This window comes from Aegilops tauschii, chromosome 7 (genome assembly GCF_002575655.3).
Source record: "Aegilops tauschii subsp. strangulata cultivar AL8/78 chromosome 7, Aet v6.0, whole genome shotgun sequence".
Taxonomy (NCBI): Eukaryota; Viridiplantae; Streptophyta; class Magnoliopsida; order Poales; family Poaceae; genus Aegilops; species Aegilops tauschii.
The window spans coordinates 256,372,414-256,444,502 of NC_053041.3; the positions used below are offsets into that span (position 1 = coordinate 256,372,414).

At 44.4% G+C, this 72,089-nt stretch overlaps 1 long non-coding RNA gene across 2 annotated transcripts; it reads left to right on the forward strand.

The window, feature by feature from the left end:
* The first annotated feature begins 31,747 nt into the window (after positions 1-31,747).
* LOC109735672 (uncharacterized) lies at positions 31,748-33,229 on the forward strand. 2 transcript variants are annotated; one of them, XR_012188443.1, is made up of 3 exons: positions 31,748-32,352; positions 32,437-32,556; positions 32,999-33,229. It is a non-coding gene; the product is annotated as an uncharacterized lncRNA (long non-coding RNA). The 2 variants fall into 2 exon arrangements; XR_012188444.1 differs by having other exon boundaries at positions 33,026-33,229.
* The last annotated feature ends 38,860 nt before the right edge of the window (positions 33,230-72,089 follow it).

The following is a 72,089-nucleotide window of genomic DNA, read 5'->3' on the forward strand; positions in this document are numbered from 1 at the left end:
GACCATTGTATTGAGAATCAAACCAGAGAGAGGAAGCCATCAAGCTACTAACTACGGACCCAAAGGTCTACAAAGAACTACTCACGCATCATCGGAGAGGCACCAATGGAAGTGGTGAACCCCTTCATGATGGTGTCTAGATTGGATCTCGTGGTTCTGGACTCTGCGGCGGCTAGAATTGATTTTCGTCGACTCCCCTAGGGTTTCTGGAATATTGGGGTATTTATAGAGCAAACAGGCGGTCTGGGGGGCACCCGAGGTGGGCACAACCACCAGGGCGTGCCTAGGCCTCCTGGCGCACCCTGGTGGGTTGTGCTCCCCTCGGAGCACCCCCAGGCGCTGCCTTGGCCCATTGGGGGTCTTCTGGTCCATAAAAAATCTCCGTGAAGTTTCGTTGCATTTGGACTCCGTTTGGTATTGATTTCCTGCGATGTAAAAAAACCTGCAGAAAATAGCAACTGGCACTTGGCACTATGTCAATAGGTTAGTACCAAAAAATGATATAAAATGACTATAAAATGATTATAAAACATCCAAGATTGATAATATAACAGCATGGAACAATCACAAATTATAGATATGTTGGAGATGTATCAGCATCCCCAAGCATAACTCCTGCTCGTCCTCGAGTAGGTAAGTGATAAAAATAGAATTTTTGATGTGGAATGCTGCCTAACATGTCATCTCATATTCTTTTCTTTATAGCATGGACATTTGTACTTTAATGTGGTTCAAAGCAATAGTCTAATTTTGACATGATAACTTAAATACTCAAACATATCAACAAGCAACCATGTCTTTCAAAATATCAATGCTAAAATAAGTTATCCCTAGCCCATCATGCTCAATCATTGATCCATTCATGAAACACACTCGCATATTAGCTACACACAAAATACTCAAGTACGATCATATTGCCTCCTAGTTGGCGCTTTTATAAGAGAAGATGGAGACTCAAATTAAAAAATAAAAATTGCATAAAGTAAAATGAAGGCCCTTCACGGAGGGAAGTAGGGATTTGTAGAGGTGCCAGAGCTCAAATTGAGAGACTTAGAGATAAAAACATTTTGGGAGGTGTGCCTTTCCCACCAACGAAAATGACTTAGATTTCCCAACACTTTCCATGCTAGATATATCATAGGCGGTTCCCAAACAGAAAATAAAGTTTATTCATTTTTCCACCATACTTTCACTTTCCATGGCTAGCCAAATCCACGGCTGCCTTCCATACCAACACTTTCCAAGGAATTGTCAACATAAAGTAAATTCATTTTTCATTTCGGGACTGGGCATCCCTAATACCTTTCCTTACTCTCATGCAATGACAAGTGAATAAACACTCATCGTGAGAATAACACATCTGGCATGGAAAATATTAGCCACCCATCACCGCTCCGCGAGCGGTATGAACACACAAAAGAGAAGTTTATTATGAAAATTAGAGATGGCACATACAAATTTGCTTAGAACGGCAAAAGAATACCGCATATAGGTAGATATAGTGGACTCATGTGGCAAAACTGGTTTAAAGGTTTTTGGATGCACAAATAGAGATCATACTTAGTGCAAAATGAAGGCTAGCAAAAGATTGAGAAGCGACCAACCAAGAAACAAATAATCTCATAAGTGAGCATTAAGCATAATTAACACTGAATAATGCCCCACAAGTAGGATATAATTTCATTGCATAATTATTGACTTTCGTGCTTGCATAGGGAATCACAAACCTTAACACCAATATTCTTACTAAAGCATAATTACTCATCAACTTGACTCACATACCACATCATCATATCTCAAAACTATTACTAAGAATCAAGTTTATTTTGTCCAATGATCTTCATGAAAGTTTTTATTATATCCTTCTTGGATATCTATCACTTTGGAACTAATTTTCATATGTTGCTTTTGATAAGCTCAAACAAATATAAGCGAAGGTTAAGAGCATAATATTTCTTTCTCTCAAATTAATTTAAGTGAAGCAAGAGAGAATTTCTTGAAAATTTTACTAACTCTCAAATAAATCTAAGTGAAGCAAGAGAGCATTTCTTCAAAAATAACTAAGCACACCGTGCTCAAAAAGATATAAGTGAAGCACTAGAGCAATTCCATAGCTCATAAAAATTTAAGTGAAGCATAGAGAGCAATTCTGACAAGTCATGACATAATTTTGGATCTCTCAAATAGGTGTGTCCAGCAAGGAATCAAGACTTAAAACAGAAAATAAAACAAGCAAAGACTCATATCATACAAGACGCTCCAAGCAAAACACATAGTATGTGACGAATAAAAATATAGCTTCGACTAAATACCGAAGGTCGTTAGAAGAAAGAGGGGATGCCACTCGGGGCATCCCCAAGCTTAGTTGCTTTCTCTCTTTTGGATAATAGCTTGGGATGCTGGGGCATTCCCAAGCTTAGGCTCTTCTTACTCCTTATTCCTTCATCCATTGTAAGATAACCCAAAACTTGAAAACTTCAATCATACAAAACTCAACAAAACCTTCGTGAGATCCGTTAGTATAAGAAAGCAAATCACTACTATAAGTACTGTAGAAAACCAATTCATATTTTGTTCTTGCATTATATCTACTGTATTCCAACTTTTCTATGGCAAAAACTCATCAAAGAAAACCATACAGCCATCAAAACAAGCACACAACGGGAAAAAAAACAGAATCTGTCAAAAACAGAACATTCTGTAGCAATCTGGATATTTCGAATACTTCTGAAACTGCAAAAATTCTAAAAAATTAGGACAATCTGAGCAATTTGTATATTAATCTTCTGCAGAAAGAATTGGCATTTTATCATGCTCTGGTAAAAAATAAGAATTGTTTCCGTGAGCGCAAAAGTTTCTTTTTTTCAGCAAGATCAAACACCTATCACCCAAGAAGATCCTAAAGGCTTTACTTGGCACAAACGCTAATGAAAACACAAAAAACACAATCATAACAGTAGCGTAATTGTGCAAACACTCAAGAACAAAAAGCAAAAAGAAAAAATAAATTTTATTCATTGGGTTGCCTCCCAACAAGCGCTATAGTTTACGGCCTTAGCTAGGCATAAAGCAAGGATCTAAGTTTTGTCATCTTTGTTTCAAGATCGATAAGATTCCCTCATGATTGATTCATAGGGTGGGCTAAATCTTGTTCTAGGGAAGTGTTCCATACCCTTCCTCAAAGGAAATTGGAACTTAATATTGCCTTCTTTCATATCAATCATGGCACCGATAGTGCCTAAAAATGGTCTACCAAGAATAATTGGACAAGACAGATTGCAATCAATATCAAGAACAATATAATCTATGGGCACATAATTCCTATTTGCAAGAATAAGAACATCATTAATTCTTCCCATAGGCTTTTTAATAGTAGAATCCACCAAGTGCAAATTTAAAGAACATTCTTCAATATCGGTAAGACCAAGCACATCACATAAAGATTTCGGAATTGTAGAAACACTAGCACCCAAGTCACACAAAGAAAAACACTAATAATTTTTAATCTTGACTTTGATAGTAGGTTACCATTCATCATGCAATTTTCTAGGAATAGAAACTTCCAATTCCAACTTTTCTTCTAAAGCTTTCATCATAGCATCAACAATATGTTTAGTAAAAGCTTTATTTTGTTCATAAGAATGGGGTGAATTTATCATGGATTGCAACAAAGAAATACAATCAATCAAAGAATAACTATCATAATTAAAGTCTTTGTAATCCAAAAGAGTGGGCACATCACTAGTTAAAGTTTTGACCTCTTCAAACCCACTTTTATCAATTTGCTCAACAAGATTTTCACCTCCGAATTATCGGGACACCTTCTAGCTAAAGTTGACTCTTCTCCAGACCCTTTTTCATCAATCTTAATTTTACTAAACAAGGAATCAATAGAAGAAACACCAATCATTTTAAGATCTTCATCACTTTTATGAAAGCAATCACTAGAAAATGCTTTTTCTAAAAATTCTCTTTTAGCTCTAAGCATAGCGGTTCTTTTCTTACTTTCATCCATAGAAACATAAAGAGCTTTAATTGATTCCACAACCTTAGGCACAAAAAATTTCATCTTGAGATTTTCCACATCATGAGAAATTCTATCAATACTTCTAGACAAATCATCAATCTTATTCAACTTTTCTTCTATGGTAGTGTTGAAAACCATTTGCATGTTGATAAATTCTTTAATATTATTCTCAAGATCAGAGATGTTCCTATTATATTCTAAGATTGATTGCCATAGTAATTACTATAATTATTAGAGGAATTACTAGGAAAAGGCCTAGGATTAAAATTACCTCTATAAGCATTTTTGTTGAAATTATTTCAAGAGATAAAATTCACATCTACGGCATCACTATTTTGCTCAATCAAAGTAGACAAAGGCATATCATTGAAATCAATAGGAGCACTTTTACCAGCAACCAATTTCATAAGAGCATCAACTTTTTCACTCAAAGAAGAAATTTCTTCAACCGAATTAACTTTTTTACTAGTAGGAGCTCTTTCGGTATGCCATTGTGAATAATTTGCCATAATATTATCAAGCAATTTGGTGGCTTCACCCAAAGTAATTTCCATAAAAGTACCACCCGTGGTGAAATCTAAAAGATTACGAGAAACAAAATTCAATCCCGCATAAAAATTTTGTATGATCATCCAAAGATTTGACCCATGAGTTGGGCAATTCCTTAGCATCATTTTCATCCTCTCCCAAGAATGTGCAACATGCTCATGTTCAATTTGCTTGAAATTCATGATCTGGGTTCTAAGGGGAATAATTTTTGCGGGCGGAAAATACTTAGTGATAAAAGCATATTTGCACTTATTCCAAGAATCGATACTATTAGGAGGCAAAGAAGAGAACCAATTTTTTGCAGAATCAGGCAAAGAAAACGGAAATAATTTCATCTTCACCACATCATTGTCCACATCTTTTTTTCTTTTGCATATCGCATAATTCCACAAAGGTATTAAGATGGGACGCATCATCCTCATTAGGAGTACCAGAAAATTGATCTTTCATAACAAGATTCAACAAAGCAGTATTAATATCACAAGACTCCGCACTAGTGGTGGGAGGAGCAATCGGAGTGCCAATAAAATCATTGTTGTTGGTGTATGAGAAATCACACAACTTGGTGTTCTCTTGAGTCATGATGACTACGCAACAAGATTGCACTCAAAAAAGGATCCAACAAGAAAACGATGAACGAAAAAGAGGGGCGAATAAAACGACAAATTTTTGTGAAGTGGGGGAGAGGAAAACGAGAGGAAAATAGCAAATAATGTAAATTGCGAGGAGATGAGATTTGTGATTAGGAACCTGGTATATGTTGAAGATCCTCCCCGGCAATGGCACCAGAAATTCCTTTTTATTGCGGCCTGAAGCTACGTCAGTTTTTTCCCCAAAGAGGAAGGGATGATGCAGCACAGCGGCGGTAGGTATTTCCCTTAGTTATGAGACCAAGGTTATCAAACCAGTAGGAGAACCAAGCAAAACAACGTAAACATCCCCTGCACACAAATAACAAATACTCACAACCCGACGTGTAAAAGGGGTTGTCAATCCCTTTCGGGTAGCGGTGCCTCAAGATAGGCAAACGAATGTGAATAAAATTGTAGTAGATTGATAGATCGAACGCCAAATGAAATAAATAACAATAAAACGTAGCAAGGTATTTTTGGTTTCATAGATCTGAAAATAAAAGCAAAGGAAAAGTAGATCGCAAAGGCAAATAATATGAGAAAGAGACCCGGAGGCCGTAGGTTTCACTAGTGGCTTCTCTCAAAAAAATAGCAAATGGTGGGTAAAAAAATTACTGTTGGGCAATTGATAGAACTGTTGGGGAACATAGCAATAATTCAAAATTTTCCTACGTGTCACCAAGATAAATCTAGGAGATGCTAGCAACGAGAGAGAGGGAGTGCATCTTCATACCCTTGAAGATCGCTAAGCAGAAGCGTTACAAGAACGCGGTTGATGGAGTCGTACTCGCGGCGATTCAAATCGCGGAAGATCCGATCTAGCGCCGAACGGACGGCGCCTCCACGTTCAACACACGTACAGCCCGGGGACATCTCCTCCTTCTTGATCCAGCAAGGGGAGAGGAGAAGTTGAGGGAAAACTCCAGCAGCACGACGGCGTGGTGGCGATGGAGCTCGTGGTTCTCCGGCAGAGCTTCCCTAAGCACTACGGAGGAGGAGGAGGAGTTGGAGGAGGAGAGGGCTGCGCCAGGGTTGTGGTGCGGCTGCCCTCCCTCCCCCCTCTATTTATAGGGGCAAGGGAGAGGGGGCCCGGCCCCCTCCAGATGGATCTAGAGGGGGGCGGCGGCCAAGGGGGGAATGCTTGCCCCCCAAGCCAAGGGGGGCGCCCCCTTTAGGGTTTCCCCCAAACCCTAGGCGCATGGGCCCTAGGGGGTTTGGTGCCCAGCGCACCTAGGGGCTGGTTCCCCTCTATATTCAGCCCATAGGGCCCTCCTGGGCAGGTGGACCCTCCCGGTGGACCCCCGGAACCCTTTCGATGGTCCCGGTACAATACCGATATACCCCCGAACACTTCCGGCGACCGAATAAGGACTTCCCATATATAAATCTTCGTCTCCGGACCATTCCAGAACTCCTCGTGACGTCCGGGATCTCATCCGGGACTCCGAACAACCTTCGGTAACCACATACTATTTCCCATAACAACTCTAGTGTCACCGAACCTTAAGTGTGTAGACCCTACGGGTTCGGGAACCATGCAGACATGACCGGGACGTTCTCCGGCCAATAACCAACAGCGGGATCCGGATACCCATATTGGCTCCCACATGTTCCACGATGATCTCATCAGATGAACCACGATGTCGGAGATTCAATCAATCCCGTATACAATTCCCTTTGTCTCTCGGTATGTTACTTGCCCGAGATTCGATCGTCGGCATCCCAATACCTCGTTCAATCTTGTTACCGGCAAGTCTCTTTACTCGTTCCGTAACGCATGATCCCGTGGCTAACTCCTTAGTCATGTTGAGCTCATTATGATGATGCATTACCGAGTGGGCCCAGAGATACCTCTCCGTCATACGGAGTGACAAATCCCAGTCTCGATTCGTGCCAACCCAACAGACACTTTTGGAGATACCTGTAGTGCACCTTTATAGTCACCCAGTTACGTTGTGACGTTTGATACACCCAAAGCACTCCTATGGTATCCGGGAGTTGCACAATCTCATGGTCTAAGGAAATGATACTTGACATTAGAAAAGCTCTAGCAAACGAACTACACGATCTTGTGCTATGCTTAGGATTGGGTCTTGTCCATCACATCATTCTCCTAATGATGTGATCCCGTTATCAATGACATCCAATGTCCATGGTCAGGAAACCATAACCATCTATTGATCAACAAGCTAGTCAACTAGAGGCTTACTTGGGACATGTTGTGGTCTATGTATTCACACAAGTATTACGGTTTCCAGTTAATACAATTATAGCATGAACAATAGACAATTATCATGAACAAGGAAATATAATAATAACCATTTTATTATTGCCTCTAGGGCATATTTCCAACAGTCTCCCACTTGCACTAGAGTCATCCGATCCCAACAAACACACCGCAAAAAGAGTTACATCATATGGATCTCCAAGAGACCATTGTATTGAGAATCAAACGAGAGAGAGGAAACCATCTAGGTACTAACTACAGTCCCGAAGGTCTACAAAGAACTACTCACGCATCATCGGAGAGGCACCAATGGAAGTGTTGAACCCTTGCGTGATGGTGTCTAGATTGGATCTGGTGGTTCTAGACTCTGCGGCGGCTGGAATTGATTTTCATCGACTCCCCTAGAGTTTCTGGAATATTGGGGTATTTATAGAGCAAAGAGGCGGTCCGAGGGGCACCCGAGGTGGGCACAACCCACCAGGGTGGGCCTGGGCCTCCTGGCATGCTCTGGTGGGTTGTGCCCCCCTCGGAGCACCCCCCAAGCACTGCCTTGGCCCATTGGGTGTCTTCTGGTCCATAAAAAATCTCCGTGAAGTTTCGTTGCATTTGGACTCCGTTTGGTATTGATTTCCTATGATGTAAAAAACATGCAGAAAACAACAACTGGCACTTGGCACTCTGTCAATAGGTTAGTACCAAAAAATGATATAAAATGGCTATAAAATGATTATTAAACATCCAAGATTGATAATATAACAGCATGGAACAATCAAAAATTATAGATACGCTGGAGACGTATCAGGCGGCAAAACACATTTGATTCAAGCTCGTCTTAAAGACATGTGTCTCTCCCTCCATTTCCCCATTCATACGCGGTGGGCGGCAAAACAATCTCTCCTCGTCCGAAATTGATGTAGGAAAATATTTTAAATAGGGATAGATGTGTAAGTTCCCTCAGACGTGACACAACCGCCCTACCTGTCAGCCCCGTTCATACACCGTGGGTGCCAACCGTGGGCGGAAAAATACCCTCTCCTCGCCCGAAATCGCTACCGGCAAATATTGGGGAGATGCGAGATTACCGTCCTATACCCAACCAACGAGATGTCTGAAATTTTAAACGGGGGATAAGTTCGTAACTTTCTCACATTTCAGACAAGCGCGTCCCAAAGTTTGAGATCCCCCTCCCCCTACATTTCCCCATTCATACACTGTCGGCGCCACAACAAACTCCCCACTCTGGCTAGCCTCCTCCGTCCGCCACCCCATCCTCCACCTTGCCGGAGCCGCCACCCCTACCCCGTCATCCACTTCAAGAGATGGACGTCTCTCATCCACGGCACTGGACCAAGATCCATTCATCGCGTCCTCTCGCTTCATCGGCGCCGTCGTCCACCTTGCCATTGCTGCTCCTACGACTGCCTCGTCCACGGCAACAGGACTTATCCCCCGACCCGTTTGTCTGCCGTCTAAAGTCTTCTTCCGTGCTGCCGACAGCCATCGCACCTGCAGCACCCTCAACGTATCAGCAGGGGCCTACACGGTGTCGCAAGAGAGGTGGTACTCTTTCATATCTGCTTAAGTTATTGATCTCACCCGAAAATAGATCGTAACTTGTTTACTGTACTTCTCTTGTCCGTACCAAATCGTAGTGGCTAGTTGAAAGCAAATATTGGTTGCGAAGTAGCCTTTGTCCGGTTTGCACCTTCAGATCCGCCATGGCACGTTCTCTATACTTGTAAAGCTTATGGTTTTCCCCCTTTATATTCACTACCATCATCGTAGGTGCTTCGTGTCGTGCTAGCACTGCTCCTCAAGACCTCAACCCATCAAGTGAAACAACATGCCACTCATAATTCCAAAGCTTAGTTATTTAAATACGAATCTGATATGATGCTCATATTAGTAAAACAGAGAATATTTAATTGGTCAGCTAATGTTCCTATATTCATTTCGAAAAGCATGTGCACCACATATAGAGAGACAGCAGGGATTTGCATATCCCTATGCGCTCTGGTTCATCATGGGTGGGCAACACACATTGTATTATCTAACTAGCAAGATGCATGTGCATTGCACGGAACATCAAGATGCATTTGTATGAGAAGTTTATCTTGTGGGAGAAAAGGATGAACGAGGGAAGGCCTTATCTGCAAATGTGGAGAGGAGTGTGGGTAAATTGTCATAGTTTCCTTCCTATCCGTTAGATATACACTACTGCAGGATGCTGCCAACGCGACACTACGATCAGAGACCCTTCGACGAAACTGTGTGCAATGCAATAATCGCAAACTATGGTGTAAAAAACCGTCAAAAAGGTACAAAACGTTTGCGATGGAGGATGCATCAAACACGGTTCAGATTTTAGTTGTGTGTGCGATGCAGGGCATATGGTTTGGTTCAATTAACTGTTTGCGATGAGGAGGAACAAAAGAAACAGGCATCCAGATGAAGGTATGTGTGATATACAACATACGGTTCAATCGGATGAACTGTTTGTGATTAGGCAACACAAAAGAAACGGTCAGCCAGATCAAGGTGTGTGCGATATATGACATGCGGTTCACTCGGATGAACTGTTTGCGTTGAGACAAGAGAACAGAAACAGTTCAACATAACGTGTGTGAAGACCGATAACAACACAGACGATTGCTGCTAACAAGCCGTGTGTGTTGTGACCAAACGATTACTCGTATACAATCATGAGTGATTGATGAAAACATCACCAACGGGTTCCATTGTTTAGTCCGTGTGCGATGTGATTCTCTTTGTCCGCACAACATCTACGCTTGGTCTACAGAGCAGCAACATATTGTAACACCCCGGATGTAACTTTCAATATTAGTAACTCAAACTCTTGCCATTTTCGGCTATGTGTTATGATATTCCCTCCGTGGTCGGGTTTTGTTTGTCGTTTTGTTTTTTGTTCATTTCATGCATTTCATATCATGTCATCATGTGCATTGCAGTTGCATACGTGTTCGTCTCATGCATCCGAGCATTTTCCCCGTTGTCCGTTTTGCAATCCGGCGCTCCCATCTCCTCCGGTGCACCCCTCTTGTTTTCTTTCGTGAGCGGATGTCAAACATTCTCGGAATGGACTGAGGCTTGTCAAGTGGCCCTAGTATACCACCGGTAGACCACCGGTCAAGTTTCGTTCCATTTGGAGGTCGTTTGGTACTCCAACGGTTAACCGGGCATCCGCAAAGTCCTTCTGTGTGTTGCAGCAAAACCCCCTCTCTAAACAGCCCAAAACCCACCAAACTCTCTTCCATGCTGTAGGTCGTTCGATCACGATCGTGTGGGCGAAAACCGCACCTCATTTGGACTCTCCTAGCTCGCTCTACCTATTTATATGTGACCCTCCCGAAAACGAACGCAGATGAAACCCTAACCTCGTCCTCTCCGCGCCGCCGGACAAAAATCGCCACCGACGGACACGTCCGACTTCCACCGCCGCCGCCACATGTCACCGCCGCCTTCGCCGTCGCCGCCGGCCCGCCCGAGCCCGCGGGGAGCCCTCCCGGGCCGCGAGCCCGAGCCGGCGCCCTCCTCCTCGCGCCGCCGCGGCCTCCCCGCCGCCGCCATGCGCCGCCGCCGCCGCCTCGCCGCGCCGCCGCCGCCGGCCATCGCCGCCGCCCCGCGCCGCGTGCTGCCCCGGCTGGCGCCGCCCTCCTCCGCCGCCGTCGCCGCGCCCCTCCTCCGGCCCCCGTCCTCCCCTCGCCGGCCCTCTCCTCCGGCGACCTCCCCGCAGCTCCGGCGAACTCCACCGGCCTCGTGCCCGATCGGATCTGGAAGATCCCGTACGGTTGACTTTCCCCTCGACCCCTTAAATTTCCCCAAGTCATTTGATTTTGATGATATATGCCCCTGTTCAACATTGCATAACTCTCTGCATATAGATCCGTTTCGCGTGTGTAATATGTCAAATTGTTCGTCTCGTGATGCTCTATATTTTGTTTAATTGCACCATGTTCATTAGAGGCCATCTTGATGCCCAAATCTCTATTGCAAGAGTGCTAGTTGTTGTTATCTGCTGGTTCTTATCAGAACTTGGAGATTTGTTATTTTTGTATCAATTAATCCGTGCATCTTATGGGCATGAGCTCTACATGTGTTTTGTTAAATGCCATGCCATCGTTCCAAGGGTGTATGCCATGTATTTTTGTGATCTCTGTGGTGACTAGCACAAGCATGAAAACTAGGCCACGTCATGTTTCTGATTTCAGGGACTTAGTAATTTCTCGAAGTCTTTGTCTGCTGTTATTTTGTTGCCATGTAAACTTGATGCTACAGAGAGATCCATGCATATTTTGGAGATGTTCAGTAAGGATGTTTTGTAGATATTGCTGTAATTGATCCATTCCTGTATTTGGTTGAAATTATAGAGTGCCATAGCATGACTCAATCTTGCTCTACTTTTGCTATAAAATATTTCTGGCAGATTGTTAACATGATATGCAATTTTGCCAAGCTTATTGTAGTTGATCCATACATGCTATGCTTTTGTTCTTGCCATGGATAGTTTCATAAACATGCCATCTTGCTGTAGGTATGCTTGTTTTGTCATGAATTTCCTTGTGGTGAGTGAATCAAGCTCACCAAGATGCCTTCATATCATTATTTCTGCTATGCTCTGTTTTCTTTCAAGTCTGAAACCTGATAACGAAACTTGCTATGATTACATAATTGCCATCATATCTTCTGGTCCTTTTTGGCTTATGGTCAGTAAGGGACGTTTGTCATATGCATTTAGTAGAACACTTCCATGCCTTGTTTTTCCATGTTAAGTTCCTGTAGCATGTTGATTTCGTGCTCTGAACATTGATACCTGATGCTGTTTTCTGTCATGTCCAGTAATTTCACTAAGTCTGTGATCCTGTTATCTTTTGCACTTTTGCCATGCTTGTTTGAGCTTGTTATGTTGTGATCTAGCCGTAGCTCAGTGTTCTTTTTTTGTCAAGCATCTCCTGTAGATTACTTTCATATGCTTTGTTGCTATGTTGGAGTGATGTAGCATTGTTACTTGTTGCATTTTAAGTGCTATCATGCTGTTAAGCGCAGATTCGTGTCATTCTTGTTTTGCTTGCCATTTGCAAACCGTGCATCCGTTTCCGGTGATCTTTATATCGATTTCGACCGAAATCATCTCATCTTTCTAGTGGCATGCTTGGTTTGCCAAGTTGCTGCCATGTTCATCATTTTCCTTCCGGAGCACGCATATGCATCGCATATCATATCTTGCATATCATACATGTTTTGCATCATGTTGCTTGTGCATTTCTCGTAATTGATTGTGGTTCCGTTTGTTTGTGTTCTTGTCTTGGGTAGAGCCGGGAGACGAGTTCGTGAACGAGGAACCTGTTGAGTACGCTTACGAGGATCAAGCTTTCGACAACTCTGAGAACCTTGCAGGCAAGATGACTACCCCTCGAAATCACTTCTATCTTTGCTTTGCTAGTTATTCGCTCTATTGCCATGCTGCGCTACCTATCATTTGCTATATCATGCCTCCCATATTGCAATGTCAGCCTCTAACCATCCTTTCCTAGCAAACCGTTGTTTGGCTAAGTTACCACTTTTGCTCAGCCCTTCTTATAGCGTTGCTAGTTGCAGGTGAAGTTGAAGTTTGTTCCATGTCGGAACATGGATATGTTGGGATATCACAATATCTCTTATTTAATTAATGCATCTATATATTTGGTAAAGGGTGGAAGGCTCGGCCTTATGCCTGGTGTTTTGTTCCACTCTTGCCGCCCTAGTTACCGTCATACCGGGATTATGTTCCTTGAGTTTGCGTTCCTTACGCGGTTGGGTGATTTATGGGACCCCCTTGACAGTTCGCCTTGAATAAAACTCCTCCAGCAAGGCCCAACTTTGGTTTTACCATTTGCCGCCTAAGCCTTTTCCCCCGGGTTTTCACGAGCCCGAGGGTCATCTTTATTTAAACCCCCGGGCCAGTGTTCCTCTGAGTGCTGGTCCAAACTAGAGCCACTTGCAGTGCCACCTTGGGGAGACTCGAGGATTGGTTTTAGCTGTACATAGTGTTCATCCGGTGTGCCCTGAGAACGAGATATGTGCAGCTCCTATCGGGATTTGTCGGCACATTCGGGCGGCTTTGCTGGTCTTGTTTTACCATTGTCGAAATGTCTTGTAAACCGGGATTCCGAGACTGATCGGGTCTTTCCGGGAGAAGGTTTATCCTTCGTTGACCGTGAGAGCTTATGATGGGCTAAGTTGGGACACCCCTGCAGGGTATTATCTTTCGAAAGCCGTGCCCGCGGTTATGAGGCAGATGGGAATTTGTTAATGTCCGGTTGTAGAGAACTTGTCACTTGACCCAATTAAAATACATCAACTGTGTGTGTAGCCGTGATGGTCTCTTCTCGGTGGAGTCCGGGAAGTGAACACGGTTTGAGTTATGAATGACGTAAGTAGGAGTTCAGGATCACTTCTTGGTCATTGCTAGATGACGGCCGTTCCGTTGCTTCTCTTCTCGCTCTCTTTTGCGTATGTTAGCCACCATATATGCTTATTGCCGTTGCAGCTCCACCTCATTACACCATCCTTTTCCTATAAGCTTAAATAGTCTTGATCTCGCGGGTGTGAGATTGCTGAGTCCTCGTGACTCACAGATTCTACCAAAACAGTTGCAGGTGCCGACGATGCCAGTGCAGATGATGGGATCGATCTCAAGTGGGAGTTCGATGAGGAACGTGGTCGTTACTATGTGTCTTTTCCTGATGATCAGTAGTGGAGCCCAGTTGGGACGATCGGGGATCTAGCATTTGGGGTTATCTTATTTTCATTTGGATCTTGACCGTAGTCGGTCTATGTGTGTATTTTGGTTGATGTATGAATTATATTTATGTATTGTGTGAAGTGGCGATTGTAAGCCAACTCTTTATCCCATTCTTGTTCATTACATGGGATTGTGTGAAGATTACCCTTCTTGCGACAAAACCACTATGCGATTATGCCTCTAAGTCGTGCCTCGACACGTGGGAGATATAGCCGCATCGTGGGCGTTACACATATATACCTAAAAAGATAGCATTGCATAACCAAATTAAGCAGACAATTACACAAGTGACTACACACATAACATTTCCACACACCAAAGTAAGCAATTACATGCATACTAAAGTAGGAGAAACTAGGATCTAATAATCTACTTATTGTTGCAACGACGCTTGCCATTGCTCTACTTCCGGCTAGATCCCTGGCCATTTGGGGGAAGGAGGCACTTCCTCATGTCAACGATCCGCCTGTACATGTCGTAGCTCATGTACGCCTCCTTGGCCGCGTACACGACGTGAGCTTTATCGAGTTTCTCCATCCAGGCCGACTGCTAGGCACGCTTTTCCTTGTTGCATGAATCCTTCATGTCTCTGTAGTAGGGGTCGATGATGGCCTCGGCGAGGTGAAACAGTGAGTCCTTCTCATGATCCTTGCTGCCCCAAATCTTGTATTGGCCCCGAATGTCGACAAGATTCTGGCAGGCGAACCCCGAATTCTCGAGCGCCTTTACATCATTGGTGATGTCCACCATAGCGAACATGTAGTGGGGGCTATTGACAAACCTGGCGAAACGCTCGCAAGGCCTTGTGCCCAGGCAGTAGTGGTAGACGAGGACGTGGTGGCACACGCTCATCTGGCCGACGGTGACCTGGGGACGAGACCCGGTACGAGCGCGGGTGTACTCGAGGTCGAACCCGACCACCTTGTACTTCTCCTCAGCAAGCAACAACTCCATGATGTGGATGGAGTGCTCCACCCAGATCGGGTCGTTGGTGTACACCACCGAGAGGTCCATGAATCTTCTATGGGTGTCCACCACGGAACGCATGGTGAACTACTGCTCGTCGTCGGTAGCCGCTCGGAGCGCCACTGGAGCCGCGCAAGATACCCTCTAAGAATTTCTCGTGGTGGGTGTGCTTCTTGCAATGGTGGGGCGCTATTGAAAGGTTGAAGAGACACAAGGGTTAAATGGCCGCTATAATAAATGGGGGCCGGCCGTCCTGTAATCGTCACATCTTGTTACGGTGTTCATAGCGGAGGATTCCAGTGCATGCTTGACAACACCGCACAACACGCGTTTCGTTTGACCACACGTGGGCTCTAAGAGGCGCCAAATGTATCGTCGGTGAGCCTGTTCGTCCCGCGCTACCGCACCAGCTTCCCACCCGGCTAGTTTGGCCACGCGTCGGCTAGAAGAGGGACAAATCGTGGGCGTTTATCGGCAAAAAGCTTTGTAAAAACGAAGTGTGTGGAATGACTTCGGTCATAAGTTTACCCATGGGTGATGAGGTCAAAGTTACACAGAATGGTGATGATGGACACTCGAGTGCGATAATTAATTCTGTGCTCTACAGGGCACACGGTGGAAGAAACCAACTGTGTGCAATAATGTCGAAGATCGCAGTCGAGTTGGCTATACAGATTGTGTGCTGTGAGATCGACAAGGTAAACATATTTGAGAATGGTTAATAAAATCTAAGACCATTGCATATTAAGGTCAAAATAGTGCTACCAAGATATGAGTCTTATATGATGCCATTTCAACGCTTGTACCGCAAAAGCTCGAAATATTACAAGGTTCAAACTCCAGAGTTATATGGCTCAAATTCGAAGATTACAAGGTTCAAACTGATATTAGAAATGAAATTCAGCTCATTAGCTGCAAACGCTCGCGTTGATCCGCTGAACATGGATATCAGAGAGGTTCAAATTAATATTACCACTTCTAAGTTTGGTTTTGAAATCTCACAATTTTTGCAAAGGGGTCAGCCACTCAGAAGTCATGTATGGGGTTGACACGGCGACTTCTGTTACTCTGTCATCTGAAGTTCAGCATTTTTTGAGCCCATTCCATTCTGCCGCAGGCGCCGGCGCTGATCAGCAAACCATTGATTTTTGCAAAATAAATGTAGGGCAAGCCTCATTACCTTCAGCACCCTTGATCTGACAACAAAGAACCTGGCGAATATAATCTCCGGTAAGGTCCCTCGGTAGGAGTTCAAAGTAATTTCTAAGAGATGCAGATCTAGGCATTCGACATGATTGTTATATTTTATCACATTATCCACCACTGGGCCTAATCTTATCTGCAAAAGAAGAAAACGTGTTAGTGCCTACATGCAGTTTTGAACACTACTACAGGCCTATTTGGTTTGTAGGATTTGTAAAATGCACTAACATGCCATCTTCGATCTGACATGATTAACATGGGCATTTCATTACATTCTAGAAAAATGTAGCCTTCTTCACAAGAGGTTGGAGTGGATGAAAAGTTCCCTAAGAAAACTAGTACAGATCAATTCAAAGGAGAAATCTTTATTGATTGTAACCATATGGATCAAGCAACCAATCTGGGGGGGCATGTATGTACTGAAATCCTCCAAAAGAATCCTTCAGAAATCGTAGTACATTGTCATTGTAAACTTGGAAAAAGGTGTCACAAATTGAACTCCCTTATGGTTAAAAATTAACAGGAAAGGAACATCACCTCGATATATAGCTTCTCCAGGCATGGAAAGCATCTCAGGAAACTGACAACTTGCTCCAGGTTGGGGCCAATAGATTCTAGTGCCAAGACCTTCACTATGTGCAGTTTCAGGGTCAAGCTTGTCAGAATCATTTTCTGAATGACAGACGAACAAACATCTTCAAAATTAGAAATAATGTTAATTTGTAGAAGGAGAGGTAGAAGGCGGCTGTTGTACCTGAACGGGTGTGGATCCAATAACAAGTTCAGAGTATTTGTCAGATGATTACCCCACCACTGTCAATTTCGATGCAGAAATGACATTGATTCTTGTTGGACCTTCTTGATCAACTACAAGTAATCTCTCAAGTGTAGGTGTGTCCTCAGTGACCATACCATGGTACACATCTTGTGATGTCTTCCTGCCGCACTAGCAATACACATAAATAGTCCGGAGAGTCATGGAGGTGATGCGGAAGGTACTCAACCCATTGATCGCCCGAAGACAAAGGTACTCCAGTGCAGTATAGCCACAGAGCAGGCGCTCCATGTTACCGTTTGAGAGGTAGATGGCAACGAGCTCGAGGTGCTTCAGTCGTGGTAGAATAAGAGCGGGCGCGTCATTAAGGGGGATGGCAGTTCCTGAACTTGGCGACACGCAGCATGGGCGCGAGGCGGAGCGCGTACGTTGGCAGCGAGCGCATATGCCCATTATCAAAAGTGAGCTCCTCGAGCTGGTCTAGGGCGGGGGATCGGAACCAGTCGTCAAGCTTGGCTCGGTCCTTGCCGTTGGAACGGAACTTGCCCATTCTAAGGCCTCTGGTTTGCCAATGTGACTGCCGAGGATCTTGGAGAATGCATCCAAGCTTTTGCGATAGCCATGGAAGAGCTCGTGGGTGTCGATGAGGTCGAGAGGCCTGGAGTTCCACAGGGGGCGCCACCGCCGGGAAATGACGGTTGTCCGCGCCCCATATTTGATTGGGAGGAGGGAGATGATGACTGTCAACATATTATCGGGGAGTCTGCTGATGAAGTCTAGGCCTGCTGGAGTCGCTTGCGGTTCTAGCTCGCACCGCCTCTGCTTGTTGGAAGCATCGTTCTCCACCTCTGGAGTCTCCTTGACAGCGGCGCTTACTGATAGAAATGGGAGTACAGGGAATATTTAGTTAAAACAGGGCAATCGAAAAGTGTATTAGTAACTAGAAGTTATTAGGTAGGAATGTAGTAAGAAAAGGGAATAACAATTGGTTTCTTAAATACTACACAATTCATTTGATATTGCTGGGTAAGTCAACATGCAGAGAGTTGAAAAGAAAACTTACTTCGAACAAAGTCTGGACGGATGATATCATTGGGGAAGTTAGCATATATCTCATGACCAGGCCCTCTTATGTGTAGTGCAATTCTAGTGCCAGCTTTCAGTTCATAAAACTTAGAAATTTCTTTCCAAAAGCCAGTGCCAAAATAGGAGTCACCACGTTCATCAAGTCTTACAGTAGCAATGATTTTAAATCCATGGTTTGTGTGCAGTATGACATCCTTGCAGTCTTGATTTATGTAAAGGGAAAGATTGTGCACTACAGATTTTGTTGCATAGCAAGGGATGCACTACAAAAAATGCTAGGATTGTTATAGAAAATATGGTAACATGCAAATATGGGCCCAAATTGAAAGAACTGTACAATAGTCGAAATCGAAGGACAAAAATCTATAATTAAACAGATAGGGTAAACATGATGTCATGGAAATATGAGAGTAATCGAAAGAACAATACATCATTAATTTTCCTAATATAGAGAGAAGCGGGAAAAATCCTCTTTGACGTATACGGTGCATCTGGCACGTTTTATCCAAATGTAGTAATATATAGAATCTATTCAAGAAAGTAGGCCATGCCATCCGATTTAGGGTGAGATTGAACATACCGCACGCATCCTCATGTCATCTGGTACACTCTATGAATGTCTGGCGGAGGCCGCAAGGTCCTGATGTGGCCGCGCACTATACACTCTATGAATGGAAGAAAACCCTCAAATCAGCTCGAATAAAAATGAATTCACGGTGATTTCGACCGGGTGATTAAAGGAGGCAGATGAACTGGGATAAGAGATGAGATAATATCTCATTAAATTAGTTACCTTGTTGTCCATGAGAAAGAACCCTCAGTACGGCAGATTCCCCAACCGAGCGAAGCTGGGTCGGCCGCGAGCAGCATCGAAAAAGTCGATGGTGATAGGCGGCAGCAAGCGGAAGTGGCGAAATGCGGTGGGCTTTGCCGGCAGCCTGGTGGCGGTGGCAGGCGTCGAGATAAGTGGTTACCGCCGCGGTAGGTGGTGCCATGCATAGACACGGAGGAGCTTTTGCAGGTGTGAATGGGGACCGGAGGGGGTGGCGGGCGGGGTGAGGGTTTTTGTGACGTGGGGATGGTGAGGGGTTTCTTTTTTCTTTTTTGAATTGGGTGGTGTGGGTTTTCTGTCCACAAAGAATTTTGGAGGCGACGGTTTGCCAGAGCCAACCGTGTGTGATTGACGCAACAGGCAAAATGAAAGTCATTGCACACGGTTCCAATTTTGGGACCGTGTGTGATTGACGTACTACCTCCGTCCTGGTTTATTGGTCCCTTTTGTAATTTTTACCAAATTTTGACCAAATATTTAACTAAGAAATGTTTATGCATGTCACCAAAAATTATATCGTAGAATACTATGCTCAAATACCCATCCAACGATATAATTTTTTCCGACCTACACTAACATTTTGTCAGTTAAACCGTTGGTCAAAATTTAACACAAATTACAAAAGGGGCCAATAAACCCAGACGTAGGTAGATTCCATCAACCAAACTGATTGCATCCATATCCCACGATTAGACATAAGTAAACATAGATTAAACATACTCAGACATAGATAATAAGCGTACACGTACACAAGCATAGTTCAACCATAAGTACATAGTTCAACCGTTATTAAGCATACTCAAGCGTACATAGTTCGGTCCCACATCTCATCTCACATGCCGGCAAGATCCTGGAATTCTCGATGTACTCGGCGTACGCGCCGTGCGCCACCCCGCGAGGATACTTCTGCTTGAAGGAGCCAATGGGCCGTCCTCTTGCATGCGCCAGAACACTTAGATACGCGTCATGAAGCTTGTGGCTGCAAAATGGGCATCGATAGGCGCCATTCCAGGTCCTAATACGCCTATTATGCTTTCCCGCATAAAGCTCCCTCAGGATTTGCCTCTTGTACCTCCTCTGGCCATCTGCATCCTCGTTGTCCACATCGTCAGACAGCACCTATACAAATAGTAAAACAAATTTGGCATCAAATCAATGTTTACATGACGTGAAGTAGGATTAGGAATTTATGGCTATTTATTTATACATATCCAGAGATTATGGTTCGATTTTTAAGCACAGTCGTCTATGTACAGACAAATTTTGAAGAAAATAATGGCACAAACATATGTAGGTCATTCAAAATCAATTGTCAAGTCCTGGCTAGGAATTAATAGCACGAACACTAACCCTAGTCGGATTACTAGCAAAAATCATTTGCACAGATGAAACAACGAATCACGTGTACCATTCAAACAATCAATACACTACACGGATCTAATGAAACTTACTCAGATTTCATGGATTGGGAGAACATAACCATAGGATTTCTATTCCAAAAAGGGGGAGGCAGGAGTAACCAGAGAAACCCTATGATTTATTTGACACATAAATGGGTATAGATGACTAAGCAGCTGTCCTTCGTCGTCGGAGTTGTCGCCGGAGTGGTCGTCGGAGTCGTCGCCGGGGTGGTCACCAGAGTCGGTGTGGAATTCTGCCTCCGGCTGTGGAAGCTCGACGCTCTCGACGACGTCAGGGTGCAGTGATAACTCACCGGCGGTGATGACAACCTCTGTCTCCATTTCCATGCCGTGCTCCGGTGCTTTAGCAGCCCCGGCGTCGCCACTCCCTCCGATGGGGCGCTTCGGCGGCATCCTCATATAATGACGGCTTTGAGGACTGAGAACGGTGTCGAGGATGCAAGCGGAGAGAGAGGATTGTGTGTGTGGCGAGGATGGGGGGGCGGCCGCTCGGGCGCACCATTAATATGGAGTAGTGGGAGAGAGGTAGGCGGTGGTCAAACCGATGGCTCACCTCCCGGTGAGCCTGTGCATCGGACTGCTAGCATGCCCTACCGTCATTTCACACAGCTACTCGCATGCCTCCCGATGACACTGTGCAGCGAGCACGCCTCCCGGTCTGCCTGCGCGGCGGACTGCTCGCATGCGTCCCCTTAACTCATGCTTGCTCGCACGGCACATGGGTCGCGCGACGGCACGTATATTGTTTCTCTATTTGGATGCTTAATGTTTCCGCTTTATTGCTTAACCGAAGCATGGCACGTATCCATTGTTGGTCTAACGCTCACGGTTCGGATAAATAATCCGTTTGGGATATTGGTTCCCAATTATTAATAATCTCCCGTTTGTAATTAGATAAAGATTACATCAAAACTGGTCTCAAATTTGACAAAAAAAAGTACAATGCCACTTTGTATTGGTGTCCATATGACAACATGATAAGTTTCATGAACTTCAATAAGTTTGGGATGTTCTAGAATTTAAAAATCAAGATTCTCAATGTTTGAAATTTGTTGCACGGGGAGTAAACATGCACCCAGTGAGACACATGTGTTTTTGCAATCCATTTAGGTGCACTGTCACATGTGCATGTAGCTAAAATTTGATGTTTGCACATTATACCCATAGAAAATCTATCAATTAATGTACTAAAAGGTCTTAATGATCTCTGTTTTTCTTCAAAATTATAACGTCACTCCTTTGGTAACATATGTTGACCACGGGATAATTAATTTAATATGCATCGTAGTTGTGGTGGACTCGCGGTGTGTTTGTGGGTGTGTGCGTCTGGGGGTGGCGGGTGGCTCGCAGTACACTACGAGTTGTGAGCCACTGTGTGGGTTGGCCGTTTTGTTAGGCAGGCCGGTGCCACATCAGAGTCATGAATTCGTTATTTAAAACATTACACAACCCTTTCACACATACATGTTTTGGCCACATGCAGTCGATGGTTGTCCTACACGACACTCGACACTCACGTGTGACGCTTTTTGTGGGCCCGCGAGGTCATCGTCTATCACTTTGACGACCAGCCGGCAGTGAGGTTAATTTGACCAACAAGGTAGAATCTTTTTTGTTTTTGTTATGGTGGTATATAGTACGAGTCAAAGAAGTGGGAGGGGACTAGCATATATACTATACATACGCGTCCATGAACAAGTACAGCTCACTCAGTGTCAGGACTTTTCGGTTTCCGAGGCACGTGCCACATCAAAATTGTGAAATTGTCTATTCAAACATCACACAACACCTCTTTGGGCCACATGCATGCATGCGGTGGTTATCCTAGCAAGGACACTCATGTGTGACGCTTCCATCTGTGGGCCCACGAGGCCATCATCGATGCATGCATGCATCACTTTGACCTACATCGGGAGAGGTTAATTAATTTCACCATCGATGAGGATTCTTTTTGGGTTGTACGTATTACGGTAGGAGCATATAGTATGCATCGAAAAGGAGGGAAGGGGACCATCATATGTAGTACGCTTGATGAACCTCGTTCATTGTGGGTGCATGGTTCACGGTTTTTGAGGCATGTGGCACATCAAAGTTGTGCAGTTTGGGTTTTCAACATATATATGTTTGGCCCACATCCAAAGCGATGGTGGTTGTCCTCTCGCACCCACTTAAGCTGTTATCAGCGATATTGATGCTTTCCATCTGTGGACCCGCTTGGTCCATCACTACTTTTTGCTGGACAACGAGAGAGGTTAATTTGACTTAGGAGGGGATTATTATTTTTGCTTGTAATACGGTATATATATAGGTCATGCTCTGGGATGACATGCATGATACAGTTTGAGCACACCCACATGCATGTGTATGCATGAATCCCTCCCATCGAGTCGAAGTGGCTAGTACAGTGACACGTCATGAACCAATCTCGCTCTGTGTGGGGAGTGTACGATTTTTTACGCACACGCCACATCAAATGTTGTGAAATGGTATTCAAACATGCATGCACGCATCACCTCCATACATATGCATGTAGTGGTTGCCTTCAAATGGTACACTCCCTCGCGTGGTTATCAGCGACATGCCTATATATTCATGGACATGCGTGGACATCCATGATCACCTTGACTGACAACAAGATATCTTACCATGGCGGATTCTTCATTTGGTTTGTGTTATCGTAGTATAGGTCATCGTGAGATTCAGACCTAATTAAGTTTGAGCGCATATACTATGCACACATGCATGCATGAATCCCCGCCGTCGGCTTGAAGTGTGGTGTAACATACATATGCATCATCAACCTAACCCTCACTCAGTGTGGGGAATTCTAGTTCGAAATCACGGTGCCACATCAAAGTTGTTCCATTGTGTACTAAAAAACACACCTCTCCATACATATATTTGGGCCACACGCATGCAGTGGTTGTCTACGGCGACTAGCTACTTGCGTGATTATTGGCGAGCTAGCCCATCTCCGAGGTCGCATGGATGGCCATCACTTTGACCAACAACAAGAGAGAGGTTGTACGACCAAGCTAGATTATTCTTGGTCCGTTTTACGATCAATCTTGGTGAGATGCCTCTCTAGCCCGCCGACTGAAAGTGTGTGTGTGGGGGGGCTGCTACTTCGCACTTTGCTAGGTGAACCTCGGTTGGGGGGGCATGCATTCATAGCTTAGGATTCCCTTCGTGCCGACAAAAGGGGGTGGGCTGCTAGCTACTTCACACTTTGCTAGGTGAACCTTGGTTGGGGGGAATGCATTCATAGCTTAGGATTTGCTTCGTGCCGACACGAGGGAGGGGGCTGCTAGCTACTTCGCACTTTGCTAAGTGAACCTCGGTTGGGGGGGAGGGGGCATGCATTCATAACTTAGGATTCCCTTCGTGTCGACACGAGGGAGGGGGGCTGCAAGCTACTTCGCACTTTGCTAGGTGAACCTCGGTTTGGGGGGAGGGGGCATGCATTCATAGCTTAGGATACCCTTCGTGCCGAGACGAGGGGGGGTGGGGGCAAGCAATACCGTGCGCTTTGCGAGATAGGTGCCACATCGAAGTTGCATTTGGTATTTGAAAATCAAACCACCCTTTTCATAGATAAATTTGGTCCACATGCAAGTGTGTTCGTGTTCTGACAGTCTCATGCGTCATTTTTCGCCAAATTTATGAACATTAGACAAGTCAGATGATGCAACTGACACGGTTCACTCAAACTAACCGTGTGCATTGGGCTCCACGAGGCTTCCCCTCTCAAAAATATCTACCCGCCTGCAGCTTTTTTCTGTTTGATAACACACAGTTATTCTGTTTCGACCGTGTGTGATGTTTCTTGTTCCAAATCGCGCCTGCATCCCTCGAAAATATATGCCCACCTCGAGGGTTTTTCTGTTTCATAACACACAGTAGTTATCTCCGGATCGTGTGCGATGCACCATCATCAAAATTTTCAAAAGCCCCGGCATTTCACTCCCGTGTAGTAAAATTTTCAGTACCCGCATCATTTCCTCAAACACCCCCCTCCACACACACACACACCAAAACCTCCTCAGGCGTGCGCACACACACAGAGCCCCTCCCTCGCTCGAACCCTAGCAAGGACCCCGCCGCCGCCGCCGCAAGGTCTCCATTGTCAACATCTGCCGGTTTTCCCATGCATCTTACACACCGATCTCCATACCCAGGCTGCCCTGAGTTTCTTAGATGACGCCTGCCAAACGCCCCTTTCCCACAGATCCCCATCCCCCACTCCAAAGCATCACAGCCTAAGCCTGCTTATGCTTCTCGTGGAGCTCGAGGAGCGACTGGCCCAAAAGAGGTGTATCGCGGTCTCTTCGCCCGACGTCGCCAAGGAAGTAGACGCTGGCTACGACATCGAGGTCGTCAACAGCGACGGCCTGGGACTGGCTATGTCACAGGTTAAGTGGCCCACCAACAACCCCTTGGGTTCAACCGCCGTCGATCTCATCCATGGCCCCGCCGCTGATCTCATCTGGCTCGCTGTCAAGAATTTGCCATCCTATATCGCCATCGAGCCCCTTTTGTCATTTCTAAAGGACACTTTCCGTGAAGCTGGCTTGGGATCCACAGCTTCCAAGTTAGACCTCATCAACGGCAACCACGAGGAGGGCACCCTCTCTGGCTCTTCCAAGGGGAAAGAGCCCGTCTGCAACATCAGGGAGGGCACCCTACAGCCGTGCTCTTCCAAGGGGAAGGAGCCCATCTGTGACAACATGGAGCGCATCCAGGGTCCGTGCTCTTCCCATGGGAACGAGCCCATCTGTGACAGTGAGGAAACCCATGATTTGTTTTGCCATGCTTCTTCACAGGAGAAACCCATGATTTGTTTTGTCGACTCCCTTTTGTAGTGTAGTGAGAATATGTCCAGTTTTAATTGCTATATCTGGTTGTTTGCAGTATGCCTTGTTTATTTCAGTTGTTCACAATGTGATGCTCTATATGCGCAATTATTTACCATGCAGTACATTTCATCAATCCAGTTTTAAACATACCGATAGGAATGCATATATTTGCTTGCTATTAAGCCTGTTATAGCTAGCATATGCCTCTTTTAAAGTTTTTTGATTGTTCGGTTGTTTGTAGTTATCATATGTGCAGTTTCAAATGCTATCTTTGGTTGTTCGTAGTATGCCTTGTTTATTCCAGTTATTCACAACATGATGTTCTATATGTGCAAGTATGAACTGTGCAGTTCAATTTCATCATTACCAGTTTCAACAATACCACTATGAATGACTACATTTGGTTGCTGCATCTTGTAGTTAACACGCCGTTCCATTTTTATTTAACAATAACCAGTGTACTTAGACTGGCACAATACCAGTTAGAATGACTATGTTTGCTTGTTGTTAAATGTTAGGCATGTTGCAGTTAACACACCTTTCCACTTGTTTTGCTTTCCTAGCGTGCTTAAAACTGCACACTGAAGTTATCTTTTGGAGATTGTTTTGTCTGCCATGGATAATTTTGGTTGATGTTTAGCCTGTTGAGCTTAACATGCTTCTCGATGTACCTACACATGACAATTTTGGGAACGACTGCTGTTTTCCATCAAGGTTAGTTTCATCCCATGGCTTATATATGCTCATTGTTCAAGATATCGGTAGCTGGTACCATATAGGCCGGGGGCTGATAGGGGACTAATCGGTGAATCGGACTTTAGCTGAATATATCTGCAACCCATTTATCGTTAGGTTAACTAGGGCCATATGTAATATATCTGAGACTACATAGCAACATGCATTGTACTTAATGTCTAAATATGCAATCCTAGGCTACATAGCAACAAGGAAGAGTGTTACATTAATGTTCTGATGATGTCTAGATATACGTAGAAGAGTAGCAGCAGCAACAACAACACAACCCTGTTTGGACTTTGGATACTCAACTTAGCTAGAGGTTAGAGTTAGTTTCTAGCTCATGACTAACCCTGAACTAACTCCATCGAAAGAGTTGTTTGGATGGCAGGGTTAGATTGACAATAATTGCACTAGGAGAACTAGCTCCAATTAGCACCTCTTGGGTTGGATAGTTTTTTTGGGTGGGTTATAGATGCAACTAGCTCAAACTAGACCTCATGTTTATATATACTTTAGGGCTATTTGAGCCCGAACTAGCTCAAACTAACTGTAACCCATGAATACAGCAGCAGTTAATCAGCCGATAATTTGTAAGAATGCAATAAACTCCTTCCGGCCCATAATATAAGATGTTGATTCATCTAATATGTGAGTATATTGGATGTTATAGGATATTATAAAAGAGTGTTGTACTACATCATTGTGCAATTGATGTTTAGCTTCTAATATTAACATGGTGCATTTAGGTACATATGTCATTGGTAAAGATCCGCGCTTCGACCCTTTCTGCGTATGGAGCAATGAGATATCGATGAACCAGCATCAAGTGAGGAAGTTGATAAAGATTTATAGTAAAATGGGTCCAAAGATGGCAATTAAACTATTTGTTTACACTTTATCCAAGACAACAGCGAACTACAGGATGGTAAGTAAGAACTCTGCAGCCTTCTTTTTACTACCCATAATGAGTTGTGTTAGATGACAATGTCTGAATCTTTTTCCTTTGTAGTGGTTGCCAAAGCAGTTTACTCAAGATTACCTCTCAAACTACATGATTGGTGGGCACGCAAAGGTTAAAGTATTTCTACCAAAACATGATGATTATCTAGATGTTTTTATGAAGACCGTGAAGAATGGGCGGTCGGCCATCAAAAGGGGTTGGACTAGAGTCGTGCGTGCCTTCTGCGTGGAGTAGGGCACAATATGGGCATTCCACTTCACCTTGTTCAGCAACAAGAATGTATTTTTCCTCTTTCTTTACCGTCTTTAATAGTACAAGTATACAACTGTGGTTCATCATTCTTTATTTGGTTGTTATGTAATTATTGAACATATGTACCTATGAATCGAATAACGCATTGGTCGTTTGAACCTGATGGATATGAATAAAGCTATAGCATACATTCAAATTTGAATTCAAATTCAAACCTGGTATAATTTGAAATAGTAGCAATTAAATTATGGTGAAATTACGCTCTCCAGGTCGTTATGGCACACACGGTTGGTAAAACACAAATATTTGCGATATACACCATAATCCGAGGCGGTTCACAGAGAGGAACCGTGTGCAAGCATGAACACAGTTGCCGTTTGCAAAGCATGTGTGATATCAGATAATATCACAAACAGTGCGGGAAAACTAAACATTTGTGATAGTTGCCTTATCGTACATGATTCGCAACCATGAACTGTTCTGATGAAGTATGCATCGTAAACGTTGCACCACAGAATAGCGTGTGCGATAGTTGTCGTGTACGACGATGTTACGACGGTCCGACGTTTCATAATCCTATCCGACACTCGTACGATGATTAGCTAATGTGTGTGAATGTGTGTGATTGTATGCTTATCATACACGTTCTATAATAGTGAACCGTTTGTGATGGGTCGCGCATCATAAACGTAGCACCACAGAATACCGACTGCGATGGCAATGCATGCACAAACGAGTAGGAGTACTGTATATGCATCTTGGCTCCCTATCCCCGACAGTTTCTGGGTCGTGTGGGAAGGACCCCCCTATTTCCCACACTCACTTGGCGAGGGTTCCAAATGCCGTCGTGGAAAGGGGTTAAAACCCGTCTGTATAGCATCGATGCGTACCAGTGATAGATTGGACGACCTATATTGCAGGATGGCAGGCACACCATCATCACCGACTCTGCTTTTTATAAGAGTAGATAGATAGAGATAAGAGTAGAGAAAAAAGTAGAGAAATATGTTGCTCTTTGTTATCATGTTCCTCTTCTATTCTACTTAATAAGTATATTACTTCCTCCGTTCCTAAACTGCCTTGGGTGTGTGCGTGTGTTGTGGTGGCGTGCGTTTGTACCGGGTGTTGTTTTTCGTTGCTTTATTTATAAAGCTGGGCGAAAGCCTTTCTCGGTAAAAACATAAGTCTTTTTAGATATTAGGAACTACATTCGGATGTATATAGACATATTTTAGAGTGTACATTCACTCAATTTGCGCTGTATGTAGTCCGCATTCGAATCTCTAAGAGATTTATATTTATTTTTAAGAACAGAGGGAGTAGTACAGTATGTTCCTTGTCGGGAAGTAGAGCAGGGACATTTGTAGTCGCCAGGTCTATTGGGTCGCTTCAGGTGGATGCTTTCAACGATTCTAGATGGTCTGCCATAATATCCAGGAAATGATGGGAGCTATGTGATATTTGATTGTCTAGACTGATAGTAACAATATTGTGCCTTCAGTTGCATAGAGCTGCCCTTTTGGGTCTGAAGCTTTCCCGAACCTTTTCTTGCCATACCGGCAATACAAGCCCATATGGTACAGGTAGTTTCGCTTTCCTGATTTTACTCTTGATGCTTAGGGGTTTCCCCTTTTATCTACCCTACTATGATCTGCGTAGGTTCTTTCTGTCATACTAGCAGTACTCCACCCTTCAAGCTAAACAACACAGCACTCATAATTCCAAAGCTTAGTTGTTCAAATATGATTGTGATATGATATGATACTGACATTAGTTTTTTTGACCTGGTATTGTAGGGCAACCACCCAACAGCTCTTGTATTTTATTTCACTATACAAAAATTACAAAGTATGTACACCAAAAGAAAAACTAAAAGCTACGAAGATACAAAGCTCACCTCAAGGTGGAAAAAAGCAATCCATCTAAGAAGATCATCCTTATACTTGGCTCTAATCCTATGAGCTAGGAGAGAGATGCCATGAATGAAGCATGCCCTCCACCTTCTAAAGGAAGGCTTTATGTTCCTGAAGACTCTATCATTTCTCACAGTCTAGATATTCCAGCAGGCCAAGAAGACCACTTCAGCAAAGAATGGTTGTTGAAAATCCCTTCTAGCAGCATATGCAATGACAGACATATTATCACCATGCGGCCAGCACACTTGAAGATAATTCCAGACCCTGCAACTGAAATTACATGAGAAGAAGAGATGATCTTTGTCCTCTTTAGTCTGAGTGGGACACAACACACAATGATTGCAATCAGAGACATTCCAATGCCTTCTCTCTAACATATCCTGGGTATTAAGTCTATCCATGATGAGCATCCATGCAAAGAATTTGATTCTCATAGTGCAGCAGCTAGACCAGACACATGACAGCGAGGGGTTGGGGTTGATATGTTTATGCAGGAAGGGATAATACTTTTTGGCTGTGTAAGGCTTGCCATCTTCTCTCCACATCCAAACATCAGACATACTAGTGTCAGAAGAGAAACCAGACATAAGTTGTTGCGGAGACATCAACTCAGAATGAGCCCTCTCAGAAAGAGGAAGCTGAAACAGTGTAGTGAGATCTTGAGTTGCAAAAACCTCCTTGACAGAGAGGAGTGGATCCTTAACAAAGAGAACAAACTTTGAAACACCTAGTCCAAAGGAGCAGCCGAAGGGATTAGATTCCAATCATCACGTCAAAACAGAGCAGTGTCTCCAGCCAAGACCTGTACTTTTGAAACCATTCTGAACTTATCCATTAACTTGCATATGTCTCTCCACCAGAAAGAGCCACACAAAGCAGTAGCATGAGGGACTCTGTCATGGTAATAAGTGTTCCAGATCAGGCTGACCCAAGGAATGTCAACCTTATTGTAGAACTTGCTAACAAACTTTAACAATAAGGCTTCATTCTAAATTCTAAGGTTCATGATCCCCAAACCTCCTTTGTTATTTGGCTTGCACACTAAATCCCATGCTGCTAAAGAAGGAGCATGGTCATTTCCAAATTTTCTCCATAAACACTGCCTTTGAATCCTCTCAAGTTGTTTGATTATTCCAATTGGTATATCCAAACTGCAGAGGAAGAAGATTGGCACAGAAGACAAAGTTGAGTTCAAATACTGCAATCTTCCACCCTACGCAAGGAAACTAGAACTAGCAGAAAGCTTCCCCTCCATAGAATCAACCAATGGCATTAAATCCATTATCTTAGGTTTCAATATACCAACAAGAATGCCCAGGTAAGTTAAAGGCAGAGTACCCACAACACAGCCAAACAAATCAGCTAGCCTTGCCATTTCCATAGAATCAACATTAATGGGCAGCATTAAGGACTTATGATAGTTGACTTGCAAACCAGTGGATTGAGAAAACAGAAGAAGCATGCTTTTCAGAGACATTAACTGCTGCTCATCGGCAGGAAAAATAATCAAGGTGTCATCAGCATATTGCACTATGGGGAAGTCCTTGTCATGGCAGGGAATTGGTAGCTGGAGAAGACCCTTAGCATGCATATCATTCACCACACATTGTAGCAAATCAGCAGCAATTGCAAACAAAAGAGGGGAAACAGGGTCACCCTGCCTAACACCTTTCTTGCAACAGAATTGCTTGCTTGGAACTCCATTCTAGAGCACAGAGGAAGTACCAGAAGACAGAAGCTACTTAACCCAGGAAATCCACTTATCATTAAATCCTTTGAACTTGAGAATTTGATAAATGGCCTCATGCTCAATGGAATCAAAAGCCTTTTCAAAATCTAACTTGAGTATGACAATGGGTCTCCTTGATTACTGACACTGGTGAATATACTCAAGGGTCCAACCAACACAGTCCTGGATGGTCCTAGACTTAATAAATCCATATTGGTTTTTGTGGACACATTTCATAATATCACCCTGCAATCTGTTATCAGCTGTTTTGGAGAGGAATTTTACTCCCATACCAGAAAGAGAAATAGGTCTATAGTCATTAACAGATTCAGGTGAGCCTTTCTTGGGCACAAGAGTTATATAAGAGTAATTAATATTCCCAATATTGATGAAGCCCTCATGGAAACCTCTAGCCAACTCATAAAACTCCTCACAGATAATGTGCCAGCACTTTTTGAAGAACAGACCATTAAACCATCAGGGCCAGGGGCCTTATCAATAGGCATCTAACATTACTAAGAAGTTTATCCCCACTACAAGGCATTCTCTTGACATGCAGATTGTCCACCTCAACATGCCATGTCACCACTTTAGTTACTACCACGGACGATAAACCATCTCTCTTTCACCAGACCCTCTTCAGCCTCTCCACCCTCTGTACGCAATAATCTCCACAATTAACTCCTCTGCCAATTGATTTTCATCGCCGATTCCTATTCATATTCTCCATCACGATCCCTTTTAAACTTCCATCTTCCCCACCGATATTAGAAACACACCGCCCGCTAGCACAGCTGCCGTCCCCAGTCGTCCATCCCACGAGAGCCACCCACCACCGCCCAGCCCCACCCCCCTCTCCGTCTGGACCCCATATGTCGACGCCAGCAACCTGCGCACCGTCGCCAGCCAACTGACCGCCGGCGCCGCCCTCGACCAAGCCGTTGCGCACGCCACCTGCCCCAACCCCACCGCGTGCCGCCGGTGGCAACCGTCCCGTGCCCTCGCCGATAGCCACAAGCCCACAAGCATCTGTAATTGTGGATCTACCTTCCCCAACACCGATCTGTACCCCGTGATTCGACTTCCCGCCGCCGGCTAGCCTGCTTCAGTGCCACCGGGCAAGCCCACGGAGCAGCGCTCGCCCAACGCCCTGACAGTGGCCAGCGACGCATGTGTCCGTGGCCCCACCCATCACAACCGACCAGACTACTTCTTCCTCCTTCATCTGAAAACGATGATATGGAGGAGCCCACGACGGTGTCCCGTTTCTTCTCTGGTCAAGCTCTTCTTTTATTTTGAATAAGGCTTTTGTCAAGTTCCTGTACTCTTCTTGCATCGTGAGTGTGGCATCGCCCAGTCTATGAAAATTTTCTCAACATGGTATGTCTCTCTTGTGCCTCACCTGCCATACATTAGCATCTGCCACCGGCTGAACCTGCTCTCTCTGTAACCGGATGTGTGTAGGTAGTGGTACAAAGATAAATGGTGCGATGCAAAGCAGCTGGTGGATTCTGGGGGATGCCATCGTCGCACTAGGTTTCAGAAGCTGCCTCTTCACCATCCCTGCAATCTTTTGCCTATTTGGTTAGTGTGTTTCTTATCTTGATTATTGTAGCTATTGGAAATGTTGGATCTTTTGATATTTGGTCCTCGATCTGACAAGTATTACCCTTTTGATAAATAACTTTGTAAAACTACATCATTCAGTTCATTTCTTAGATCATCTCCAGTAGTAGTTAATTTTAAGTCTAGATTGAAGTTTTAATAGTAATCTAAGGACTGTACATCTTGGTTATTGTCTTATTGATTATACAATACATATCAGAGGAAACTACAAGTGCCTTAAACAACCTACTGAAAATCTATGATTACATAGAGGTGTAGCCGTGGTCTAAGATCAGGGCCAGAGCCAGATTTGGACCATGCTCTAAGGCTCTGAGCTGGCTGTTTGGCTTTGTGATGTTAATCAACACATTTTCTCTCTTATGTCTATACATCTTTACTGGTCCTATAAGTGATTCTGCAGGGTTACCTTGATAGATAATTTTCTCAGGAACACAAATACGAGAGTACATTTGTTCTGGGATGGGGTGAATTTATTGGAGGAGACTACCAGTAAGTACTATTTTTTCTTAATCCCTGATTATTTCACTGAAATTAGCCTCGCCGTGCATTTGTGCGGTCGTGCATCACTTTCATTGGAGATCTTGCAACTTTCACTCATTGGCGATCTTAATGGAATTGCTTTGAACCAAAATGTTCATAGTAAAGTCTATTCTCCCATTTAAATTTCTTCGAGGAATCAAGAATGCCAAGTACATCACAACTTCTAATTGTTGCTCCGAATGAAACAGATAAAATCATCTGAGTAGGGATTTCTAGACAAGGTACAACCTACATGTAGAAGCTTCTCAAAGAAGTTATCATGCCAGTATACATAAATAAAATTTAGTTTTGCTTATGTACATTACTGCTTCCTTAGCAATTAAAAGAACTATATCAATGTACGATATTGATGATTGTTGGAGTTCTGGGAACGGGGGTCCCAAGACTTGCCTGCCTGCGGCCCATGGCGAGGCTCTGTTAGAGGGCCCGTACAACCCATCTTCACCAACAAGCACTCAAGACCATTGCGAGGGGCCAAGCCTCGCGAGGCGGACGGCGCAAGACCCCTTCGGGAGCGGCCTCACCAGGTTGGCTCGCGAGGGGCGGAGAGATCAAGGCAAGACAAACCTCGCGAGGTTCTCGTGATGTGAGCCATGACGACCGAGACCAGGCGGGCGCCAGCGCACACAGTATCCTTGTTTCCTCTTTGGTGCTAAGGAGGCAAGCGCAAGCGCAGAGTACCGAGGCGTCAAGTAAAGGTTTCCATATCAGTGCAACAAGACCAAGACCGGCAAGACGGAGGTCACGATGGAGCCCAAGGCGGCGTCACCACCAGAGCCTTTTGGAGGCGAAGACTGCTTTTGTCAGGATAAGTTATACTAGCTGTCCCCTTTCAAATTGGCCGTTGTTGGCTCCCTTCCCGCTCAATATTTGGGGAGAGGACCAGGGCCTATATAAATAGGACTAGCCACCACCGTAGGAGACAACTCATTCGGAGCCATCTCATCTCATCTTGAGTAATCCTCACCCACACAAGTTCACCGAGCATAAGAACACCTCGCCTCAGGAGGCTGTTCTTCCCCTTGTACTGTTTATCCTCGGCCCAAGGGCAATCCACCAGCACCACACTGGAGTAGGCTATTACACCACAACGGTGGCCCAAACCAGTATAAATCTTGTGTCCCTTGTGCTGCGAGTTCGCCGAGTTAGCCCTTAAGATCTTAGCAAAGCTAGGACGTGGATCGGTAGGGGGAGATCTTCGTGCGCACCTCAGTGTTCGAACCTTGAGGGTTTTGCCGGGACACGCAATCCGATAATGATGCCTCTCTAGATGTTTGGAACATATATCTCAGCTCACTTCTCAGGTGTGCTTTACCTATACTATCATATGCAATACTTTATTTTCAAGTTGTGGCCACACAAATTTGAACTTTTTTGTAGGTGAACAAATGACTCATTTGGAGTGATTATAGGCTAACAAAGTGTATTGGAATTACTTAAATGCTCTTAAAATATGTTTGTTAACACTTCAAATTTAATATCAATATTCCATTGGGTCTCCCAAAATCAACATCTAAAATGTAAATGTATTGGTCAACATTTGAAGCTGTATTTTCTATTCATTTGTACAGTTAATGCTTCTCTTTGAATCTACTCATGGAAAGCACAAAGTCCCGCAGCAACGCGCGGGGTATCATCTAGTTTCCTTAATTGTTTGGTCCATTTCCTCTTTAGTGAAAGGCCTGGTTAAATTATCCAGACCCTCAACCCTGTTAATGATAGCAGAGAGATCAAAGCTCATATTAATGCCTCTAGAGGTGCCCATTCTATTTTTTAAAGCTACCCAAACAGTAGCAGCCATAGTTGCATGGTCAGAAACAATAGTTCCATCCTCAAGATTTAGACTAGCAATTGAATTTTTCCTGAATCTCTCTGTGGCCATAGCATGAATTTTTTTGGTATTTTCCTCCCCAACCTTGATAGACCTAATGGTGCACCTCTTCCTCCAATAAAGATATAGAAGATGCAGCAAATGTTCAACATGCAGTTTAAAAATATATCTGAAGTTAAATTCTTGTCTGAATAAGGGCCTAATCTCTTCAAGAGAATCAAGGATGAGGACCACTCTATTGCATTTGGCAATCAACAACTTTAGCCTAGATAGATTAGTTTGCCACTTCTTTAGGGCCTGTCTTAGACATTTAAGTTTATCTGCAATAACAGCAGGGATACTTTCCTTCTGAGATGTAGACTTCCAAGAGTCTGCCACACAGTCCAAAAAACCTTCCATTTCAACCCAATAATTTTCAAAACAAAAAATGTTAGACCTTGGGATGGAGGTATTGATGTCAACCACACATGGAACATGATCAGAGGCAGTTCTAGCAAGAGGCAGCACTTGAGACATGGAATAAACAGAAATTCAATTAGCAGAAGTAAAGAACCAATCAAGCTGCTCAAGCAATGGATTATCTTGCATACTGGACCATGTGTATGATCTGCCTTTAATTGGCAACTCAAGCAGACCCAGGTGTCCAATAACTTCATTAAAAATGAAGATATCACTAACATCCCCACCAAACAGATTTCTATTATCAAGAGACCTAATAAAATTAAAGTCTCCCAAGAAGAGCCAATTTTCAGAGTCAGGGACATTCATATTGTACAGCCATGAAACAAACTCATCCCTAAGCTGCCCTTGACAGGGGCCATAAACATTGACAAGGGTCCACTGTTCATTATTTTGAGTAGAGGTAAATTGCAAGAAAATGCAATAGGGTTTAGTGTCAATAAGCAGACCAGAGAGAACAGCAGAATTCCACACAACCAGTAATCCACCAGAGGCACCAACAGATGGGCTATAAGCAAAAGAATCTAATCTCCGAGGACAGAAACTTTTAATTGACTAGTAATCAAAAGACTGCATCTTTGTTTCTTGCAAACAGACAACCGAAGCCATACTTTCATCAATCTTATTTCTAACAGCACGCTGACGAGCAGGGGCATTAAGACCACGCACATTCCAGCGAAAAACTCTCCAGCTCCTATTAGAACGAGAATCCATTAAACACTGGGATTAAAGTACCAAGAGTGCCACCACATAGAGACCAGTTCAGCAAATAGCAAAAGCAGAAGTTCAGATGCCCACAACAGCGTTTATAGCTTACATCACAAGTACTGGAAGTAAATAAAATAGTCCTAAGATAACTAGCAAATTTACAGGCTTGCCACACCCATGAACTCAGAGAACGACTAATCATCAGAAGGTTCCTGAACATCATCAGATTTATCTGCCATAAAACAGAGCAATAGTGAGTTTCTTAGAGGGGATCCCCAGGTTTTGACCAATAATTTGAATGGTTCGAATGGGCGTGGGAGGAGGAGCTGAACCCAACGGGGTATCACCATGAACTGGAGAAGGAGGTGGTGCAGCAGCATTTGGGACTGAATCAACAACAGGATTGATAGCCAGCAGCGACTTTGCTCTTGGCTTCTTCTTGCGCGGCTCCGAGAGGGGCAGTTGTTGCAGAACGGACTTGAATCCATCCCTTTTAGCAGCACTCCTGGTGCAACGACGCAGAGAAGTATCAACAACAGGAGTAATATTTCTCCTAGAAATCTTCTTTCTGGCCTGTTGAGCGGAGAAGGCAAATTGATCATCCAAAGCAGAGGAACTGGTTTGCAACATAGTCTCAGGAGCACTGGCAGTCAAAGGCTGAGAGGGAAACAGAGCTCTCACAACCGGACGACGATCAGAACCAAGGGAAAAGGTGGTGGATTCCACATGTGAGTTGCCAGAAATAGAAGCCGAGTCATCAAGCGCAACAGCCCAAGACTGCTCGGGAATAAACACTGGCTGAAACTGGGGCAGGCTGATCGGATGAGGGACCTTAGTAATAGTACTAAACTGAAGAAAGGAGTCAAAATTCCTTTTCCAAATCATCTCCGGAGGGAGAACAGGCCCATAAACCACACGGGCCATACCAATCACAATATCTGCATGTTGTATAATGGGGGCTGCTAGTAAGAAACAATGGCCAGAGCATTGGCCTCGAGAACAATTGCTAGAGCAACAACCCAAAAGATGAAAAAACAACCAAACGAACAAGATACGGATCATCACTTATCCAATGGCGGAGTTTTCCAAACGTGTTGACAGCAGCCCTAAGATTTTTAGTGTTACGAAGATCAAGTGGGACACCTAAAAACATTAAGCAGCCCTCTCTGAAACCCTGAACTCCACAAAACCCTTCACCATGATCATGCTTCATGAAGCGAACAAATCTATCATTGCCAAGGTCTTGCGGTGGCAGCTGAATCAAAGCAAAGCTCTCCCTCGCATCTCTAACTTCAAACAAACCAACCCTAGAGATCCAAGGCTGAGAAGGGCGGACATGAAAACCCAACTAATTAACTAAATTAACAACCTCCTCACGAACCTAACCAATCTGACCAAGAGGCGGAGCTGGCATCACCTCAGCAATCATGAAAGACTCATGGCGGCGCACAATCGGCGACGCAGGGGTGACAAAGGTCCGAGGAAGGCGATGCTCACCACCATCGATGATGTGGTGTCCCACCGGGACGTAGCGCTCTAGGTCAAGCTCGAAATCGGCCATTGGTGAAGCACCAGGCGGAGACGAAGAATGCAGAGGAAGCTCAGGCGGCGGGGGCAGAGTTATCGGTGACGAGGCAGACGGCGTGCAGGGTTTGGGCGATGATGATGATGTGACCGGAGATCAAGCTATTGGGGGAGTCAGAGCGGGTCATTCGAGGCAGGAAGGCGAGGCTGAAATAGAGGGACTCTTCCGTTTCCAAAACAAACCCTTGCCAATAGCAATCCTTGCACAATATTTTCGAGAGTGCCCCACAACCCCACAAGCTAGACAGGAGGCAATACTGGGGCAACTCACTGGCATATGGCCCCTAACTGAGCAAATCTGACACGTAACAATCTGGTCCACCATGTCATCGACCATGGCATTAAAACTCTCATTAGCTTCCTGTGAAGATGGAATACGAATCCCAGACAGAGAATCCTGCCAACCAAAAAAAGGACGCGGAAGACGCGCAGGAGACGGGCCAGAGAAATCCTCAGATTGTGGGTTGCACGCATCTCCAGGGCCCACAACAGACTGGGCCAACAGGGATTGTTGCATGTCAACCACAGAGCCCGAAACAGGGGAGCCTAATGCTTCATGGTTTGAATCGCCAGAAATCCCGCCCAAAGATCGAGGGGATGTAACAGAAGGAGACGATCGCTCCGGAAGTGTAGCCACCGTTCCGAACATAATGGAGGGCGAAGCCATCGTCCACTGTAGTTCAACCGGCGGCGGCGGATGAATGACAACACGCTCATGATCAGAAAGAGGATAACCAGCGATGGGAGCCACACCAATACAATCTTGGGACGCCGGATAACGATAACCATGACAAGCCTCATAATTTTGAAACGTAGCAAAAGAAAGCTTCTTCCTGACAGAATTATCCGAACAAATGGCTGATTTAGGGGGAGGTTTATGCATAGCAATCATACCAAGGGCTACCCTGCGCTTGGATGGACTAACCAAGACCCATTAAGCATCACACTCCTTTTTTCCAAATCTTGAACTCACGCCACCAATTAGGACCCCCCTTGCCCCAAAGATGAAACTAACATTTAAACTGCGGGCAGGACAAAGATCTGAGATTCACAATATGAAACCCAACTGACTGACATGAAACCTTGAACGAGAAGACCTTATCCTTGAGAAGATTCACAAAAAGATCAATTGTTGAACCCCCGATGGCAGCCTCTAGGGCCGCAGCCATAGAATAAATATCAACCGGAAAAGCACGTACTAAAAGAGACAACCAGAGTAAAAGGATGAGAACCCTCCATAGGATGAACGGAGAGACCAGAGGACCAAAAAACTTCTTCAGCAAAAGCCAAACCTTTGGAGAAATCCAGATCCAGAGTGGATCCACCATGAGATCCCATAGAGTTGGGGATCAAGATGGTGAGAAGAACACGCCACGTTGAATGAGTGGAGGAAGGCCTGATTCCACCGGAGGAACACAGAGATCCTAGGGTGAAACCCTAGAATCGCCATAGGGAGGTGGAGTCGCCATAGGGCTGACCATACTGATATTAGTTAACAGACACATTTAATTGGTTAGCTAAAGGTCCCACTTGAGTTTCCAAATGCATGTCATGACAAATAGAGAGACAACAGAATTGCATTTCTTTGTCACTTGTTGACTGTACTTTCTTGTCCATACCAAATCTTAGTTGTTATTTCAAAGCAAACATCGGTTGCTAACTACCCTTTGCGCGGTTTGCAGCTTCAGATCTGCCATCCCACTGCCACGGTCAACACTACACTAATCATGCTTACGGTTTCCCCATTTTATGATGACCATGATCAGCCTACGTGGTTCGTGTCGTAATAGCACTGCTCCACCCATCGAGCTAAACAAGGTTAGTTGTACAAATTCAAGATTATGCTGATATTAGTAAAACTAAGACATGTTTAATTGGTCAGCTAAATGTTCCTACTTTAGTTTTGAAATGCATGTGAGCCACATATGGAGAGACCGGAAGAAATAGTATTTATCTGTGCGCTCTGGTTCATCATGGGTGGGCAATATACGTTATGTAGAAAGACTTGTAATATCTTCAATCTGCTTGCTTTTCTGCTCTTCTTTAACATGATCATCTTCTCTTCTTTAATAGTATGTTCCTTGTTGGGAAGAGTAGCAGAGACATTTGCGGTCGACTGGTCAGGTCGAGTTGTTCTCCATTATTATATTTTGAATCTGTCATGTCAGGTTAACTTGTTCTTCTTTACTATATGTTGAAGCTATCATCTGCGAAGTATCATCACTTCTGGAGCTCTCATATTTTGAGTAGTAGGCCACAATATATTAATGCAAACACCAAATTACAGCATGCATGGCATCTCTTAGAAGAACTGCAGAGATAGCACAAAGGGGTTTACAGGGAGGCAGTATTGGATTAGAATCACTTCTGCATTACAAAGATAATCTCACTTGTTTTTATGTTTTCATGCATGTCAGGTATTGAACATGATCAAAATGAATATGAGAATGGGCACACGGGAGGAATATTGCAAAACAATCCGTTGGCTAACAAACTTGGCATGGTGGAGGATGGCTTATCTTATTCACCCATCAAGGTGCTTGCTCTAAGTTGGCAAGGTTGTATTGGTCGCACATATTTTGCATATGACCTCTTGCATTACTTCTACTTTGCTACACCACCATCTTCTTAGTTTAAGCATCATATATGAGTATATGCCATACCTATCCATTTTTTGTACCTATTCCATGCGTCATCATACTATGTTTTTCCATTCAAATGTTGTTCTTTCGTAATAGATGTCCAAAAGGAAGAGGGTGAGTGCAGATCCTCAAGGAGTACTGATACGTCTTCGTCGTATCTATAATTTTTGATTATTCCATGCCAATATTATGCAACTTTCATATACTTTTTGGCAACTTTTTATACTATTTTTGGGACTAACATATTGACCCAGTGCCCAGTGCCAGTTCCTATTTGTTGCATGTTTTTGGTTTCGCAGAATATCCATATCAAACAGAATCCAAATGGGATAAAAACGGACGGAGAATTTTTTGGAATATTTGGAGAATTCCGGAAGAAAAATCCACGCAAGACGGCGCCCGAGGGAGTCACGAGGCAGGGGGCACGCCCCTGACCCTCGTGGGTCCCCCGTAAGGCGGTTGATGCCCTTCTTCGGCCGCAAGAAACCTAATTTTTCGTAAAAAATCACGGCGAAGGTTTCAACCCAATCGGAGTTACGGATCTCCATATATATACGAAACGGTGAAAGGGCAGCAGAGGAGAACGTAGAAACAGAGAGAGACGGATGCAATCTCGGAGGGGCTCTCGCCCCTCCCACGCCATGGAGACCATGGGCCAGAGGGAGAACCCTTCTCCCATCTAGGGAGAAGGTCAAGGAAGAAGAAGAAGGAGGGGGGCTCTATCCCCCTCACTTCCGGTGGCTTCGGAACGCCGCAGGGGGCCATCATCATCACCGCGATCTACACCAACACCTCCGTCATCTTCACCAACATCTCCATCACCTTTCCCCCTCTATCTACAGCGGTCCACTCTCCCGCAACCCGCTATACCCTCTACTTGAACATGGTGCTTTATGCTTCATATTATTATCCAATGATGTGTTGCCATCCTATGATGTCTGAGTAGATTTTCGTTGTCCTATCGGTGGTTGATGAATTGCTATGATTGATTTAATTTGCTTGTGGTTATGTTGCTGTCCTTTGGTGCCCATCATATGAGCGCGCGCGTGGATCACACCATAGGGTTAGTTGTATGTTGATAGGACTATGTATTGGAGGGCAGGAGTGATAGAAGCTTCAACCTAGCATAGAAATTGATGCATACGGGATTGAAGGGGGACCAAATTAACTTAATGCTATGGTTGGGTTTTACCTTAATGAACGTTAGTAGTTGCGGATGCTTGCTAATAGTTCCAATCATAAGTGCATAGAATTCCAAGTCAGGGATGACATGCTAGCAGTGGCCTCTCCCACATAAAACTTGCTATCGGTCTAGTAAAGTAGTCAATTGCTTAGGGACAATCTACAACTCCTACCACCACTTTTCCACACTCGCTATATTTACTTTATTGTGTCTTTATCTAAACAGCCCCTACTTTTTATTTACGCACTCTTTATCTTCTTGCAAACCTATCCAACAACACCTACAAAGTACTTCTAGTTTCATACTTGTTCTAGGTAAAGCGAATGCTAAGCGTGCGTAGAGTTGTATCGGTGGTTGATAGAACTTGAGGGAATATTTGTTCTACCTTTAGCTCCTGGTTGGGTTCGACACTCTTACTTATCGAAAGAGGCTACAATTGATCCCCTATACTTGTAGGTTATCAAGACCTTTTTCTGGCGCCGTTGCCGGGGAGTCATAGCGTGGGGTGAATATTCTCGTGTGTGCTTGTTTGCTTTATCACTAAGTAATCTTTGTTTGCTGTTCTTAGTTGTTTTCTATCTTTAGTTATGGGTAGGAAACGCAAAATACCAAAGAATTAGTTCTACCTACTGAACCAATGGTTGAGGAACTACTCAAAATCTATCACACTCCTGAAGCTTATTACTTGGATCATCTTTGATCCCTATGTGCTCGTGCTAAAACCCCAACTAGCTTAGTTGAGGGCAAATCTTTAGATGAGCATGCTTGTTATGTGCGACATCGCATATCTGAAAAAGGGAAACTTTTACTGGGTCAAATTCATCGTTTGCAAGGCTATGCTTGGAATTTATGTGAAATATATGATGTTACTTGTTGTTCTGAAAACCCTAAGAAACACCTTCCCTACCAATGTGAGTTTAGTGATAATGGAATCGTATCTTTGTATGCTAAGGGTGTTTATAATTACTATGATGTTCAACAAATTGAAGAATTTGTTCCTTTTAAGGGTGCTTATGAAATTGCTTCTTTGATTGAAAAGTATGATGCCACTCTTTACAAATCTGAAAAATTTGCCATACTTAAATATTTTTATGATAATTATGCTTCTAATGCCTATGTTAAACCATATATTGAGGACTCCTCCGCTGTCCAAGAAGAGACTAATATTTTGAAGGAGTCTATGGAAGAAGAAATTGATGAAACTGTGAGCTCATTGGATGAAAAAGATGAGGAGGAGAGCGAAGAACAAAAGGAGGAAGAGCGGATTAGCTACCCGTGCCCACCTTCTAATGAGAGTAAGTCTTCAACTCATACATTATTTAATTTACCTTCGTGCTTACCGAAGGATGATTGCTATGATGCCTGTTATGATCCCGTTGATTCTCTTGAAATATCCCTTTTTGATGATGCTTTCTATGCTTGTGGCCAAGATGCCAATATGAATTATGCTTATGGAGATGAACTTGCTATAGTTCCTTATGTTAAACATGAAATTGTTACTATTGCACCCACACATGATAGTCCTATTATCTTTTTAAATTCTCCCGACTACACTATATCGGAGAAGTTTGCCCTTATTAAGGATTATATTGATGGGTTGCGTTTTACTATTACACATGATGATTTTGATAGATATAATATGCATGTGCTTGCTGCTCCTACTTGTAATTATTATGAGAGAGGAACTATATCTCCACCTCTTTATGTTTCCCACATGACAAAATTGCAAGAAACTGTTTATACTATGCATTGGCCTTTACTATGTGTGCATGAGTTGTTCTTTTATGACATGCCGATGCATAGGAAGAGAGTTAGACTTCGTCATTACATGATATATGTTACCTTGTGCTCACTACTAAATTCTAAATCATTGCTAATTAAAATTGGCTTTGATATACCTTGGGATCCGGGTGGATTCACTACTTGAGCACTATATGCCTGGCTTAATGGCTTTAAAGAAAGCGCTGCCAGGGAGACAACCCGGAAGTTTTAGAGAGTCATTTATTTCGGTTGTGTGCTTTTATAAAGTTTTGAAATAAAAATAATGTGCCAAGGTTTGCCTTTAGGATGTTTACATGCTTGTTGGTTTGTGCGGTGCAGGACAGAAACTTTGGCTGTAGTGCGCGATTTTACATTTTTTACTGGAACGTCAAATGGTTCTAAAACTTTTTGCACTGTCTTTCTATACAAATTTTTTATTTTTCCTAATTTTTGCAGAATTGTTCAAGTATCAGAAGTATGATGAATGTTCAGTTGTTACAGACTGTTCTATTTTAGACAGATTCTGTTTTTGATGCATAGTTTGCTTGTTTTGATGAAACTATCGATTTATATCAGTGGATTAAGCCATGAAAAAGTTATATTACAGTAGACACAATGCAAAAACAAAATATGAATTGGTTTACAACAGTACTTAGAGTAGTGATTTGCTTTATTATACTAACGGATCTTACCGAGTTTTCTGTTGAAGTTTTGTGTGGATGAAGTGTTCGATGATCGAGAAGGTCTCGATGTGAGAAGAAGGAAGAGAGGCAAGAGCTCAAGCTTGGGGATGCCCGATGCACCCCAAGTAAATATTCAAGGATACTCAAGTGTCTAAGCTTGGGGATGCCCCGGAAGGCATCCCCTCTTTCTTCAACAAGTATCGATATGTTTTCGGATTTGTTTCGTTCATGTGATATGTGCAATCTCGGAGCGTCTTTTGCATTTAGTTTTCATTTTAATTTTATGCACCATGCTGGTATGAGGTGGCCCTTGGTTGATTTATAGAATTCTCTTTGCACTTCACTTATATCTTTTGAGTATGGCTTTATAGAATGCTTCATGTGCATCACTTATATCATTTGAAGTTTGGATTGCCTATTTCTCTTTACATAGACAACCGCCATTTGTAGAATGCTCTTTTGCTTCACTTATATTTGTTAGAGCGTGGGCATATCCTTTGTAAAGAATTAAACTCTCTTGCTTCACTTATATCTATTTAGAGAGATGACAGGAATTGGTCATTCACATGGTTAGTCATAAAATCCTACAAAAAACTTGTAGATCACTTAATATGATGTGTTTGATTCCTTGCAATAGTTTTGCGATATAAAGGTGATGATATTAGAGTTGTGCTAGTTGAGTAATTGTGAAATTGAGGAATACTTGTGTTGAGGTTTGCTAGTCCCGTAGCATGCACGTATGGTGAACCGTTACGTAACGAAGTCAGAGCATGAGGTGTTCTTTCATTGCTTTCCTTATGAGTGGCGGTCGGGGACGAGCGATGGTCTTTTCCTACCAATCTATCCCCCTAGGGGCATGCGTAGTAGTACTTTTCTTCGAGGGCTAATAAACTTTTGCAATAAGTATATGAGTTCTTTATGACTAATGTGAGTCCATGGATTATACGCACTCTCACCCTTCCATCATTGCTAGCCTCTTCGGTACCGTGCATTGCCCTTTCTCACCTCGAGAGTTGGTGCAAACTTCGCCGGTGCATCCAAGCCCCGTGATACGATACGCTCTATCACACATAAGCCTCATTATATCTTCTTCAAAACAGCCACCATACCTACCTATCATGGCATTTCCAGAGCCATTCCGAGATATATTGCCATGCAACTTCCATCATCATCATATACATGACTTGAGCATTTATTGTCATATTGCTTTGCATGATCGTAAGACAGCTAGCATGATATTTTCTTGGCTTGTCCGTTTTTTGATATCTTTGCTATGCTAGATCATTGCACATCCCGGTACACCGCCGGAGGCATTCATATAAGGTCATACTTTGTTCTAGACATCGTTGTAATATTGAGTTGTAAGTAAATAAAAGTGTGATGATCATTATTATTAGAACATTGTCCCATGTGAGGTTATCAAAATAAAACAGGCCAAAGAAGCCCAAATAAAAAAAAGAGGCCAAAGAAGCCCACCAAAAAAAGAAAAAAAATGAGAAAACAAAAAAAATGAGAGAAAAAGAGAAGGGGCAATGTTACTATCCTTTTACCACACTTGTGCTTCAAAGTAGCACCATGTTCTTCATGATAGAGAGTCGCTTGAGTTATCACTTTCATATACTAGTGGGAATTTTCATTATAGAACTTGGCTTGTATATTTCGATGATGGGCTTCCTCAAATGCCCGAGGTCTTCATGATCAGCAAGTAAGTTGGATGCACACCCACTTAGTTTCAGTTTGAGCTTTCATACACTTATAGCTCTAGTGCATCTGTTGCATGGCAATCCCTACTCCTCGCATTGACATCAATTGATGGGCATCTCCATAACCCATTGATTCGCCGCGTCGATGTGAGACTTTCTTCCTTTTTGTCTTCTCCATACAACCTCCATCATCATATGCTATTCCACCTATAGTGTTATATCCATGGTTTGCGCTCATGTATTGCATGAGGGTTGAAAAGGCTGAAGCGCGTTAAAAAGTATGAAACAATTGCTCGGCTTGTCATCGGGGTTGTGCATGATTTGAATGCTTTGTGTGGTGAAGATGGAGCATAGCCAGACTATATGATTTTGTAGGGATGAGCTTTCTTTGGCTATGTTATTTCGATAAGACATAATTGCTTGGTTTGTATGCTTGAAGTATTATTGTTTTTATGTCAAATGATAGACTATTGCTTTGAATCACTTGTGTCTTAATATTCATGCCATGATTAGATACATGATCAAGATTATGCTAAGTAGCATTCCACATCAAAAATTATCTTTTTTATCATTTACCTACTCGAGGACGAGCAGGAATTAAGCTTGGCCATGCTGATACGTCTCCGTCGTATCTATAATTTTTTATTGTTCCATGTCAATATTATGCAACTGTCATATACTTTTTGGCAACTTTTTATACTATTTTTGGGACTAACATATTGACCCGGTGCCCAGTGCCAGTTCCTGTTTGTTGCATGTTTTTGGTTTCGCAGAATATCCATATCAAACAGAATCCAAACGGGATAAAAACGGATGGAGAATATTTTTGGAATATTTGGAGAATTCCGGAAGAAAAATCCACGCGAGACGGTGCCCGAGGGAGGCACGAGGTAGGGGGCGCGCCCCTGACCCTCGTGGGTCCCCCGTAATGCGGTTGATGACCTTCTTCGGCCGCAAGAAATATAATTTTTGGTAAAAAAATCACGGCGAAGGTTTCAGCCCAATCAGAGTTACGGATCTCCATATATATACGAAACGGTGAAAGGGCGGCAGAGGAGAACGCAGAAATAGAGAGAGACAGAGAGACAGATGCAATCTCGGAGGGGCTCTCGCCCCTCCCACGCCATGGAGACCATGGACCAGAGGGAGAGCCCTTCTCCCATCTGGGGAGAAGGTCAAGGAAGAAGAAGAAGGAGGGGGGCTCTCTCCCCTCGCTTCCGGTGGCGCCGGAACGCCGCCGGGGGCCATCATCATCACCGCGATCTACACCAACACCTCCGTCATCTTCACCAACATCTCCATCACCTTCCCCCCTCTATCTACAGAGGCCCACTCTCCCGCAACACGCTGTACCCTCGACTTGAACATGGTGCTTTATGCTTCATATTATTATCCAATGATGTGTTGCCATCCTATGATGTCTGAGTAGATTTTCGTTGTCCTATCGGTGGTTGATGAATTGCTATGATTGATTTAATTTGCTTGTGTTTATGTTGCTGTCCTTTGGTGCCCATCATATGAGCGCGCGCGTGGATCACACCATAGGGTTGGTTGTATGTTGATAGGACTATGTATTGGAGGGCAGGAGTGACAGAAGCTTCAACCTAGCATAGAAATTGATGCATACGGGATTGAAGGGGGACCAATATATCCTAATGCTATGGTTGGGTTTTACCTTAATGAACGTTAGTAGTTGCAGATGCTTGCTGATAGTTCCAATCATAAGTGCATAGAATTCCAAGTCAGGGATGACATGCTAGCAGTGGCCTCTCCCACATAAAACATGCTATCGGTCTAGTAAAGTAGTCAATTGCTTAGGGACAATTCCGCAACTCTTACCACCACTTTTCCACACTCTCTATATTTACTTTATTGTGTATTTATCTAAACAGCCCCTACTTTTTATTTGCGTGCTCTTTATCTTCTTGCAAACCTATCCAACAACACCTACAAAGTACTTCTAGTTTCATACTTGTTCTAGGTAAAGCGAACGCTAAGTGTGCGTAGATTTGTATCGGTGGTTGATAGAACTTGAGGGAATATTTGTTCTACCTTCAGCTCCTCTATGGGTTCGACACTCTTACTTATCGAAAGAGGCTACAATTGATCCCCTATGCTTGTGGGTTATCAAGTACAAACTAGGTATTTGGAAAAGGTAGTGATACCTATTAAATCAGATAGATCAGCAGCCACAAAAAACACAGGCCCAACTGTACAACACTTTACCCCTACTCCACTGGCCATACCCCTATTAGAACTGCAGAGAGCCCAACTTCAGGTACTGTCTATGGTATTAATTCCAAATTTGAACTCCTAAATTTCTGCATGTGCCTTACCTTCTCTCTTGTATGAAAACTAATTCCAGATGAATCTCCGTGCTCAAAGGATCATAGGATCTCAGAACAATACTGGGCACAGATTTGTGATACGTCTTCATCGTATCTATAATTTTTGATTGTTTCATGCAAATATTATATCACTTTCACATACTTTTGGCAACTTTTTATATGATTTATTGGACTAACCTATTGATCCAGTGCCCAGTCCCAGTTCCTGTTTTTTCTCATGTTTTTTGTATCGCAAAAAATCCATATCAAACGAAGTCCAAATGCAATAAAATTTTGTGGAGAATTATTTTCCAATATATGTGATTTTTTGGGAGTTGGAATCACTGCAAACGGAGGCCCACACAGCCCACAAGACACCAGGGCATGCCAGAGGCCCCTGGCGCGTGGTGGAGGGTTGTGCCCTCCTCGAACTTCAGTTGGAGCTCTACTTCGGGCGCAAAGAAGCTTATATCTGGAGAATAAATGGTGTTAAAATCTCAGCGTAGTTGGAGTTACGGATCTCCCGGAATATAAGAAACGGTTTTCATCCAGAACATGGGAACGAGAAGAGAACAGAGAGGGAGAACCAATCTCGGAGGGTCTCCCGCTCCTCCGCCCCCATGGAGAGCAAGGACCAGAGGGGGAACTCTCCTCCCATCTAGGGGAGGCCATGTAAGAAGAAAATGAAGGAGGGGGGCTCTCTCCCCCTCGCTTCCGGTGGCGCCGGAGTGTCGCCGGGGCAACGATCGGGACGGCGGTCTACATCAACAATCCTGCTACCGTCATCACCAACTCTCCCCCCTCTATGCAGCGGTGTAACACCCCTTCTCCCCGCTGTAATCTCTACTTAAACATGGTGCTCAACTCCATATATTATTTCCCAATGATCTATGGTTATCAGATGATGTTTGAGTAGATCCGTTTTGTCTTGTGGGTTAATCGTGATCTTGGTTGGTATGATTCTATATTTTATTTATGGTGCTGTCCTATGGTGCCCTCCGTTCTCGTGCAAACATGAGGGGCCCCCGCTGTAGGGTGTTGGAATATGTTCATGGTTCGCTTATGGTGGGTTGCGAGAGTGACAGAAGCTTAAATTCGAGTAAGTGGGGTATGACGTATGGGAGTAAAGAGGACTTGATACTTAATGCTATGGTTGGGTTTCATGACCTTAATGATATTTACTAGTTCGGATGCTTGCTAGAGTTCCAATCATAAGTGCATATGATCCAAGTAGAGAAAGTATGTTAGCTCATGCCTCTCCCTCATATAAAATTGCAAGAATGATTACTGGTACTTGTTATTGATTGCCGCGGGACAAATAACTTTCTTTTTGACACAAACCCTTTTACTAAACACCTAACTTTTATTATCTTACAAAGTACTTCTAGTTTTATTCTTGCAAAGTAGTTCTAGCATCACACCTACAAAATAGTTTCATACTTGTTTTCGGTAAAGTGAACGTCAAGTGTGCGTAGAGTTGTATCGGTGGTCGATAGAACTTGAGGGAATATTTGTTCTGCCTTTAGCTCCTCATTGGGTTTGACACTCTTATTTATTGAAGAATGCTACGAACGATCCCCTATACTTGTGGGTTATCAAGACCTTTTTCTGGCGCCATTGCCGGGGAGTTATAGCGTGGGGTGAATATTCTCGTGTGTGCTTGTTTGCTTGATCACCAAGTAGTTTTTATTTCATGTTCTAAGTTCTTCTCTATCTTTAGTTATGGATATGGAACATGAAACACCAAAAAAATTAGTTGTACCTGCTACTCGTGGAGATGGGGAACCTCCTAAAACCGTCGATGCTCGTTATGTGAAAGATATTATGCACTACTTTGATAATCCTGAGAAAACCACATTCAACTATATAATGGGAAAGGCATGGTTCACGGACGGCAAACCTCTTTGCCGTCCGCTAGCGGACGACAAACTGTTCGGATGAACGCATGCCAGCAAAGGCCTTCCATTTCTTCTAGGAGGCTAGGCGATAGTTCTTTCGCACAAAGAACACGGAAGAAATAGCTTAGCTCTGCCAGTACTAGCCATTCATCCTCAGGGATGAAGCCACGCAACATCACCGACATTATCCGCTCAATCCATATGTGCCAATCATGACTTTTTAGACCAAATATTTTCAATTTTTGAAGACTCGCTCCCCTCTTTAGATTTGCTGCATACCCATCGCGGAACATCAACTGCATTTTCACCCACAAAATAATTTCCTTCATAGCTGGCCTTCCAAGATTGAACCATGCCTTTCGCTTTGTCCAGTTGATCCCCTTTCCTTTCGGTTCTTTCATGTTTTGTAACGGTCTATCACATAGCTCCTCTTGATCGACTCTAGCCTTAGTATTATCCTTTGATTTCCCCTATATGCCGAACAATGTACCAAAAATGGCTTCGGCGATATTCTTTTCAATGTGCATCACGTCGATGTTGTGTGGGCAAAGGAGGTCTTTGAAGTAAGGCAGATCCCAGAAGCATGTCTTGTGAGTCCAGGTGTGTTCCTTATTATACCCCTTGAAATACCCTGGACGCTCTGGATCTGGCTCAAGAGCGTTTAACTGATCTAGCGTATGTTGGCCTGTCAACGCAGGTGGTGCAGAGTGTTTGACAACTCTACCTTTGATGATGTTCTTCTTGTCTTTCCTGAACTTATGGCCAGGATGTAGAAACAGTCTATGCAAGTCGAAGCAACTATACTTGCGCCCTCCCGTCAGCCAACGAAACTCAAAGCTCCCTTGCATGTGGGGCACAGGAACCTTCCATGCACACACCAGCCAACGAATAGCGCATACGCCGGCAAGTCATGCATCGAGTACATGTACCAGGCATGCATTATGAAGTTCTGTTTGCTAAAGGCGTCGTATGTCTTGAACCCATTATCCCAAGCTTCTTGCAATTCGTCCTTAAGCGGCTGCATGTACACATTCATATTCTTCCCCAGATAGTTGGGCCCTGGAATTACCAACGTCAGGAAAATATTCTTTCGTTGCATAATCTGCTCGGGGGGAGATTGAGTGGAATGACAAACATGGGCCAATAACTATATGGGGCTGCCATCTGACCAAACACACTGAACCCATCTGTGCTGACGGCGACTCGAGGATGCCTTGGATCTGCCTTTTTTTCCTTATGTAATGCATCGAAGCGCTTCCACGCTTCACCATCCAATGTGTGCACCATCATCACATTCCCATATGCATCTAGTTCGGTTCTTTTACCCATTCTATGCCATGTCATCTGTCTGGCCGTCTCTTCGACCATGAAAAGACGTTGAAGTCTTGGTACGATTGGCATATATTGAAGAACATTAACGGGTATTTTGGTCTGCGTCTTCTCACCCATACCGTTGTCTACCACAACAGACCTGGAAGAATTGCAAATGGGACAATAGTTCAAGTCCTCATACTGAAGCCTAAATAAGACACATCCTTTCTCACAGGCATGTATCTTCTCATAGGGCATCTTAAGAGCACGGAGGATTTTGTCTGACTGGTATAGATTTGGAGGTATCACATGGCCTTTGGGTAGAAATCATCCGAATACTGTCATCATCGCGTCGTAGCATTCTCTGCCCAAGTTGAATTGAGCCTTCAAAGCCATTATTTGTGAGATGACATCCAGCCGACAAAGCTCAGTGTGCTCGTGGAGAGGACGTTTTGAGGACTCCAACATTTCAGTGAAGGCCTTTGTCGATTCCTCCATCTCCTCGTCCGAGTCCCGAGCATCGTCAAAGTCTTGCATCATGTCTGCGGTCCCGGTACCATGCTCGTCGGTGCGACAACGAACCTCGGCTCTGGCACGTTGGGCAGACTCACCATGTAATGTCCAGACCGTGTAACCAGGCGTAAACCAAACTTCTGCAGGTCTTGACTCATTTCAATCTCGTCCCTCTTGTTATAGTTGTCGCAACGGGCACAGGGGCACCAGCTAAATTCCTGGCCATTTGCAAATGCGGCTCTAACAAACCCCTTGGTTTTTGTTAATCATTCCTCGGTCCAAACTTTCTGACTAGTGTAACCGGTGTACATCCATGCACGATCACTCATATTGACTTCCTACTGGACACACAAGAAATATATACATAATTAAGCAAACCATATCCATCAGTTAATGGAGTTTGTCAGTTTTACTACGTCCATGCAACCTACACGCTAATAGGTAAAGATAGGTCCTAATCCCACCCGAGTATGTGTAGATCGGGTTCATTTTCCCATGCTCTGCTCCGGATCCGACGCAAAATTTCGGTAGCACCTCCCCGCTGTTCTCTTGATACACATCTCGGCAATAAGCAGAGAGAATGTGTACCCGGAGAACAACAGGGAGGCACTGACGAAATTCTGCATCAGATCCGGAGCTGATCATATGAGAAAACGAACCCAATCTACACATACTCAGGTTGTCCATGGATAACGTTGGACAATTGGAAAGAATCATGATTATAAATATGCAAATGCATGCATATTTATAGATGTAACCCTTTCAAACGGGAGACGCATAGTGGTTACGCATCCTGATGATTGACACCTATAGCTAGCAAGTTTCATCGGGAGATGTCATTTGTGCTCACCAACGAACGCAGGGGCGGAGCTCGTCGAACACTAGACCCTTGCAGCGACGAAATAACTGCACATTTAAATCCAAAGATGAGTAACATAGCGACCCCCTAAAACGCTCATCCCCGGGTACACTAAATAGCAACTACGTACCATCGGTGCAAGTTACATGAGGAGGTCGGCGTTGAACACTAGATCCACATCCCACAAGTGAAGCCGGCGCCCGGTGTACCGCAACAATAGTTCTCGTGGCCGATGACGGTCGAACACCTTGGCGAATTTGTCTGGCAGCCTCTGCGGTGAGGATTAAAGCCAAGTTTTGAAATTTCAAACAACCAAACCGACTTGAGTCAGTTTGGGTGTTTCAAGTTTCAACACTTGCCTTTTAATCGTCATCGCAGAGGCTGCCATACAAATTCGCAATGGTGTTCGACCGCCATCGACGCCGAGAACAGTTGCTTTGGGACGCCGGACGTCGGCGTCACTTGTGGGACGTGGATGTAGTATTCGACACCGACAGCCACATGTACCTCGCACCGACGATACTTGCTATTTAGGGTTCCATCGACACCGAGGAACCCCCTAACCCGCTCGTCCCCAGGCTCCCTCTTTTCCTACTTCTTTTTTTCATCTTCAACTTCTACTTCTTTTTTTCATCTTCTTCTACTACTACTTATTGTTCTTTTTTCTTCTTCTTCTTCCTCTTCTTTTTTTTCTTTTTTTTCATCTTTCTTGATTATTCTTAAAAACAGGAAAAAAACCTAAACAAAACTATAAACTAAATGTAACCTAAAATAAACTAAATTAACCTAACCTAAACTAAATAAACTAAACTAACCTAAACTAAACAAATATAAACTAAATCTAAAAACAGAAGAAAAAAAACTCACCACGATGAGGGGCGGGGCGGCAGCGGGGCAGGGCCAGGCGGTGCGGCCGGGTGGTGCGGTGCAGCCGGGCGGCGGCGGCTCGGGACGGGGGCGAGGCGGTGCGGGGCGGCCGGCGACTCGGGACGGGGGCGGCGCGGCCGGGCGGGCGGGGCGGGCAGGGCGTAGCGGCCGGCGGCGGCAGCTCGTTTGGGCGGCGACGGCTCGGGACGGGCGGGGCGGCCGACAACGTGGGTGGCGCGGGGCGGGGCGGCCGACGACGTGGGTGGCGCGGGGTAGGGCGGCCGACCACGTGGGTGGCGCGGGGCAGGGCGGGGCGGCCGGCGGCGGCGGCTCGGCGGGGCGGGCGGCGGCTCGGCCGGGCGGCGGCAGGGGTGAGGGATCGGGGAGGCTCGGGCAGGGAGAGAGAGGGAATGGACAGGTCGGGCGCGGGCGCGGCCCCTTATCTGCTAGGTCACAGCTCTTTGCCATCTACCAGCAGACGGCAAAGAGCGTACCTAGTGGGGTGGGGCCGGGGGGAAACGGACGAACTAACGGCCATCTTCTTTGCCGTTTGCTGACGGACGGCAAAGATGTTTTGCCGCCAGCCAGCAGACGGCAAAGAAGATGGCTGTTAGGTTGCCCCCGTACGCCCGCCACACACCCTCTTTGCCGTCAGCTAGCGGACGGCAAAGCCTCTTTGCCGTCAGCTAGCGGACGGCAAAGATATGCTTATGGCAAAGCCATCCTTTGCCGTCCGCTGCCTCTTTGCCGTCAGTTTTCTGGTGGCTGATGGCAAAGCCTTTCTTTGCCGTCCGCTAGCTGACGGCAAAGAAGTGGCAGACGGCAAAGAAGTGGATTCCAGTAGTGTTAGCTTCTTATGCTAATGGAATATATGATTACTATGATGTGGAACGAATAGAATAATTTGTTGCTTTTAAGGGTGCACATGAAATTGAATCTTTGTTTGAAAAGTATGAAGATTTTGATGATTCAGTTTATAGACCTGAAAATCTTGCTATCGTTAAATATTGCTATGATAATTATAAATACAATTACGATATTGATGTATTTATTGAGAATAACCCCGCTGTCCAAGAAGAGACTAATATTTTGAAGGAGTCTATGGAAGAAGAAATTCATGAAACGGCAAGCTCATTGGATGAAGAAGATAATGAGGAGAGCAAAGAACAAACGGAGGAAGTGCGGATTAGCTACCCGTGCCCACCTTCTAATGAGAGTAACTCTTCAACTCATACATTATTTAATGCCCCTTCGTTCTTACCGAAGGATGAATGCTATGATAACTGCTATGATCTCATTGATTCATTTGAAATATACCTTTTTGATGAACTTGATGCTTGTTATGCTTGTGGCCAAGATGCCAATATGAATTATGCCTATGGAGATGAACTTGCTATAGTTCTTTATGTTAAGAATGACATTGTTGCTATTGCACCCACACATGATAGTCCTATTAACTTTTTGAATTCTCCCAACTACACTATATCGAAGAAGTTTGCTCTTGATAAGGATTATATTGATGGGTTACCTTTTACCATCGCACATGATGATTTTGATGAACATAATATGCATTTGCTTGCTGCTCCTACTTGCAATTATTATGAGAGAGTTACTATATCTCCACCTCGCTATGTTTCCAACACGATAAAATTGCAAGAAACTGCTTATGCTATGTATTGGCGCCTTTACTTGATGTGCATGAATGTTCTTGTATGACATGCCGATGCATAGGAAGAGAGTTAGACTTCGTCATTGCTTGATATATGGTGCTTTGTGCTCACTACTAAATGCCAAATCATTGCTAATTAAAATTGGCTTTGATATACCTTGGGATCCGGGTGGATCCATTACTTGAGCACTTTATGCCTAGCTTAATGGCTTTAAAGAAAGCGCTGCGAGGGAGACAACCCGGAAGTTTTTAGAGAGTCATTTATTTCTATTGAGTGCTTTATAAAGTTAAAAAAATATAGAGGGGAACACAAAACTTTTCAAAAAGTAAAGTGAAACTGAGAGAGACAAGCATTGTTGAAGTGGGGGAGCTCCTTGAACTTTGTTCATGTTCACGGAAACTTTGCGAATCTTAATTACGGAAACTTTTCAACAAAAATAATTATCCCCTTGTACAAATCCATTTTATTCTAAAATTATTGTGCCAAGATTTGCCTTTAGGATGAGTAGATTGCTTGTTGGTATGTGCGGTGCAAAAACAGAACTTTGGCTGTAGTGCGCGATTTTACATTTTCTTATTGGAACGTCGAAAGTTTCTGAAACTTTTTGCACAGTCTTGCTATACATATTGTTTATTTTTTACTAATTTTTCAGAATTTTTGAAGTACCATAAGTATGGTGAATGTTCAGATTACTACAGACTGTCCTGTTTAAGACAGATTCTGTTTCTGATGCATTGTTTTGCTTGTTTTGGTGAAACTATCGATTCAATTAGTGGATTAAGCCATGAAAAAGTTATATTACAATAGCTACAATGCAAAAACAAAATATGAATTGGTTTGCAACAGTAATTAGAGTAGGGATTTGCTTTATTATACTAACAGATCTTACCGAGCTTTCAATTGAGTTTTGTGTGGATGAAGTGATCAAAGATTGAGGAGGTCTCGATATGAGGAGAAGGTGGAGAGGCAAGAGATCAAGCTTGGGGATGCCCAAGCACCCCAAGAAAATATTCAAGGAGACTCAATCGCCTAAGCTAGGGGATGCCCCGGAAGGCATCCCATCTTTCTTCAACAAGTATCGGTATGTTTTCGTTCTCGTTTATGTGCAAACCTGGAGCGTCTTTTGCTTTTAGTTTTCATTTTTCTTTTATGCACCATGCTGGTATGAGATAGTCCATGGTTTATTTGTAGAATGCTCATTGCACTTCACTTATATCTTTTGAGCATGGCCTTGTAGAATGCTTCATGTGCTTGACTTATATCATTTGAAGTTTGGATTGCCTTTTTCTCTTCACGTAGAAAACTGTTATTTGAAGAATGCTCTTTTGCTCCACTTATATTTGTTAGAGCATGATCTTTTGTAGAAAGAATTAACTCTCATGCTTCACTTATATCTATTTAGAGAGTCAAAAGGAATTGGTCAATTGCATGGTTAGTCATAAAATCCTACATAAAACTTGTGGATCACTGAATATGATATGTTTGATTCCTTGCAATAGTTCTGCGATATAGAGATGGAATATGTGGGAGGTACTAGTAAACGGTTGTGGTAGTAAGAATATTGGTGTTAAGGTTTGTGATTCCCGAAGCATGCACGTATAGTCTCTCGTTATGCTATGGTGTTGGATCATGATTTATTATTGATTGTCTTCCTTATGAGTGGCAGTTGGGGACGAGCGATGGTCTTTTCCTACCAATCTATCCCCCTAGGGGCATGTGTAGTAGTACTTTGCTTCGAGGGCAAATAAACTTTTGAAATAAGTATATGAGTTCTTTATGACTAATGTGAGTCCGTGGATTATACGCACTCTTACCTTTTCACAATTTGCCAGCCTCTACAGTACCGTGCATTGCCCTTTCTCACCTTGAGAGTCGGTGAAAACTTCGCAGGTGCATCCAAACCCCATGATATGATACGCTCTATAACACATTAGCCTTATTATATCTTCCTCAAAACAGCCACCATACCTACCTATTATGGCTTTTCCATGGCCATTCCGAGATATATTGCCATGCAACTTCCACCGCTTTCGTTTGATGACTTGAGCATTCATTGTCATATTGCTTTGCATGATCATATAGCTGACATAGTAGTTGTGGCTCAGCCACCGTTCATCATTTTTTATACATGTTACGCTAGATCATTGCACATCCTGGTACATTGCCAGAGGCATTCATATAGAGTCATATTTTGTCATAGGTATCGAGTTGTAATTTTATTTCTTTTGAGTTATAAGTAAATAGAAGTGTGATGATCATCATTATTCATTTTTAGAGCAGTGCCCCAGTGAGGAAAGGATGACGGAGACTATGATTCCCCTATAAGTTGGGATGAGACTCCGGACAATGAGAGAGAGGAAAAAGAAAAAAAAAGAAAAAAAAGAAGAAAAAAGAAAAAAAAGATGAAAAAAGAAAAAAAAATAAACAAAGAGAGAAGGGGCATTGTTAGTATCCTTTACCACACTTGTGCTTCAAAGTAGCACCACGTTTTTCATATGGAGAGTCTCCTATGTTGTCACTTTCATATACTAGTGGGAATTTTTCATTATAGGATTAGATGCACACCCACTTAGTTTTCATATTGAGTTTTCATACACTTATAGCTCTTAGTGCATTCGTTGCATGGCAATCCCTACTCCTCACGTTGATATCATTTGATGGGCATCTCCATAGCCTGTTGGTTAGCCGCGTCGGTGTGAGACTTTCTTACTTTTTCGTCTTCTTTATATTTACCCCTATCATCATACTCTATTCCACCCGTAGTGTTATATCCATGGCTGGAGCTGATGTATTGCGTGAGGGTTGAAAAAGTTGAAGCGTGTTAAAAAGTATGAACCAATTGCTCAGCTTGTCATCGGGGTTGTGCATGATAAGTACTTTGTGTTAAGAAGACAGAGCATGACAAGACTATATGATTTTGTAGGGATAGCTTTCTTTAGCATTGATATTTTGAAAGACATGATTGTTTGTTGGGATGACTGAGTATTGATGTCTTTAGGTCAAATTATAGACTATTGCTTTGAATCACTTATTTCTTAATATTCATGCCATGATTAGATATATGATCAAGTTTATGCTAGGTAGCATTCCACATCTAAAAATATCTTTTTTTTTCATTTACCTGCTCGAGGACGAGCAGGAATTAAGCTTGGGGATGCTGATACGTCTCCGTCATATCTATAGTTCTTTATTGTTTCATGTCAATATTATATCACTTTCACATACTTTTGGCAACTTTTTATATGATTTATTGGACTAACCTATTGATCCAGTGCACAGTGCTAGTTCCTGTTTTTTTCTATGTTTTTTGTATGGCAGAAAATCCATATCAAACGAAGTCCAAATGCAATAAAATTCACGGAGAATTATTTTAGAATATATGTGATTTTTGGGAGTTGGAATCACCGCAAATGGAGGCCCACACAGCCCACAAGACACCAGGGTGCTCCAGAGGTCCCTGGCGCATGGTGGTGGGTTGGGCCCTCCTCGTACCTCGGTTGGAGCTCTACTTTGGGCGCAAGGAAGCTTATATCCGGAAAAAATCATGTTAAAATCTCAGCGCAATCGGAGTTATGGATCTCCCAGAATATAAGAAACGGTTTTTGGCCAGATCAGGGGAACGAGAAACAGAAGAGAACAGAGAGGGAGATCCAATCTCGGAGGGGATCCCACCCCTCCGCCACCATGGAGACCAAGGACCAGAGGGGGAATTCTCCTCCAGCTAGGGGGAGGCCAAGTACGAAGGAGAAGAATGAGGGGGGCTCTCCCCCCCTCGCTTCCGGTGGCGCCGGAGTGCCGCCAAAGCAACAATCGGGACGGCGATCTACATCAACAATCCTGCTACCGTCGTCACCAACTCTCTCTGCCTCTATGCAGCGGTGTAACACCCCTTCTCACCGATGTAATCTCTACTTAAACATGGTGCTCAACTCCATATATTATTTCCCAATGATCTATGGTTATCCTATGATGTTTGAGTAGATCTGTTTTGTCCTGTGGGTTAATCGTGATCTTGGTTGGTATGATTGTATATTTTATTTATGGTGCTGTCCTATGATGCCCTTTGTTCTCGCGCAAACGTGAGGGGTCCCCACTGTAGGGTGTTGCAATATGTTCATGGTTTGCTTATGGTGGGTTGCGAGAGTGACAGAAGCTTAAACCCAAGTAAGTGGGGTATGATGTATGGGAGTAAAGAGGACTTGATACTTAATGTTGTGGTTGGGTTTCACGACCTTAATGATCTTTAGTAGTTGCGGATGCTTGCTAGAGTTCCAATCATAAGTGCATATGATCCAAGTAGAGATAGTATGTTAGCTCATGCCTCTCCCTCATATAAAATTGCAAGAATGATTACCGGTACTTGTTATCGATTGCCTAGGGACAAGTAACTTTCTTGTTGACACAAACCCTTTTACTAAACACCTAACTTTTATTATCTTGCAAAGTACTTCTAGTTTTATTCTTGCAAAGTAGTTCTAGCATCACACCTACAAAATAGTTTCATACTTGTTTTTGGTAAAGCGAACGTCAAGTGTGCGTAGAGTTCTATCGGTGGTCGATAGAACTTGAGAGAATATTTGTTCTGCCTTTAGCTCCTCATTGGGTTCGACACTCTTATTTATTGATGAAGGCTACAAAGGATCCCCTATACTTTTGGGTTATCACATTGCTCTTGTTAGTACCTCTTGCCTTTTATCAACATACTTGCACACATTGCTGTTTGATTATGTAGCATCACTGTAAATGTTCGCTTCTTTATCCTCCGTTTGCTTGAAATTTTAAGATCTATATTTACTCTTAGATAAATGTAGAATTAACACAATGGTTATGAAGTTTTGGATTTCTCATGTAAGTACATGTTGTCATGTACTCCCTTTGTATCGAATTAATTGTTGCTCAATTGGATGTATTTAGAATTTAATAGTGCTAGATAGATCCATTTGAGCGATAAGTAATAACAGACTACGGTGGTATTATTGTACTTGCATTGTGAGACAGTTGATTGTCTAGCATTACTCTGCATCTTATCTGCCCGGCCCTCCAATTTCTCCAAATTATCAGATCTACATTTACTCTTACCAAAATGTTGAATAAAGCCAATGCCACCGCACACATTGATGTATGCATTCCTCTTGTCATTACCTTTTGCCTTGTAATGCTGTACTTAATTAATTGCTATTTGATTTTGTATCATCACTTTGCACCTGAGCTTCATTGTCCTCTATTTCTTCCAATATTATTTGATCTATATTTACTCTTTACAAAATTTAGAATAACGGCAATGCTTATAAAGAAGTTTCTTTCGGGAATTTATTGAATTATCCTTCCATCGACATGGAGAAGGGCTTTGTCCAACCCGTGTTAACGTGTAATGTAAGTTCATCCTTTTCAAGCCTTCGAACTTTGTTCTAGTATGGATTTGGATAGGCATCATTTCCTCCACTGCTGTTTACTTTGGTGTTTACATCTGATTGAATGTTTGCAACAACTACCAGTTTTAAATTGTAGTTGTAAAAACATGTTCCTTATGCAGAACATATCCATTTATTTGTTTATATAATTGTGAAACCTGTTATGTGTCTCCTTGTTTCTCTTTCAGAGTCGTATCTCTTATGCCAGGCAGAAATTTAGGGAAGATAGTGAGCCAAACCATCTTTAAGAGAGCGAGATGACCCCAAGGTCATGTCTTGATGAAGATAGTGAGTTGAAGCTACTCACCAGTAGCTATGAGACAACCTCCATGCAGTTGCTGCCTCAATCAGTTAGACTTCTTCAGTCTCAACTTAAAGCGGAAAGGCTTGCTTCAGCTCAGTTCCGACTTGATGTCAATGATGCAAAGATGATCTCAGAGGACTGCCTTGCGGGCTTTGGTGCTATACAGCTACGGTTAGAGCATCTATCGTTGACACAACTGAGGTCTCATCAGCTTGCTTGGCTGCTTGCGGTGCACCGCTAGGGCAGGCCTAATGCCTTTTGAAGTGCTCTCAGTTTTGTATATTCTTTTGTCTGCGCATTTATATGCACTAGTGGTGACCTTTGATGCCCAGTGTATGTAATTCACGGTCACGTTGCGCTTTATTATCACTGGTAGCGAACTTTGATGCCTAGTGGATGTAATATGCCGTAATTTAGGCCGGAAGCTTCAATGGATCTCAATGTTGTCGGTCCTCAGGCCGGCCCGTAACTCGCTATATATGGGCCAAAACATGGGCCTATAATCATCTTGGGCCATTAGCAGGTCTAAACGTATAGTAGTTTTCCACCTTTAATAGGCCGAGTAAAGTTCTGGCCAGCTGGGCCAGAGAATACCATGGGCTTTTAACAGGATAAAAACTAGATAGGGCTAGCATTGAGCCAAAAAATTCACGGGCCAATACAGGCCGAAGCTGTCTAAGGCCCATGTTTGGCCCAAATAGAACGAGCCGTTAAAAGGCCAAAATATATCTCGGGCCCTGTTTGGCCCAATAAAATTATGGGCTTTAAGCAGGCCGGTATCAACGCGGGCCGTGGGCCCAACAGTGTCACAGACCATTAACAGATGGGCTGTAAGCAGGCCGGATTCAACATGGGCTGTAATTAGGCCAACTATTACACGGGCCATTAACAGGCCGATAGGCCAGTTGTGCTGAAATTTATCCATGAAGACTACGGGTCGTTAAGAGGCCTAAAGTTACTTCGGACAAGAAATAGCTCAGTTTCTGCATGGGCCGTTAAATGGCCTAAAGTGAAACTGGGCCGACAACGGCCCAAATGCAGCACGGGCCGCTAACAGGCCGAAACTATTATCGGGCCGGACTGGTAAACGGGCATTTAACAAGCGGAAATACAAACCTGACTTAGAATGGGCCCCAAATAGCAGTGGCCTGTTAATGGGCTTGATCTGATATGGGCCGTAATTTGGCCCAAAACATGACAGGCTATGAACGGGCCTGATCTGATATGGGCCTCAATTTGACCCAAAACATGGCAGGCTGTTAACGGGCCAGCCCACTAGTGTCTAAAAAAATATGGTGGGCCTTTAGCTGGGCCGGCCTTTTTACCTTAAATGGGCCACTGTTGGGCTGTGCCACCTGTCGACATATCATTGGCGTCTTCCATGCATTGTAGGGATGACATCCGTCCCAACAATGAGCTGACACATGCATTATCCGACGAATGAGAATTTTACATGTGGAAAATCGCCATTGGTCAGGGCTGTTAACGGGTTATCAGATCCAAACCGGAACCCGATAGCTTAACGGCGACCCGTTACTGTGGATGCCACGTGTCGGTTACCCTTGACGAAAGCACTTCTATGATACGCGATTTATCGTCATGGAAGTGGACACTTCCGTGATGATAATTTTGGTAATGTCATGGAACACTTCTACGACATCATAGGTATGACTATCTTGATTCTGTCATAAAATCGTCATGGATGTACATGCATGACAGAAAACGTGACCTACTGTGACAAACACGTATCATCACGAAAGTCTATTTCTTTGTAGTGTAAGGGTAGTGTTGTAGTACTCTGCGTGTAAATTGACTGGCCATTAATTTTTGTCATTGCACGTCTGGATAACAATATGGAGCGCCCTCAGTAATTATGAAAATAAAACCTTGTGATTTATGCACGCATCTTTGGGCATCAGTTAATCTGTGTATTAATGTTGTTGTTTTGTTTTTAATTACCATTCATGTGTTGTAGATGGAACGATCTGACTGGATGATGAATCCGAGAAGCTCATATTTTATATGTGGCATGACAGAGTTTATGAATTTGGCTGAAAGTACAAAGAAGAGAATTGGTGATGCGGATTACATCATGTGTCCATGTACTCATTGTGCCAATACAGATTCACGTCAAGTTGAAGATGTCGAGTAGCACTACCCAAGGCTGCGAGATGCTAAACCCTGGCTAGTGTCACATGGATGTTGAATCTAACATCGGGGAAGAGGCATCAAGCTACCAATGGAACACCGGAAAGCCGAAATGCCCACTGGAAAACCAAGACGGCGACGCAGATGCCGATGATCTTGATATGCTATATTTTGCTGCTACGATTGCAGATTTCAAGGGCCCAAAAAAAGATATGATTGGGTACAAGGATCTGCTAACCGTTGATGCGGACTCCAAGAAAGAATTGTATCCAGGTTGCCAAAAGAAATATTCCAAGTTGAGTGCCACCCTGGCGCTTCTCAGATTTAAAGTAGCAAATGGTCTATCAAACAAGGGCTTCACAGAGTTGTTAGGTCTTTTCAAAGAAATTCTTCCGGAAGATAATATGCTCCCCAGAAGCACGAACGAAGCGAAGAAAATTGTTTGCCCATTGGAACAAGAAGTACAGAAGATACACGCTTGTGTGAATGATTGTATATTGTATCATGGTGAGTACAAAAATTTGCGTGCATGTCCCACATGCAAGCATGCACGATACAAGCGCATGAGAGCAAAGGACAAGTACAAATTGGATGACGCGATCAAGATAGGAATCCCGTTCAAGGTTGTTTGGTACTTGCCTTTAATTCCAAGGTTGAGGCATTTCTTTGCAAACCCTAGAGAGGCAACGAGGTTGCGGTGGTGTCGGTGCAACAAACCCTGGGTCTGTTGCCCAAACTGTGCAAAGGATTGAGGCATCAACCCAAGTCAGAGTACAAGGAACCAAGAGATTTGAAGGATCAACATGCAGATCAAGATGACCAAGGTCAAGGCAGAGAAACAAGATACCATCAGGAGAAGAGCTGCCCTTGCCGTGCAGACGAGCTCGACAAGGACAGGGTCGTCCCCCGGGAGAAGACGTCCCGGCAGGACCTGCCTGGACTCACAAAGGTTGAACCACCTCACCCAACCACTCCTCCATGACCCACGTCGTCAATCAGTGCGGTGTCAAGCCGCAAAGTGACTAAGTGGTAGCCATTTGCCACATGGTGGCCTCTTTCTACAGGGAATGCCTACAGACGACACCCGTCCTACGACATGTCAAGCGAGCAAGCGTGGAGCTGGCGAGGCAGCCTGACAAGGCTTGCTGGGCAACCAATGATGTGACGTTAAGCGGTGCATTTAATGCACCCTGTCATCCTGCAGAGTTAGGTATGATAGCACTGTTTGCTATCTTATCAGTGCGTAATGACTATTTTTCCATTGTGGTAAGCCCTTAATCTATAAAAGGAGGCCCATGGCAACCGTAGAAAGGGTTAGAAGGTTGGGTAATGAACACGCCCATATGCGCGTAGCCACTGCCGCCCTTGTCGGGCAAGTGTACTAAGCTCCACCGCCACTCTTCCACCATCAATCCACCAAAGCAGGAGTAGGGTTTTACGCCTCACGGCGGCCCGAACCTGGGTAAAATTGCCTGCGTGATCTCTGTCGTGCTGCCCACGCTTGTCTGCTCTTTGTGCTATGCGACGTCCCCCTGCCAAACCAGCAAGGGGCCCTTTGGTCCCATAGGTAGCCGTGGTTTCCCACGACATCTTTGGCGCGCCAGGTAGGGGGAGCGCTTGCGCGAACCTGAAAGCGTGTGCAACGTGTCATATTCATCGCCGTCTTCACCTTCGACAGCACCATCGAACATGGCGCCTAAGAAGAAATCCGGTGCTTCAGCTCATCCGTCCACCTCGCAGGCTCCGCTGCCCATGACCTCTAATGCTGCGGTGGATGCAGAGGCACGCGAGGGCGTGGACGCCCCTGGGGATGTGGTCAGAGCAGGCGGCGCCGTCATCACTTCCCCCGCGGCCGACATAGGAGTGGGAAACGTCGAAGGAGAACAACATTAGCAGCGCCCCAACGGCCACGCTCCACAAGGTACGGGTGAGGGGGTTACTCCGGCCGCCCCCACCATGGGAGAAACCGCAGTGCGTGCGCCTCCCCCGGGACGGGCCGACCAAGTCGCTACGCCCGACGGAGCCGCTTACCCTCAAGCGCCTTCGCCGCACCACCCTGCCATCCAGGTGGCCGCTCCGCAACAGCGGGGGGCGTGGTGCTGCCGGCGCTGACACTATCAGGAGCCGAGCAACGGTGCGACCTACTTCATCATCACCCATGCCAAGTACAACCACGGAGGCCATGGCGTGGGCTCAACTGTTGCTGAGGTTTCCGCCAGCGGCCGAGCAGATGGATGAATGCATGCCACCATCCAAAGTCTACTCGGTTTTGCCGAGGCCGGGGGCTCGCAGCGAGCTGGCCCGCCATGGCCTCCCCAAGCGACGACGACGGCTCGTGCTGCTAGCCGTACAGAAGGGGCCACCCCCACGGTGCAGTCCACACCATGGCAGCCAACGAGAGCGCAGCATAATCAAGACCCTGGCGATGTCTCGATGGCCTCTTCTGACCCTCGAGCGCGTCTAGGCCGACGGCGAGCCCTGGAGGATAGGCGGGTGTAACGCCAAGGATCCGATGCGCCAGGTGTCTTCCAGTTATTCGCCGTCCTTGCCTTGTCAGCTGCTTGCGTGTTGCATTTTGCCATGTCATCATCTGCATTGCATCCTCATGTTTTTCAAAACTTGCATCCGGTCCTTTTCCCCGTTGTCCGTTTCGCAATCCGACACTCTCGCACGCGCCCGTCGCCCCTCTCAGCCCTTGTTTCGTGAGCGGGAGAAAAACATTCTCGGAATGGGCCGAGATTTGCCGAGTGGCATTGGTATAGCACCGACAGACCGCCCGTCAAATTTCGTTCCATTTGGAGGTCGTTTGATACCCCAACGGTTAACCGCGTAGCCCGAAACCACTTCTTTTGTGCAGCCCAACACCCCTCCAAATCAGCCCTCTAACCCAGCAAACCCCCTTCATGCTCTCGGTCGTTCGATTACGATCGTGTGGGCGAAAACTGCACCCCATTTGGAGTCTCCTAACTCCCTCTACCTATATATTTGTGCCCCTCCCCGAAATTTCGCGCAGTCCAAACCCTAGCCCGCTCCCCTCGCGCCGCCGGACATGTCCGCTCCCTCGTCGGACACGTCCGCCCGCCGCCGCAGCGAATCCCGTGCCGACACCTGTCCTCCGCCGCCGTCCTCCACCGCGCGCCGCCGCGGGCTCGCAGGAGCCCAGATCCGGCCCTCCCCGGCCCGGGACGCCGCCGCCGCCCCGCGGGCGCCCGAGCCCGGCGCCCGCCGGACCTCGCCGCCGCCTCCAGCGCCGCCGAGCCCTTCGCCGGACCCCGTCGCCTCTCCAGTGCTCCGCCGCCTCGCCCCGCCTTCCCGCCGCCGCCGTGCCTCCGTTCCCGCCGCCGGACGCCCTCGCGCCCCGCCGAAGGCCGCCGCAGCCGCGCCTCCAAGTCGCCGCCTCGCCGCCGCTCCGGCAGAGCTCGCCGGAGCGCGAGCGCCTCACGCCGTCGCCTCCCGTGGCTCGCCTCCGACCTCGCCAAGCCTCGGGTCCGGCCGCCCTGGCCTCCTCCGCGCCGGGACCGGAGTTTCCCCGCCCGGATCTGCCCGTCTCCGGTGACCCCGCGCCTCGCCGGGCTTCCATGACCTCGCCGGAGTGCTCCTCAGCCGCCTCGTCCCGGATCCGGCCGGGGTGGACCAGATCCACCGGTTCCCCAATCCAAACAGGCGCCCGCGTCCCGGATCCCTCCGTCCCGCACCGTTCCGTCCACGTTTTTCGCGGGGTATAGTTTCTGCTGTCCCCAGAACCTCATATCATGTGTGCATCGTTGACCTGCCATAACTTTGTGTATACTTCTCCGTTTCATGCATATAATATATCAAAATGTTCGTCATGAGATGCTCTACATTTTGTTCCATTGTGTCATGCTTTTTTGAGATAATCTTGATGCACTAATCATCGTTGCAAGAGTCCTATATGCTCTTAACTGCTGTCTGTTATCAGAACTTGGTGATTTGTCTTTCTCATTGCATTTTGTGTGTGCATCCTATGAGCATGATCTCTACATGTATTTTGATCTAAATCATGCCATCTTTACAGTGGTGCTAGTCTTGTATTTCTAGGATCTCGGTAGTGACTAGCACAAGCATGCAAAGTAGCCTCCATAATGTTGCTGATTTCTGTGAGTCATTTCTTCCAAGTCTTGAGTCTGTTATATTTTGTTGCCATATAAACCTGCTGCTACAAGTCATTCTATGCATGATCTGGAGATGTTCACTAAGGATGTTTTACTGTTCATGTTATGCTTTATCTATCCATGCCCTTGTTTGCATTTATAGTCTCCTGTAGCTTGTTGTTATCTTGCTCTCAAATTGTTAAATAATGTTGCTGTCAGTCTGTTAACATGAAGTTCAGTTTTGACATGTGTTTTGCTAGTGATCCATGTAACTATGACTATGCTATTGCCATGCTTAGCTTCATATTTATGCCATCATACTGTTGGTTACCTTGTCATGCCATGTGATGCTCTGTGGTGAGTGGTTCAAGCTCACCAACATGCCTACTTATCGTTGTTTCTGCCATGTCCTGTTATTTTCAATGTGTGAATCTGTTTATGAAACTTGCTATGTCTACATGGGTGACATCATATCTTCTGTGCCTTTTTGGCTCATGTTCAGTAAGGGACTTTTGTTCTATGCAATTAGTAGATTCATGCCATGCCTTCCATGATATGTTCCTGTAGCATGTTGTTTGATAGCTCTAAACTTTGCAAACTGATGTTATTTCTGCCATGTCCAGTGATTTCTGCCAAGTCTGTGAACCTGTTATTATTTTCAATCTTGCCATGTCCTTTTGAGCATGTTTTATTGGTTTATGGAGATAGCTCAATGTTCATGTTTTGTCATTCTTTACCTGTACATCATGTCCATGCCTTTTGTTTTCATGTTGAGGTGCTGTAGCATATTCTCATGATGCTTGCAAGATGCCTAGTTGCTGTTTTGGACAGATTGTTGCTATATCTTATTTGGAGTGTATGTGTTGCACCGTTGCTCTGTTTTGAGTGTGCTCTATATGAAACTTGCTTAGTTTTGCATGTAGTTTCATGTTACCTTGTTGCATCCTTGTTTTGAGGTGTTTGCTTGATGTTTGTATGCATTTTGCATCAATGCCATGTTTAACTTGTTTTGCTCATATCTTCTAGGCCGTAGCTCCGAATTAAACGAACTTTATATGTAACTTGACTAGAATTTCGTGTAGATCATCTTGGTGCATATTAACTTGCTGTTTAACAACTTGAACATAAGGTGATTCATTTCTGGATCAATTTCGAAATTTGCATATGAGGACTTACCGTATTTGTTATATGTTGTTTTCGACCTCATTTAAACTTGCTTTGATGTGTTGCTCTTGTATGCATCATCTCTTGCCATGAGTAGCTTCATGTAGACTTGTTATGCATCATACTTGGTTGAGCATCATGCCTTGTTCATGTGTGGTGTGTTTACCATGTTGTGTGCTTCTTCTCGATAGTTCCCGTGTCGTTGCGATCGTGAGGATTCGTTCGTCTTCATGGCTTCATCTTCTTCATGGACTCGTTCTTCTTCCTAGCGGGATTTCAGGCAAGATGACCGTCACCTTGGATCTCACTACTATCATTGCTATGCTAGTTGCTTCGTTATATCGCTTTGCTGCGCTACCTATTACTTGCTCTTCAACCCTCCCAAATTGCCATGAACCTCTAACCTTTGTCACCCTTCCTAGCAAACCGTTGTTTGGCTATGTTACCGCTTTGCTCAGCCCCTCTTATGGCGTTGCTAGTTGCAGGTGAAGATGAAGATTGCTCCATGTTGGATTATGTTTATGTTGGGATATCACAATATCTCTTATTTAATTAATGCATCTATATACTTGGTAAAGGGTGGAAGGCTCGGCCTCATGCCTGGTGTTTTGTTCCACTCTTGCCGCCCTAGTTTCCGTCATACCGGTGTTATGTTCCTTGATTTTGCGTCCCTTACGCGGTTGGGTGATTTATGGGACCCCCTTGACAGTTCGCTTTGAATAAAACTCTTCCAGCAAGGCCCAACCTTGGATTTACATTTGCCTCACCTAGCCTTTTTCCCTTTGGAGTCGCGCATCCCGAGGGTCATCTTTATTTTACCCCCCCGGGCCAGTGCTTGTCTAAGTGTTGGTCCAAACTAGAGCACCGTGCGGGACCATCCCTTGGCAACTTGGGTTACGTCGGTACCTGTACGCTTAGCTCATCCGGTGTGTGCTGAGAACGAGATACGTGCGACTCCTACCGGGATTGTCGACACATCGGGCGGCTTTGCTGGTTTTGCTTTACCATCATCGAAATGTCTTGTAACCGGGATTCCGAGACTGATCGGGTCTTCCCGGGAGAAGGAATATCCTTCGTTGACCGTGAGAGCTTATAATGGGCTAAGTTGGGACACCCCTGCAGGGTATAAACTTTCGAGATCCGTGCCCGCAGTTATGTGGCAGATGGGAATTTGTTAATATCTGGTTGTAGAGAACTTGACACTTGACCTTAATTAAAACGCATCAACCGCGTGTGTAGCCGTGATGGTCTCTTCTCGGCGGAGTCCGGGAAGTGAACATGGTTTCTGGGTTATGTTTGACGTAAGTAGGAGTTCAGGATCACTTCTTGATCATTACTAGTTCACGACCGTTCCGTTGCTTCTCTTCTCGCTCTTATTTGCGTAAGTTAGCCACCATACTTGCTTAGTCGCTGTTGTAACCTCACCACTTTACCCCTTCCTTACCCATTAAGCTTTGCTAGTCTTGATACCCATGGTTATGGGATTGCTGAGTCCTCGTGGCTCACAGATTACTACAACACCAGTTGCAGGTACAGGTTATGCGATGATCATGACGCGAGAGCGATGTTACTTATTTTGGAGTTCTTATTCTGCTTCTTCTTCGATCAGGGGATAGGTTCCAGGTCGGCAGCCTGGGCTAGCAGGGTGGATGTCGTTTGAGTTTCTGTTTATGTTTCATCCATAGTCAGATGTTGTTCTCATGTATATTGATGTATTCTTGTGGCATTGTATGCCTCTTGTATGTATCCCCATCTATTATGTAATGTTGATGTAATGATGTCCACCTTGCAAAAGCGTTTCAATATGCGGTTCTATCCTTGGTGGGTCCTTCGAGTCCCTTTAGGATAGTATCGTATATTGGGCGTGACAGCGGGCGGGGGGGGGGGGACTACAAAAAAAGACACTTCTGTGATGATACGTGTTTGTCACAGTAGGTCACGTTTTCTGTCATGCATGTACATCCATGACAAATTTATGACAGAATCAAGATAGTCATACCTGTGCTGTCGTAGAAGTGTTCCATGACATTACCAAAATTATCATCACAGAAGTGTCCACTTCCATGACGATAAATCGCGCGTCATAGAAGTGCGTTCGTCAAGGGTGACCGAAACGTGACATCCACCGTAACGGGACGCCGTTAAGATATCGGGTCCAGTTTTGGATCCGATAACCCGCTAATAGCGATGACCAATGCCGATTTTCCACGTGTAAAATTCTCATTGGCTGACGGAACCACGTGTCAGCTCCATGCTGGCACAGGTGTCACTGATCCAACGGGCGAGAGGCACCTATGATACGTTGACACGTGGACCGGCCCAAAAGTGGCCCATAGAGATTAAATGGGTCGGCCCAACTAAAGGCCCAGAAGATTTAGTGGGCCATAACGGGCCGGCCCAGCTAAAGGCCCACAAGATTTTGCAGACCATAATGGGCCAGCCCAGCTAAAGGCCCACAAGATTTTGCAGACCATAATGGGCCGGCCCAGCTAAAGTCCCACAAGATTTTGAGGACACTAATGGGCCGGCCCGTTACCAGGTTGCCATGTTTTGGGCCAAATGCCGGCCCATATTTGATCTGGTCCATAAATAGCCTGCCATGTTCTGGGCCCAATAAAGGCCCATATGAGATCCAGCCCGTTAAAACCTACCACGCTCTGGGCCAAATTACAGCCCAGATCAGATTCGGCCCTTTAAGAGGCTTTGGGCTAAATTATGGCCCATATCAGATTCGGCCCGTCAACTGGACGCCATGCTTTTGGGCCCACTTGTTAAAGGCCCATTTAGTAATTCGGCCTGATATTAGTTGCAGCCTGTTAAAGGCATGTTTAACATTTCGGCCCTATATTTATTTCGGCCTGTTAAAAGCCCGTCATATAGTTGGGCCTAACTACGGCCTGGTTTGCATCCGGCCTGCTCACAGCCGATAATCTGATTGGGCCAAACAAGGACCGAGACAATTTTGGCCTGTTAATGGCCCGTGATGTGATTGTCACAATCATGGGTCGGGGTCTATTTCGGCCTGTTGCCGGCCCGTGAGCTGTTCGGCACGTTTCAGGCCCAACTCACTTTTCAGCCTCCTAAAAGCCCATTGAGTTTTCTTGCGAAAATAGGGCCGGTGGTTTACTCGGCCTATTAGAGGCCCAAATCTACTAGTGGGCCAGTTTACATTTAGGCCTATTAATGGACCGATTATGTAGTGATTAGCATGACGACCCGGTTATGTATCGTAATTTTACGGTTTGGTTGGTTTACTGCGAACACAGGATATATATACAGTAAAATAACTGCAGCATCGTGAATAAGAAAAAACCTAGACTACACAATAAAGAAATTACAACATATTACATCCACTGGGCATCAAAGTTCGCCACTATGATAATAAAGCAGAAGCAGACAGCAGATTACATACACTGGGCGTCAAAGATCGCCACGAGTGCAAATAAACACACCGACAAAATAATATACAAAACCGACAGCACTTTAATAGAGTTCAAGAAAGGTTAGCCCTGCTCGGGAGCTGCAGTGCAAGCAGCTTAGCAAGCTGATGAGGCGGCGCTTGTTTGACACTTATATCCTCCTCACTCTGAAAGATAAACAAGCAGACATATGACAGGTTTTGCACATATAAGTATCAGTGCTGGCAATTCATCACATTTCTTACTGGCGAATAAAGTGACACAGTTTAAAATAGCATTAACACAATATGGTATTGTTCAGGTTAAGACATGGCAGGAAATGACATTGTGAAGGAGTTGGCAGCTTCACGACACCACTGGATTACAGATCAAGAACTCATAAGTATCAATGGTT